This window comes from Alosa sapidissima, chromosome 13 (genome assembly GCF_018492685.1).
Source record: "Alosa sapidissima isolate fAloSap1 chromosome 13, fAloSap1.pri, whole genome shotgun sequence".
Lineage (NCBI taxonomy): Eukaryota > Metazoa > Chordata > Actinopteri > Clupeiformes > Clupeidae > Alosa > Alosa sapidissima.
Window position 1 is genome coordinate 7,435,954 of NC_055969.1, and position 65,723 is coordinate 7,501,676.

General features: G+C 43.7%; 4 protein-coding genes across 6 annotated transcripts in view; 2 read left to right on the forward strand and 2 right to left on the reverse strand.

Moving 5' to 3' along the window:
• Window positions 1-21,775, reverse strand: part of zgc:64106 (uncharacterized protein LOC393348 homolog) — a 27,924-nt gene extending 6,149 nt beyond the window's left edge. Inside the window, exons 1-3 of one of the 2 annotated variants that reach the window (XM_042060314.1) lie at window positions 21,623-21,775; window positions 21,326-21,489; window positions 13,928-14,167 (exon numbers count right to left, since the gene is read on the reverse strand). In XM_042060314.1, coding sequence (XP_041916248.1) covers window positions 13,928-14,167; window positions 21,326-21,488 — 403 coding nt within the window. In that variant the 5' untranslated portion in view covers window position 21,489; window positions 21,623-21,775. The other variant, XM_042060313.1, reaches the window with a different exon arrangement.
• A 13,063-nt stretch (window positions 21,776-34,838) lies between these two features.
• Window positions 34,839-45,425, forward strand: aqp7 (aquaporin 7). The gene is made up of 7 exons (XM_042059814.1): window positions 34,839-34,864; window positions 40,331-40,496; window positions 41,434-41,560; window positions 41,701-41,838; window positions 42,174-42,292; window positions 42,892-43,109; window positions 43,699-45,425. The coding sequence occupies exons 1-7, from the start codon at window positions 34,854-34,856 to the stop codon at window positions 43,892-43,894; spliced, it is 975 nt and encodes a 324-aa protein (XP_041915748.1). The 5' UTR covers window positions 34,839-34,853; the 3' UTR covers window positions 43,895-45,425.
• tpgs2 (tubulin polyglutamylase complex subunit 2) lies at window positions 44,540-48,254 on the reverse strand. The gene is made up of 7 exons (XM_042059815.1): window positions 48,078-48,254; window positions 47,692-47,771; window positions 47,485-47,572; window positions 47,136-47,267; window positions 46,189-46,290; window positions 45,730-45,893; window positions 44,540-45,160 (listed from the first exon to the last, which is right to left on the reverse strand). The coding sequence occupies exons 1-7, from the start codon at window positions 48,151-48,153 to the stop codon at window positions 44,936-44,938; spliced, it is 867 nt and encodes a 288-aa protein (XP_041915749.1). The 5' UTR covers window positions 48,154-48,254; the 3' UTR covers window positions 44,540-44,935.
• Window positions 48,255-48,420: 166 nt separating this feature from the next.
• Window positions 48,421-59,718, forward strand: kiaa1328 (KIAA1328 ortholog). Of its 2 annotated transcripts, none has more exons than XM_042059980.1 (6): window positions 48,421-48,533; window positions 49,036-49,071; window positions 49,321-49,654; window positions 49,953-50,068; window positions 57,548-57,672; window positions 59,109-59,716. In XM_042059980.1, exons 1-6 carry the CDS (start codon window positions 48,479-48,481, stop codon window positions 59,307-59,309), a joined length of 867 nt encoding a protein of 288 aa, XP_041915914.1. In that variant the 5' UTR covers window positions 48,421-48,478; the 3' UTR covers window positions 59,310-59,716. The 2 variants fall into 2 exon arrangements, with proteins under 2 accessions (XP_041915914.1, XP_041915913.1); XM_042059979.1 differs by having other exon boundaries at window positions 48,455-48,533; window positions 48,978-49,071; window positions 59,109-59,718.
• The last annotated feature ends 6,005 nt before the right edge of the window (window positions 59,719-65,723 follow it).

A 65,723-nucleotide genomic window follows, 5' to 3' on the forward strand; every position in this document is an offset into this window, starting at 1 on the left:
AATGCTGTTTTACATCTAACCAGTGGTGCAAATAACTGACATGTCCAAATGGGCCTTGATGAAATGCGTCGCTAGACTGTTCAATTTTAACGGGCCAAAGTTGAAGAGCTGTTGTCCGTTATTGTTTGTGCAAATATAGGCTGATTCATGTTCCCTTGCATTGTGTAACTGAGGTCCATGGCTAGTCTGGCTTTCACCAGACCAAGCTCAATCTTTTAAGAAATCAAAAAATAAATATCGGGCAGATCAGGCTGGGTTCACCCAGCCTAGTCCGCGCCCGATATTGTCAAGGGCGCTGGAAGGGGGGTGCTGAGGGTGCTGCAGCACCCCCTGCTGGCAGGAGATAGATTTTTAAAAAATATATTTTTTTTTAAATAATTACTAATTCGCTCGACATTATTTATATTTTTGTATGTGAAATGATGAGTCAAATAGCAAAAAAGGGTTATGGATAGGTTCGAATATAGGCTACTAAAAATTAACAGTTATAGTTGTTCATTTTCCGATTGAGATATCCACGCTCTGGCTATTCTAAATGCAAAAATGCATCAGGGAGTTATGACAAAACCTTAACTAACAAACTAGATCCTAATAGAAAGCTGTTAGCTTCCCTAAGCTACAGGTAGGCCTATAAGGTAGGCCTAATTACCAGACATGTGGACTCGAGTCACATGACTTGGACTCGAGTCAGACTCGAGTCATGATTTTAATGACTTCATACTTGACTTGATAAAATTCGGCATGACTTGCGACTCGACTTGGACTTGAATACTATTCACTCAAGACTTGACTCGGACTTTGCCTCTTTGACTTGTGATGACTTGACATGTCTCGAATCAAAAACTAAATTTCCTGATCGTGTACCAGTCAACCCAGAGACGCTTTCCTGCGACTAAAAAAAAATAAAAAAAATAGCGGAGACAAGCGGCAGAGCACAGTTCAGTAGCCTACTGCCACTACCCTCACACGCGTTACGCACTGTGTGTAGGGCATCAAGAGACAGAGGAAGGATCAACATTTAGCCAATCACTAGTAGCTTTACTGCAAACTGATTTGCACTCTTGTTAGAGAACGTTTGTCAAAAAGCACCAACAGCATGTTACATAAAGATGATACTTTTCGAGTCCTCTCCATTAAGATCCAACTTAAACTTATGCTAGGCTACTGCATTTAATTGAGAACACATCTAAGCACGCACGAGAGGGAGAGAAAACGAGTAGGTTCCAGCTGGCTTGTCATTGTTGATGATGATTGATATCTTCTTTTAAATATAAGAAACATATAAAAGGAAATCGTGAAGGCAACAAGTACGAGATTAGAGGAGATTGTGAATTTATCCGGTTCTCACTAGTCTACTATACTGTTATAAACTATGAGATCCAGGTCACTATGACATAGCTGCACTCACTGTGATTTGGAAAGTGGACAAGAATATTATGAAGAGTTGTCTTTGCCTTGTGTAATGGAACTGGTGAGTCTTGAAGTATTCAATAATTTATTTACATGAAGCACATGATATGCCGATTGAAACGCATTCCACTCAGCTACTGTAGCTAGGTGGCTACTGGCTACCAGGCTCATAATTCACTTTTAATTGCAAACAGAAAATGTCAAGCAAGCATCATGTCATACATGCTTCTCTTTCTTTCCAAAGGAATGAAAGCTGTTTGTGCCAACTTAATATCATGCTTATCATTGTTAATATTGTGCTATACATGTGGCACAAACCATTTTTGAGTTTGTGGACTAGCCATAGGCTATATTTGAACGGAGCTGGTAAAAAAAGATCATTATGAGAACGTGTGGACAGTGCACAATGGGCTTAAAGTGACAGTGCACCATTTACAAATTAGATAAACAGCATCAAATGTGTAGTATTTCTTAAGAAATGAATACTTTAAAACACAATTACTGTCATTATTATCTTTTAAATAATATAAAAGTGTTGACCTTGGCTTCCCTTATGAGTCACCACTGGCAGACAGCCTAATAAATTGTTTGCAGGCAAATCTGTGGCCTAGCGCAGTGAAATGCCATCAGTCAAATTATTACTCATCCTTACAGTGGGCTCCGCAATTTGGAAAAACATTACATATATTTGCAGCTGTGCTGAGTGTCATGTAGCTATCCGCTTTGTACAGATTACTCAGGTATGCACATGCATATGTCGTAAAAGATTACAAGACAGAAACATTGAACATATTTTAATCTGTATTTGTAAAAAAAATACTGTGGATTAGATGGAAGTGCTAAAATTATGACCGATAGTCTAATAATGGCATTATTAAGTGAAGAGTACCTGATGACTTGTTCAGGACTTGAAAAAGATTGGGACTTGGACTTGGACTCGACTTGGCTTTGATGTGACTTGGACTTGGACTCGACTTGCCCTTCTCTGTATTTACTTGGGACTTGACTTGGACTTGACTGCTAAGACTTGGGACTTACTTGTGACTTGCCAAACAGTGACTTGGTCCCACCTCTGCTAATTACAACATAAATTGTCAATAGGCTATGCTGGCGACACAAATAAAATCTCCTTTGGAAACCAATGGCTTACACCTTACAGTATCAAGCGGACTTAAACTATATCATGGCGAAAAGTTGTAATAAAATTCACGCAGCTCCATGAGTCAAGGAAAGCGCGAATGAAGTAGCCACTTCTAAATGGGACCCACTACACAGTAGCTTAAGGTGTGTTGCTAAAGCAGCCATAATGAAATGAAGGTGTCATTGTTTGGATACTTCACACACACGTGCTTTTTAATTTCACAGACTACAACTACCAAGCTGGAATCAAAGCACATTGATTCCCCTCTCACACCCTGCACGCACTTAAAACAAATAAACAGGCGTCTCAGTCTCACGCATGTATAGGCAAAACTGTATCAGACCGGTGTAACGTTGGTAAATCTTCCATTGCACAGAATGATTTTTGTAGCACGTGCAACAAATGACAGTCGAAAGATACAATTACAGTGCTGCTATCAATTTGCTTGGTATAACCGCATTTATAGTTTTCTACAAATGCAATCAATCAAATTGGCCTCCATCACTCAACCAACGCTAACGGTAACATTACCTAGGTCCTTATTGATATTATAAGATTAACATACCTGCAGTAAAAACCAAGCATGTCCGATAAACATTCTCAGATTTATTTTGGCTTCAAGAAGAAATGGGAATTACATTTCATGTGTACATCGTCCTATCCTTATTAGACGTTCTCTGCGGTAAACTACAGTCCTTGTAGGAAGCGTCCATTGTTTTTCCAACCCACTTTTAACTTCCAACAAAATTCATCCTCACAAAATTACGTCTCACTGCAACGATGCGCCATCTAGTGTACAAACGACTACGTATCGCCAATACTGGAAATGCAGCCATGATGATGATGATGAATATTTGGCTTTCTTTTAATCCTACTGAATTTGTAATTATAAATTGGCCGTTCTAATACCGATAGTATGTGGGTGCCTGTGTGTCTGTGCATGTGTATATGTGTGCACCGCTATCTACAGGCCAATGAGTGTACAGTCACTAAATGTACATATCACCTACATTTTTTTAGACCCCCCCATGGATGAAATTCTACGACACTTGGCATACCCCCAGAGAATGCCAGGTCAATCATACACATAAAATTTGGTGCAGTTCTGAACATCTTAATTGAAGAATGGGGCGATTAAAGCAGAATGATATTGCATTTTCATTTTTTACCGGGGGGGTGCAAATCACAAATGAGGTTGATGTGGGCCCTTAAGACCAACATACCATAAAAGATTCTTCATCCTCAGTGCCACGATTCAGGTAGTTATTTAGGAAAAACTGCTTTTTTTGCGGCCCAGCACGGGGGGGGGGGGGGGGGGGTCTGGGGGGAGAGTGGCCCCCGGGGCGAAACGAAAATTTTCCGTAAAAGTCTAGTGGGGCCATGGGCGGACTGGCCATCTGGCATACCTGGCATTTTCCCGGTGGGCCGACGCACCTTTTGGGCCGATAGAATAGGCTATATATATAATTGAATCATTTTGGCCAGCTATCGGCCCAAAGGAAGGGCAATCAGCGGCCCATTGGTTACATTTCAATATTGACACGGGACTGATCCAATAACAGCTCACGTCAGGCCCCACCCCTCCCATTTTGGCTCAGAGCCAGGATTCTGTGAGCGCATCAAAAGTTAATCGCAAACCCGGACAGCAAAATAGTGATTTGCAAACCCGGACAGCAAAATAGTGTCAAATCGACGTTAATTGTTTGTCAGATTGATCAGTTTCCGTCAGACGCCCAAAATTCAACATCAATGGCATGAGTGGTGGTTCAGTTGGTCTCTCAAAGTAGAGAAGGGTTCTATCTTGGAAGGGTTATCATGGTAAAGAAGGACTAAAAGACTGTAGACTGACGGAAATGTAGGTTGCAAAACGTCACGTCATGCACAAGCCAACTAAGCTACAGTAGCCTATACGATAGGCTACTGGAAGACACTAAAGATAATTAGTTCATGTAGCTGTACTGTTCCAAAATGTACCAGCAATGTAGGCAGGTACATGTAGTATAGCCTACAGGAATAAAATATTTCCAGCAACAGCCCTGTTTATTTTGTGTTGTTTCAGTTGTCCTACAGTGATAACTGCCGATTTTTGGTCCCAGTCCGCCCCTGAGTGGGGCTACATACCCACCAAATTTCATGTGCACCGGTGTTTCGGTGTCCCGGGTATCGTTGACCAAAATTTCAGGAAACAAAAAAAAAACAACTTTGACAATCATTATATGACGGCGGTCATAATTCCACCATGAAGACAGAAGAACATTCCAAACAACTCAGAGAATAGGTCATTTAAAAGCATAAGTCAGGGGATGGATACATAAAAATGGTCAAGTCACTAAACATCCCCTGGAGTTCAGTGAAATCCATCATTAAGGAATGTAAGGAATATGGCAAATGTGCAGGCCTAGAGCAGGCAGATTGAGCCACAAACTGAGTGACCGTTAAAGAAGAATTCTAGGGGACAGTTATGACAACTCTGAAGGAGTTAAAAGCTTTAGCAGTTCAGATGGGACAAACTCTGCATATAACAACTATTGCCTGTTCAGTTTCAGTTTCAAAATTCAGTTTTTAGGCCATCAGACTAGACTTGGCAGATACCAAACATTGCACATCACCACAAATGCACCATCCCTAATTTGAGTGGTGGTGGTAACATCATGTTGTGGTGATACAGCAGGCCCTGGAAGGCTTGGAACTACACAGCGAACAGGGAAAACTAAATGGTTTAAAGACAACAAGGTAAATGTTCTGGAGTGGCTCAAAGCCCAGACCTCAAGCCTATAGAAAATCTGTGGCTGGAGTTAAAAAGGGCTGTTCACACCCGATTCCCTTCCAACCTAACAGAGCTTGAGCAGTTTTGTAAAGAAAAATGTATTCAATTTGCAGTATCCAGATGTGTAAGCCTAACTGAAACCTATCAATGCAGACTCCATGCTTTAATTGTGGTGCATCGACTAAAGGCTGTCTTGAAAAGAGTGAATATTTATCCAAACGCTTATATGTCATTATATATTTTTAATTAAATAACATTACTTTGTAGAAGTCTGTTTTCACTTTGACATTAAAGAGGGGATTTTTGTTAAGTATTGTAAAAAAAGACCAAAATAAATTGATCAAGATTCCATTTATGAAAGCAGTAAAAGGGGAAATATCCAACGGCGGTGAATACTTTTTATAGGCACTGTACAAGTGGTCACCATTTGTTTTCAACACATGGCAGTAGACTGAACAGAATGAACAGTATGCTTGTCTACCACAAACCTCTGCTTCCTGTCTTGGCACTCAGTCCAAACCATAGACTGTATAGGTCCAAACAACAGGCGTTACCATAGTGATAGCAGATACAACATCACCGGTCCAAGTTTCCCTCCAGTCAAGAATTTAGTGTTAACAGGTCAAAACTGTTAAGGGTGCCTTTAATGTCTGGCCAAGGACAAAAATATAACCATCAGGCCACTGCTAATAAACCATTACAAGCCACACTAGATTGTACAAGCATACCAGCAACAGGTCTTAATTGGGCTTTCCTTGCCGATGAAAATACCATGAGTCAGAGGATTCCGTTTTGAACATGGGCAAAATGCACCATTGACATCAATATGTTTTGTATAGAGCTACCACAGGTTACTCTATACAACCACAGGTGGCAGTGTGGTGACTCTATATAAAACATGTTGATGTCAATGGGGCATTTTGCCCATGTTCAGGGTGGAAAATAAAAAAGAAAGATTTGCATAAGACAAGTCAAATTGGTGTTTTCAAAAAGAAGGGATCATGGAGAATAAAGCATATTAATAAAACATATTTAAAAATCTTGGTGTTTGGGTGCTCTGAAAATGATAACCAAAATGATTTTTCAGACTTTTGAGGTCTGCTGTTCAGACCCTGAAGGGATTTGTTTTCTGTTCATTGCTTTTTGTGAGAGTGTTTCTACTTATCTCAGTAAGGAAAATAAATCAAGAGCCTATGTTGAGTACAAATATGTCTTCTGAAGGTCTTAAACAGAGCCCAGCCAAAAACTCCAATAAAATTTGTATCAATTTTAAGGGACAGATATGACCATGCAGGATTATCCAGACCAAACGTGACGATTTTGCTACATACTATTCCTATTTATGTACCAGCATGCAAAATTTGAGCCTCCTACATGGTTTATTTCTTGCGCTGTGGGCTTGTGAACTTTGACAAAAAAAAGAGGCCGAACTAAATCGACACCCCCCTCCCCCTGTAAAACTGGCTGTATATTGGAAAGTATTGATCTTACATAAGAGTAATTTTACAGTGTGTCTCCTGGGTAACATAGGTACACCTGGTAATTTTTTCAGAATTTTTTGAGACCTAAGTGCGTGGGCCCTGGTTGAACTGACGTGGAATGACCCACATGTTATTTTCTATATTTTTGATATGTTGCTGAGTGGATCATAAACGGCCCCAGCAATGAAGAAAAGTGATTGATAATGACTGACTGACTATTATTGTGTTACATGCTTCAAATGTAAAGCACTTTGAGCTGCATTCTGTGTATGAAAGGTGCTATACAAATAAAGCTTATTATTATTATTAACTCCTGCCTTTTACATTTGTAATTAAATGACTGGAAATGATTGCCCTCTAAATAATCTATAAGCAGAGAGGTCACTTTTGAAGACTGGGGAACTTGGTGATTCAAGATGATACCTCTTTCTGTAACTCTCCAGCAGTGGTTCTTATGGAATTATTTGCCTCTCTTACCATCCTCCATACTGTACGTGGGGGCAAGATAACCATAGGTCTTTGTTCAAGCATGTATGTCACATTTCCAGTAGATTTGAACCTTTTAATTATTGTTTTAACTGTAAAAATGGGCATGTGCCTATAGTTTTTATAGCCATTCACTGACTTACAAATGTCAACACACATTCTTTTTATTTAAATTTTGTGAATTGTCTTGTCTTTCCGATGTTGAAAAATGACTAGCCTTTTTTAAATGAATATTTAGCTTCTGTGTCACTTTATTTTCATACAGTAAGGGGCCGTGGGCAGAGTCAAAATATTAGCCTACTTCAGTCACGTCACAAATGCAGTAGGCTACTACCTTCTAATCATATATTTGTGCAACCCCGTTCGATCAAAATATTATGTTAAATCACGTCAAAAACAGTGTCTGTACAAATGCCGCCTGCCGTCAGTCAGTGAGGGCGAGCAATCACGTCGAAACATTTCATAACATCCAGACTATAGTAGGGGGGCCTATGTGTCTAATTTGGAGGCTTGTGGGATTCGCATGTTAATTTTTGGAGAGTATTATATCTTTGTTCTAGGGGTTCTTAAGAGTAAAAAAAAAACATGTCTCCATTTTTAAAAAAATCAAAGGTCAAATTCAGAAAAGGTCAAATTTGGTGAAATTTGGCCAAAAAGCAAAGATATTCTACAAGGTAGTGTGCAAAAGTGGACCACATAAACAATACAACATTATAAAACATTTTTAGGCTGATGATTGATCTCTTTAACAAGAAATTGTGCCTAAAATTCTCGAAATTGTCCGCTTAAAAAAATAATACTTCAATATCAATACTATCAATTCATGCCTATTAGTGTGCTAGCTCTGTCAGTTCTTGTCTATGCCCATTCAGAGCACAAAGTGCAGAGATCTCTGTTAAATCAAGTTATAGACTTTTACATAGCTAATACCAGCTGAAGTCTGTAAGGCCTTCCGTAGCCTATGTAAGTGTGAAGAAAAGAAAGGGTAAAGGATCAGATATACAAACAGACAGGTGTGTGTGTGTGTGTAAGAGAGTGAAAGAGAAAGAGAGACACTATCAGTGACAGTTGGCTGTTGATAGCTGGCAGTGACAGAATTTAGAATATCAAATAACCTGAAGCAATTAGTGCTCTGTTCTTCATGGTTGGTGATATTAGTGACCTTGTAGCCTTTTACATTTACCATGAGAGAGTATGGAGATGGTGATCACAGATCAGCCAACAATTACATTGTTACAATGCAGTTATTTTACAACAGAACAAATCAGTTTGGCACAGGAACTGCTACAAATCCACCTGTAACAGTGAGCATCTGCAGCATGCTAAGATTTGCTACTAGAAATCATGTGAAGCAGGCAGGACTCAGAAAAGATGTGGTAGACCATCTTCTGAACCTGCAGCAACACCTGCAACTGCATCAAGTCCATCTAGAGGGACTTTGTACACTTGTTCAGCAGCAGCTGCTGCCAGCATAGATAAGTGCTTCTTCTGTCAGAAGCAGACAAAAGAGTGTCTTCATGAGGTGTCCTCTTTCAATGCAGGCAACCAACCAAGAGATATAAGTAATATTTTGAAGTCAATGACTTTTAACAGGTAGCCAGTGTAAAGATGCTAAAATGGGGGAAATATGTTCATATTTTGTGTGTGTGAGCAGCTGCATTTTGTTTAAGCTGTAAGCTCTTTAGACAGGTAACATTACAGCCAGCGTAATAGCATTGCAATAGCATTGCAATAGTCTATCCTTGAGGTGACAAAAGCATGGATTAATTTCTCGGCATCTGGTAAGGATAAGGACTTCCTTATCTTTGAAATGTTCCTTAAATGGTAAAATTAAGTTTTGGTGATCTGTTTTATGTGATTATTTAGTGCTAGGTCCTGGTCAATTATAACTCCTAGGTTTTTAACACTTGTGGATGAGGTCAGTGGAAGATCACTATATGTAGCCTGTGATGTGGATAGGATATCCCTCATCTTTTTAGAACCTAAAACCATGACTTCTGTTTTATCTGAGTTCAAAAGCAGGAAATTATTCGTCATCCATGTCTTTATATCTCTTATACATGTGTCAAGTTTGGAGAGGTATAGTTATGTATAATCTGCTAAACAACAGGGGCCCCAGTACTGAGCCTTGAGGCACTCCATATTTTACCATAATCTGGGTAGATGGTTTATTATGGACCTGTACAAATTGTTGATGGTTAGGAAGGTATGATCTAAACCAAGCGAGTGCTGAGTCTTTGATGCCTATCAAATTTTCAAGCCTAAGTAGTATGTCATGGTCTATGGTGTCAAAGGCAGCACTGAGGTCCAGGAGGACCAGTATCGATACAAGGCTAGGTTTTTTGAGGGAGGGCTTAATAACAGATGTCTTAAACGACTGCGGTACATGCCCTGATAGCATTGAATTATTTATCATCTAGAGCAAAACATTATCCAGGAAGGGGAGAGCAGTCTTAAGAAGGTGAGTAGGAATAGGGTTTAGTAGACTAGTTGTAGATTTTGATGAGGAAATTGTGGAGGTGAGATCTAATATGTTTTGTATCTTTCAGCAATGGAGTATGTGTATTTGGTGAAACTAATTGGTTATTGATCTTATCTTTAATTGTTTGACATACAATCATAATACTGGCATACAATCATACTGTTGAAAATAACTTTTGTGAACTTTATTCAACATAGCCAGTGATTTAGGCAAAATTGATGGTGTTAATTATAGTGAAATATACAATTTCACAAAAATAGGGTTGAAACAGGTAAAAAAAATGGAGACATAATTTTTCTCCATGTTCAATGACCTCTAAAGACAGTCCAACCACTCTACAAAAATTAAAATTTCAAACCCACAGAAACCACATAGGCCCCCTGACAACTAGGTTATATTCGTCAGGTCGAGATGTCATTTTAGCTAAAGTGGTTAGCGGTTTCTCGGGCACAATTGAGCAGTTAGTCCACACTCCATCAACCCACAAACATGAAATCTACTTCTATCAAAACTTTTGAGAGGGAGACACTAAATTAAGTTGAGTGTTGCGCAGTAAGCACAAGCATAATTTAGTGGCTTTACGCACAGAGCGAGCGCATTCAATGCCTGGTACAGATATTACAATCCAATGCAGACAATGCTATAAATATGACACACGTTTTGAACAAAGACGGAGCTAAAGGTGAAGATATCCATCTCCTGTTACTGGATCAGCAGGTAAGACGGGACAGGACGGGTATACCACCCGCATCGCCAGACTCACTTATAGCACAACAGCTTTGACAACCACTGATGGGCTAGTAAGAAAAACTCTGTTGTAGTTTCTAGATGATAACCTACTGTGAAAAAATGTCCACCATCTTGCATTTTAAAAGATTAAACACTGTCCAGCTATTTATTTGTAGAAAACAGTCTTTTTTTAATTTCACAAACTGTTTTAAAATTGATGATGTTACATATCAACTTGCACATCTACATCAGTCTGCCTCCACACACCAAAATCCTGGGCCTTTTGTAAGGCACCAGAGTGGGTGTCGTCCAATTAACCCATTACCCCACCTGCAGACAATTAACAGTTAATAGTCTGACAGGCCATGTGCAAAAGCGCATTCAATTAAGACCCCGTTTACACGAGCATGTGTATTTTTATAAACAAAGACATTTCCCTACGTTTGAGCCTTTCATTTAGACGCAAACGGAGAATTCGCCCCGTAAAACGGTTATACAAAAAAACTCCGGCCAAAGTTATTTTTTTGGAAAACTTTGTTTATGCGTTTGGTTGTAAACTGTGGTAAACGGAGTTTTGGGCAACGCGACAGTATGCAACAGAAGTACACCAAATGTGCGACCGATGTTTACATTTACATGTTCTCACGTGCGACTTTTCAGGGTTCTGATTGGTTAATGTGAGCTTGAGCTTATCCTTAAACGTCCCACATACTCGACGCACCCGACCAGTAGCGCGACAATGTGACGTCACAGAAGCGCCGTAACCATTTATACTCGCGCGTGGTGGTCGCAACAGTAGTTGCAATATTCTCCTGAACAGAGGTGTCGCTGTTGTGAAAAGACTAACATTAACTACTTACACAGCAGAAGAAGCTACAGTAAGAAACACCAGTAGCTAGCCTCTGTGATGGTACTTCAGACTTTGGTTGCTACTATTCACAACTACCATCATCATTATCATGTAGTTTCCAAGGTGTGTGCACAGGTAGATAGATAGATAGATGGATATATAGATAGGTACTTTAGTCATCCCGAGGGAAATTTTAATAATTTAAACAGTTTAGTTAGCTAGCTAGCTAGCTAGCAGCTGGCTGAGTTTGTGTAATTTCCTGAAGTGGAAAGAGATTTTGTTCAGGCCTTAATAGATATCCTTTGTTTGAAAATAAATCGTTTCTATTCTTTCCTCTTAATTCCATGTGTTGCAACTCTCACTGGTAACTTTGTTAACTTATCCAGCAAACTATTAAAAATTCACGACTGTAACAAAACACTGCAACTCTCTTGCCCTCGAACTAGTCCATCTTCCTGTTTCCGCCTTGTCGCGCTCGTCTGAAAAAAAATGAGTGGTGCGCTACCTCGCGCTCATAGACAGTAAAAGAAATGGACGAACAGACTCCGTCGTTTTCAATGGGAGGGCACTGAGTCAAATAGAACGATTTTTCAGTTGGTCCCCCCAGTACTGCGCAGACTCACACTTAACTTCGTGACGTTAGCCATCGAACTGAATCTTGTAACTCATATGATAGATACACAGAAATTCTTCTCACACTTCCTTCGCCTTCAAAGTCATCAAAGTTAAACATTTATTTATGTATTATTATTAATATCATCCTCACCAAGTCGTGTTAACGTTGAAGCTACCATACATGATCATCTTCAAAAACAGTCAACAAAACAAAAAAGTTATAGCCTTGAAGCAAATCTTCTTTCCACTTTTCCGACCTACGGTCAATCCGTCGAAAACCTCTGTAATGATTAGTGCCGTTTAAAAAAAAATTAGGTTTACTTTTTTATTATTATTAGGTTGCCTCTGTGTAATGCTTTACCAGAGAGGGTTAAAGCGGAGCTAGTAATCAAGGATCTTAGGCTTTACCTTAACATACGGTCGTGTATGCTATGCTTTTGCTTATGAGTTACCGTCATAGACCGTAAGGTGGACTGAGCTTCTTATCCAAACAATACGGTTATCTCCCTACGGCGCGAAAGAGAGATTACGTCAAAGCTAGCTTCCCTCCAACCGAACAAGCTAACCATTCTTCTTACGGGTAACCAACGTTACTGACGAGGTAGTGGAGTCTGTTTTGCCTTTGTAGTGTTTATGTGGATTACACAGAAGCTACAATATCGGCACAGGATATATGTTATATGAAGTTACGGTATTTCAAAAAAATCCTAGAATGAATGGACTTCTATGGGAGTTAGCAGAGAGGTGGTCCCTCCAGCCTACGTCGATTCTTCTACTTCCGGGAATTCGCCTGCCCCCTTGCTCGCGCTACACGGCCAAAACCCTGGCGCGCCAGAGAGATCTACGTCATTTTGACGTCACATTTTCGCGCTACCGGTCGGGTGCGTCAGGTATGTAGAAGCCTTTAGACTGCCACTGTGGTTTGGCGTGCTCGACAGCATTTTTTGCAAACGTAGATGGCCAGATATTCGTTTAGGAAAATGCCCTGCTTCGTGTAAACGTAGTCTAAAACAGTGTCCTAAAAAAGGGAAGATGTAGTCAGCATCTTCACACCTACACTCACAAAATGAATTTCTGTCAATAAACCTCTTATCAGTGCAGATTATTTATGGGCATTTATTGTGATGTCCAAGTTCCATGATAGTGTTTGTTTCACGCATGCAGTGTGTGGTTTGGATGAGCCAGACGGGCAGCTTGCCTGTCTTCAGTTTAAAGTTTCTGTCCAAAATTGCCAGTACAGGTGGCACTCTCACCTCCTGTCTTACCTGTGGATCCAGTAACAAGACACCTTTATCTTACCTCTCTTGTCAAAACGTCATATTCATGTAAGCCTTGTCTGCATTTGAATGCGCTTGCTCTGTGTGTAAAGCCACTAAATTATGCGCGTGCTGCGCTACATTCAAAACTTAATTTAGTGTCTCTCCCTCTGAAAAGTTTTGACAGAAGCAGACTTCATGTTTGTGGGTTGATGAACTACTCAATTGCGCCCGAGAAACCGCCAACCACGTTAGCTAAAATGACATCTCGACATGACGAGTATAAGGAATTGTAGGCTAAGTAGGATAGACTACACAAATTCGGGGGTTCAGGGGTTTCTCCCCTGGGGATTTTTTTTTTTAAATTCTGGTAGCTAATTGGACGTTTTTCATGCAATTTTGCAAGATGCCCGTCTGGCTCATCCAAACCACACTCTGCGAACCATAGCATTAATTCCTGCAGGCGCCCTGATTGACATCATAGTCATATGGAAACTGAGAAAGACCATGTTGCATGCTAATATTGCATGTAAAACGCTTGTAGAAACTTACATCGTCTCTACACAATGTTGCCCAACATTTCTCTGCTCCCCAACCCCTTTCATTAAACTCTACATACCCAATTTAAACCTAAATAGTCCTGAAAGGATTCACTGATAGTGAGGTGTTTATTAAGGTCTATTATCAGATCCTACTTGCATAAGTAGTACCTGAGGCTCCTGCGTTATTCACCAGGATATGGATCTCTTTTTCCTCCTGTAGGATGGCGGCGGAAAACTCCTGCACGGACTCCAACGAGGACACGTCCACCAGGCGTAGGTGCACATCTGCATTCCCGCTCAGCTCCCGGATCTCGCGCAAGGCATCGCTCCCACGGGCCTCGCTCCGGCACGCCAGGATCACACGTGCGCCCCGCCGTGCAAAGTCCAGGGCAATGAACTTTCCAATGCCTAGATAATGGGGGTGGGGTATTGGGGGTAAGCAGATAGACAATTAGTGAGAGAGAGAGAGAGAGAGAGAGAGAGAGAGAGATTCTAAAATCTATCCTATCTGATCCTAAAAAGGGAATACGAATTGGGTGAATATCTCATCTCTGTCAGAGATACGAAGCAGAGGCACATCCTGACCAATACAGGCTCAGTGACCACAACCTAGCAATAGAAACAGGCAGACACAGAAAAACCTGGCTGCCAAGAGAGCAAAGATTATGTGGTCACTGTCAGGCAGAGGAGGTTGAGACAGAGGAGCACTTTCTTCTTCACTGCCAAAAATATGACACTTTAAGACAGACCTTTTTCAAGAACATCCAAAGACCAACAGGGCTTAAAATTCATTTTTCAAAATGGGGGGGAATTCCCCCCTTAGGTTATTCATGTAGGGGGGGATTTACACAATTTGTGGGGGAGGGGGGGGGGGGTCGATTCTGATACCAAGTCAAGAATTGCGATTTCAATACTTCGATACTTTTTTTAAAAAAGTGTTTAATTTTGGGGCCCCCACCACCCTGACGTCATCAGTAATATATACTGTAGTGGGATCATTCACAACAGTGGACATCCTAGATTCTGCTTGACTCTCTCCACACACACAAACACACACTGAAAATGATAGCTTATGTGATGTTTCTATCATATATTTTTGAATTCATATAGAGTGTATTTATTTAATAATGCATTTAGCATTTTACTAGTAATTACTAGTAGCTAAACATATTTAGTAATTTGAATGCCTCATATTGACGTTTAACCTATAACACTTAGGCATATCTTTAATGTGGTGCGTAGGTCCAATTGAGTGCACATTGCTGATGAGTAGGTGTAATTGAGTGCCTGTCACTCAATTACACCTACTCAATTCAATTATGCCCAGAAAATACGTGAGAGTAATTCTATGGAGTAATTAGCCCCCCTTCAAACTGACGGTTTTAGGCTATAGTCGCTAGTGAATAAAAGTTGTGCATAGTGCGGTATGTGTATGCAAATTATTATCTTTTCTATGTCATTAGATACAATAAATGTTCAAAAAACTAACATGTCGAAGACAATCTTTCTGGGATCAAGTGTTGACGTGACCTGAGCTAGCAGGATCGTTACCAAGGAGCTCTTTCCAGATGTAAAAGTTTGCCATGGTAGCGTAGCCTATTTGCTTAAGCGCAAAGTGGTTCTCTCTCTCTCTCTCTCTCTCTCTCTCTCTCTCTCTCTCTCTCTCCGTGTGTGTGTGCGTCTGCATGAGGCTATGTTCAATTCAACTCGGTAGTTGATCAGTCCGTCAATCAGTCAATAGCACCGCATTCACGCCACTTAATGATTAGGCTATATTAACGTTATCAGACAGGCTGTAAAAGTGTATGCGGACATTTCTCGCATTATGATGGCTAGAGTTGCGGGACTTGAACAAATTATGCGCAATACCCGCAATCCCGCAGTGAAATTTAAGCCCTGACCAAGAAGTGATCCAGGATCAAAATCTTTGTCAGTAATTGTGTTACACAGCAGAAACATGATATCAAATGGCAGATCTTGCACACATACACCCACACACAGAGGACAAGGCTATTGTAGAAGGGTAGTTCACTGGCAACAGTGTTATCTATGAGTTACTGTAAAAAATAAAATAAAAGGTCTAACAGTAATGTTTTTCATTAGTGCCAACACAACCTTTAGCCCTCATTTGGGTTTACAAACAGGTAAATACATTTGGCTTATTATATTCTGCAGCCCTCTATGTCAATGTCAATGTCAAATTTATTTATAAAGCGCATTTACAGACGGCTTAGCCGCACCAAAGTGCTTCACAATCAAGTACAATAAATAAAAACAAAAAGGGCTACAGTTAAAATAAATTAAGAAAAGCAGAAAAAGAACATTTAAAACTAAACACTGGGGCATAAAGGGAGACACTAGCCAAAGGCAAGTGAAAAGAGGTGGGTCTTTAAAAGGGACTTAAAAACATTTAGAAACTGAGCTGAACGGATGTGAAGGGGGAGGCAGTTCCACAGTCTAGGGGCTGCCACTGAAAAGGCTCTGTCCCCCCTAGTTTTCAGCCTCGCCCTGGGTTCTTCCAGCCGCAGTTGGTCTGCTGACCGTAGTGCTCTGGAAGGGGAATGGTGGTGTAGAAGATCAGACAGGTAGGTGGGGGCCAGACCATGGAGAGATTTGTATACAGTCAAGAGGAGTTTGAAATTGATGCGGTAGCGGATGGGGAGCCAGTGGAGTGAAGCCAGAACTGGGGTGATATGTTCACGTTTTTTAGTGCAGGTGAGGAGTCGGGCGGCTGAGTTCTGAACCAACTGCAGGCGGCGGAGCTGGGATTGATCAATGCCAGTATAGAGAGCATTACAGTAGTCCAGTTGTGAAGTGATGAAGGCATGAATGACTCTCTCAAGATCGCTCTGGGGCAGGTAGGCTTTGGTCTTAGCTAGGGTTCTGAGGTGGAAAAAGCTCTTCCTTCCTACTGCACTGACCTGCTGTTCAAACTTGAATTTGCTGTCAAAAATCACGCCCAGATTTCTGACAGAGGGCCTGATGTTAGAGGCAAGGGGGCCCAGAACATTGGTGGAGAAGGCCGGAGAGGTTTTGCCAAAGACAATTAACTCAGTCTTGCTCTCATTAAGGTTGAGGAAGTTTGCACACATCCATGACTTGATGTCAGCAAGACAGTCACGCAGTAGATGGAGTGCAGCCTGCCCGCCCATCAGCCTTAAGAGTGATATACAGCTGGACGTCATCTGCAAAGCAGTGGAAGGAGATGTTGTGTTTTGCCAGGATATCCCCTAGGGGTAAAATGTACAGTAAAAAGAGGATGGGACCCAAAATAGAGCCTTGGGGGACCCCGCAGGTGAGGGGGGCAGGAGAGGAGATAGAGTCTCCTAGCTGGACAAAGAAGCTCCTATCGGCCAGGTAGGACCGGAAGAACTCCAGGGCTGAGTCTTTGATGCCCACATGATGCTCGAGCCGAGCCAGCAGGATCCTGTGATCCACCGCGTCGAAGGCTGCTGTTAGATCTAAGAGCACCAGGATCACAGGGCTACCTGAGTCAGTGGCTAGGAGCGGGTCATTGAGGACTCTCAGGAGCGCAGTTTCTGTGCTGTGGGCTGTTCTAAAGCCAGACTGGAACTTCTCATAGATGTTATTGTTGGACAGGAAGGATTGCAGCTGGACATAAACCACTCGCTCAAGGACTTTGGATAGGAATGGTAGCTTGGAGATAGGCCTGAAGTTTGAGAGTATAGCGGGGTCAAGGTTGGGCTTTTTTTAGTAATGGTTGAACCACAGCATGCTTGAAGGCAGCCGGTACGCAACCAGAGGTGAGGATGGTGTTTATCAGCAGCAGGAGGAAGGGGGCAACCATGCCGAGGACAGTAGCATCCTTGAGTAGACGGGGGGGGGGATAGGCAGTCAGAGGGGCAGTTTGAGGGCCGCAGATGTCTGACTGCGTCAGAGAGGGAGGATAGGGAAATGGGCTCAAACTGGTTGAGGACAGCTGGCAGGGGGAGGGGTGGAGGGGCAGGGAGTGGGATGGCAGGGGTATCTGAAGGCCTTAGAGCGGCAACCTTGTCAATGAAGAATTTTTGAAAACTTTCACAGAGGGCGGGTGATGGCACAACAAGGGATTCATTACGGGGATTTAAGAGAGAATTCAGTGTATTAAAAAGAACCTGGAGTCTGGAGACCAGGGTGGAAATGTACTGAGTTTTAGCAGCTTTAACGGCTCGGTGGTAGTCCGACAAGCAGCTACGGAGGATTTGGAGGGAGATGTGAAGGCGATCCTTCTGCCACTTTCGCTCCGCCCGCCTACAGGTGCGTCTAAGGTCGCGTGTTGCGTCATTGAGCCATGGAGTTGACTGTGTTTTTTTGCGTTTGGGTTTGAAAGGGGCGATGGAGTCCAGAATGCCAGTGCAGGATGATGAGAGCATCGAGTGAAGCTCATCAGCAGTGTACTCAGAGTCTAATGACGGCCTACACAAGGGGGAGTCATTGAACATGGTTGAAAAATGCCCGGCAGTAGAGGGGTTTAGCGTGCGGGATACCTGTTTGGAGACACTGTGGGTATTACCTGGGCATGGAACTAACAAAGACAAAACAAGCAAACTACAATGACATAAAGTAGCAGCCTAAATGTTCTGCGCCCCCCAAGTGCTCTATGGTTATCTGCAGAGACACAGGGATTAAAGTGAAAAAAAAAATCGTTTGACTGAACTTTTTTCAGGTCATAAGTCATACGTTGTTCATATCTACCTATAGAGATAGCACCCCTATCGCGACCTATTGGTTTTTAATGTACAAAAAGATGCAAACAGCAAAGTAAAGCACCAAATAAACACCAAAACGAGGCTACAGGGTACTCTTAAGTTACTATGTAATTAATGCCACCTACAGGTGAATGCATAGAACATAACAATCCTATGGTTTGTGTACCCTGTAGCCTCGTTTTAGCCATGTGAATAAGGCAAATTGAGAGTGTTCTTGATTGAGATTGAGTTTTCCTGTTGAACAAAACAATATTTCAATACCATCCCTGACCATTGCTGATTAGCCATTGCTGTTCTTTTCTACTGCAGCAATATTGTAGAAAGGCTTTAACACACTCTTATTTAATTACTTCAGGCCAAAAGTGTTTAAAGGGGAGATTATTTTTCTTGTTAATATGCAATTCAACACTAAGTAAAATCTATAAAATCAAGTTTGCAAGACTTCACATTTCCTCATCAAAGTAACGAATCAGAACAGTCTAGATATTGTTCATATTTCCATGTGTTGCCTTATCTGCATTTAATGAAAACATGGTAATTTTGAGTTTTACAAACAACTCAAGTTTTCCAATGAGCAGCAATACTGTGTGTGCTCATGCAGGAGGTCTGCGCATCTGATAACGACAATCGTGTTGCGCTATGAAAGAACATGGGTAGCCTACTTTCTGAGCGCAAACACGGTCAACCATAGATAAACGTAGCCTACCTCTGTCGTGGTGCCTAGTTGCACCAGGTAGGGAAGATGTCCTGAAGTGCAAGAACGTTAACCTTATGGCGGTCTTCTGATTGTTGGCGTGCTAAAACATTTTCCTATTGCATCCATAAACAATTTTCTTGCAGCAAACCGCGCAAAAGCAAACCCCTGGCACTTTATTTTTTTACACCATGGCTTGTTAGTTCTCCCCCGTTTCCAACAGCCGCCCATCTCCATTTATTTTTTAACTTTTGACACCTGTGCCTTCCTTTATTGTTGTTTATGTAAAGCACATTGAATGACCTCTGTGTATGAAATGCGCTATAAAAAATAAACTTGACTAGCAACGCATCCATGACAGCTAGTAGCCTTGCCAAATAGACGCACACAAATCATGACGCTAATATGCAAGGTTCTGGTAGGCCTACTGGTTATGGTTTTGTGCTATACATTAATAATAGCAAAGTTTTAAGTTGACTATTTTTAGTGCATGGTTATTTTTTGTCAACATACGCTCACAACCTACTGTCGTTAAAATGAGGCCTAAGCAAAATAGGCTACAAGGTGGTCTGTGCGTCACAAACACGACTGACCCCCTTACTCAACAGTTCGCGATATTATTATTTTATGTTAACATGCTCAGTCAAAACCTTCCGTCGCAAATTGTGAAAAACAGACGGGATAGGCATAGGCTACGGTTTATATTGCGTCGCTTTACACATACTGTTAGTTGCATTGATCAAAAACTGTAACAATAATAGTAGGCTACATCGGGTGGCAGCAGGCTATCTGTTCAAGTCATAGGTGACACCCAAAATGAATGACCTCCCCTGACAAGAGTTTGCGATAGTAAGAAATTGTCTACATTGATGCACGGAAAGAACACAGCCTCCAAATTCGCACATAGAGCTCACAATATCATATCCAAAAAAGTTAAACGGATTGGGCAACCTCATCAGCTGTCTCGATGGTGTCACTATAATCCAACTTTGACCGTCCTCCAGACGTGTTCTTTTTTTTTTTAAGCAACCGCCCCAGGCCAATGAGACAAGCGTGTAGCTACAATATAAACAAAGCGAAACTCATGGCTGACGTATCTTCTTGAGCGGTCTCTGATTGAGACACAGAACGTTCTCAAGAACACTATTAGGTCTTTAAACATTTACCATCACACACATTCATTCATCGGACCTAATATTTGTAGTTTTAAAAAAAGGAAAAGAAAAGGTGATAGACCCCACTCCTATTTTTTTTTCTCACCGGATCTGCATCGATCTCAAATATGACATTTCTAAAATCAAATTGACGGAAATCCGTCATACGACGGAGAACTTTAATCCTTGAGAGACACAGCAGTCTCAAGTGAATCTGGAATCATTCACAGCTTCTTATGCAAGGAGCAATACCCAAGCTGAGTAGTCACAGAGGTCTGGCACGGGTTACACATCTGGAAAACATTTGTGTCTCTTTGTATAATAATGTGCATACGTATACAAGGAATTTGGCCTCGGCATTTATCCCATCCATGAATTAATGAACACGCAGAGCACACAGTGAACACACAGTGAGGTGAAGCACACACTAACCCGGAGCAGTGAGCTGCCTTGCTACAGCGGCGCTCGGGGAGCAGTGAGGGGTTAGGTGCCTTGCTCAAGGGCACTTCAGCCATGGCATAGGAGAGCAGTGCTCAACCACTTCCCCCGCCCACATTTTTCCTAATGGTATCTCATGGCTATCTCATGGCTATCCCCCCCCCCCCCCACACACACACACACAGTACAATTACCTCCATACTGATGTGCACACATGTGAAATGTAGTGCTGAAGGCAAGCATAAAGAACTGAGCAAACGTTGGACTATTGGCTACCAGAGGAAACCTGAGCCCCATTGTACCACCATCCTCAGCCCCACATTTGCACAGTTCTCTTAAAACAGTCAAAACATATCGAGCACTGTAAAAAATCCCAAGATAGTAATATCGTTGCGCGTTTGCCACGGAAGAATGACCAAAACGACGATGTTATGAAAACGAAATAAATATAATGTTAACTATTGGGGAACAGCCCCCAATCCCTTACAAATTAACGGAGAACAAGTAAGTGTTTCTCATATAGTTTACAGTAGCCTAGTTGCAATGGGTAACAAACTGTATCCAAAGTCACCTGTATTGGCACCGGTGACAATGGCCGTTTTCCCCTTCAGCTCCACTTTACACGCGCGCGGGTTCCAAGAGCCCCTCCGTTGAGATCGCACTACCAGCCCCAGGACAACTGTGGAGATGATCCATACTGGGCTGCACAGGATGTCACTCAGTTCCAAAGGCATTCTGGAAAGCAGTATTCTTTTAAGCGAAACGTTAAGTCACACGGCCACACAGGATCGAGGACAAGAGACAACACAAAGTTGAAGTGCGCAAGGGTGCGCGTTTTATGGTGTAAAGTCCAGCGCTATAAACAGACCCTGTCTTTGATCTTTTCCTCCACCAAGTGGTGACTAAGTTAACGAAGCAGATGTTTGGTTTTATTCCACTCACATCTGGGAAGTCCAGGGTATTGATTGAGACACAAACTGACAGATAGTTTGACGGGACATTGATTCGATCAGAAACGTAAACTATTTGCCCTGGCCTGGGTAGAAGGGAGATGGGCCGGGCTTACCTTATCACATTATCACCTCTGGCCCACATATTTAAGGGAGAACGTGATAGAAAAATATGTTATCATTACCAGCAATAGATTTATAACATGAAATTATACACAAATTCTACAAATAAAATAGGCATTTTGCAACTGTCCCCATGTTTGTATCACTGTTCAGAAGTTATACGAAAGCTTTCTTGAAATGTTTTGAAAAAGCCAGCTTTAATATTCGTTGGTATTTCTTCCTTTTTTGTTTGTTTGTATTTTATCTACTCTAATTGTCTGGCACTTACAAGTGTGGGAGGAATATAACTGGCAAAATGAAACATTGCACTCTTTGTAACATTAATTTGATACAGCTGCAATAGGCTACTTGGTCATAAGCAGTCACTGAAATTGAACTTGAACTAGCCAATATAAAAACCTTTCCCCACATCCTTGTATTATAATACTATGTGCGAAGTGGTTCTGAAAAGCAACAACCTTATGGCAGATATGTGCTTCTTAAGCCAAAATGTTGTATTTTTGTTGGTCTAATGTGACCATAATAACTTTTCCCCACACACCGTTTCCCACTGTGAACCATTGTCTTCTTTCTGCCTTGCTGCAACTGAGAGCAGTTGTACGGATATGACTGTGGACTCCTATAGCCACTACATTTTTTGTACATTTTTCAGGGTGATGGATGATGGTGACATTAGTTAAAGGAGCAGTCAGCGATCGTATGCGATTTCAAGCCCATCATTTTTTTGACACATTCAGGAAATTCCTCATGACCCGCTGTGATGCAACTTTGACCTGAACTTTTCCTCACTTGATTTGAATCAACTTATTGGTTTTTTTCGGTATTTTGACGATTGGGCGGGTATCCCTGCACGCGAGACCCACTAAAGCTTGCTTTACTAAAGCTTGCTTTACTAAAACGCGTGTGTGATAAGCAGAGTATGAAGTCTCTACATGCATCTGCACTCACCTATTTGAAGTCATAGGCAACGACAAAACAAAGTCTTCCACTTAGTTATTTACTTCCTACGGAGCCCGGGAGAGCTCACTTTAAGTGATATTTTTTCTGGTCGTGATAATTTGTGAGCACGTTTTCCTTTAATTGAGCCCTCGAATTAATAAAACGTGACCCAGTTGTAGGCCTAAATTGAGTTTTGAATTTAGTAATTCCCGACATTTTCTCACCGCTCGCTGTGCTGTGGTGGCAACTTCGTACTTGGCATGGACAGTGTTGTATAAAGTACTAGAAAGCAATACTTGAGTAAAAGTACAAGTATCGTACTAGAAAAAGACTTTGGTAGAAGTGAAAGTTACCTTTTAGAATATTACTTAAGTAAAAGTCTTAAAGTATCTGCTGTACTTAAGTATCAAAAGTAATTTTCTGATATTTAATGTACTTAAGTATTTGAAGTAAAAGTAAAAAGTAAAAAGAAAGCGGTTTTATTTTGAACTTTATTTTGGCTTTCTTATAGTAGAGCATAACTAATTTCGGGCTCATCATTTTCAGTGGTCGACTGGTTGATCTGCTGTTTAGTCTCTCCTGGCCTCTTTCCATCCTTCCTGATGCTTGTGTTTACTGTAGGACAGGCTCGGCTATCCATATCTGAGAAAACCTTTTTGAAAAGACGGGCTATATGGACCCAACCAACTCTTTTTGGGAGGGGAGAACTCCCTCACATAGGCTACAACCCATGCAGAGGCATTGCATTCGTGTCCTACTTTAAGAAAAGATAGACTAACGTGACAAATGTCAATATTTTTTTCCTCGACCGGCCCAAAAGTGAAGCGGCCCACCGGGAATTCTCCCGATTGTCCACCCCGGGCCTGATTCAGTCTTACTCTTCTTGGACTGAAGCCAAGTCCTGAGATGCTAAATAGACTTTCACAGGCCGCTGAGGCAGGTAGCGGAGTGTTCAGCTTCACAGAAAGCTTCCAATGTACAGAAACATTTCTTGCCAATATGGCCACGGGTGTATGACGTTATCTTCACCACTACCCTGTTCACCTAGTTCACCACTATCGTCTGGGTGGTCATCTATGATAATGGGAGGTCCTCCAGTAGGTGCTTCCATGGCGGTTTCAGTTGTGCGTCCTCCTCCTTTAGCAACAAACAAGCGCTGAAATAGACCGCACAGCGTGCTGAGCGTGGGTAATGCAATCTAGGAGCAGTGATTCGCCAAACCTCCCTTATTGCAGTCGCACACATTTCTTCTAATTTTATGTTTTAGTAACGAGTAACGAAGATGCTTAGTGGAAATATAACGGAGTAAAAGTATACATTTTTTATCTAGGAAATGTAGTGGAGTAAAAGTGAAAGTTGGCATAAATTTAAATAGCGAAGTAAAGTACAGATACGTGAAATTTCTACTTAAGTACAGTAACGAAGTATTTGTAGGCCTGCTCCGTAGGCAGCTAATTAAAGCCTTTAGGTGGTCAGGATGGTTTATAGCGGACTTCTACTCTTTGTAGCGGAGTCACCTGTGGTGTCAACCGCCAGCTGGAGACCCATAATGGGGAAATTCTACTAGGCTACATAGGCTACTCGGGCTCTGTTGTAATGACCAGTTTCCACTAGGCTACCTCCTAGATTGTTGACTAAAGCCAGAGACTTTCTAATGTGGAGACACAGCACTCAAAAAATACTCCATAGAAATGCATGGGGCTAGTTTGTCACGCCAATATGGCCGTTGTCTACACATATCCCACCCCTTCCTCTGCAAAACATCGACATGTGAATACATTGAGGTGATCTTGTGGTGTGTTGTGAAGACATCGTGCCAATCATGTGTTGTGATCTCGCCGCTGGAGCAAGATTGGTGTCGTGAAGCCTTGCGCACGCGCAGTTCGACTCAAAGACTGTGCCCGATGAGTGCCCATAAAACGTTGGTATATGGCCGCCGAGTGGAGGGACTTGCCTAAAAGGACTTTGCTAAAGCTTACATTAACTGTGAGGTCTAGAAGGCAATCGAAGCACACACAGCGACAAGCTCCCAAACAATTACAACACGTAGACCTACTGCTGTTGGTACAAATAGGCTACTGCGTATTAATAGGCTACAATAAGGTTCCCTCTAGTGCCCGATGGGCCTCACCATATAACCCACCCAGGCTCGGACTGGTAATCTGTACAACTGGGCAAATGCCCGGTAGGCCGTTCCACATGTGGGCCGGTGACCTCCGGGATTTTTTAATTTTTTTTTAAAGTTATTTAGCCTATTTGCGGCCCGTCATATAGGCCTAGGCCTAGCCTATAAATGCAGTTGCATCCATTTGGCTTGGGGGTGACAGGTCAATCATTTTGGCTTCTTGACAGGTTCAGTGTGTTACGATCGCGCCCCCCTGCCTCAAGTGGATTTGTCCAAGCAGCCGCGCTAGGTTTGTGGGGAAATATAGCCTACGAGTGCATGGTAGCCTAGGTTGTGTAAGTGCCCTCCGCTGGCTGGTGTTCACATCATCGCAGTTTAACCGTAAACAGCAATGAGAGGTCTAGTTTTATTCCATAATTTTCTTTTTATAGACTTTAGTTGCACGCGCTACCAAGAGCTTCCATTTACTGCACCATGTAGGCTAATGTAGTGCGGTTCTGTCAACATAAAAAAACTATGGGTAGCCTACAATTTTCGCACAACTTGGTGGAAAAGTGTAGCACAGGTTAATGAAAACCCATTCATTTTTGGAGCTGATCCTACTCAAAAGGAACTTCAAAGTATTTCCCATATAGTAGGCCTAGCCTTTTAGCTCACAACGACAGTGAAAGTGAAACTTGGAAAGTGAAGTCTCTCCACCGAGCGTTACATTAGATGCACAATCAATCGCGAGTCGATGCAAGTAAAAAGTATCAACTGGTAGTTATTAACGAAGGTAGCCTAATTTTGCCAAATGTGATGACGGCACACAAACTTGGGCAACAGTCTTAGCCTACAGTTAATGTGAATCGCGGACTATAACCAAAGTAAAGGAGAAGATTTGCACCAAATAAAGGCTGTGGTTGTATTTCTACAACATGTTGGCACAAAACGTAATTTCTGTAATCTATGACGATGTCCATGTTCAGTAGCCTATATTTTTCATTTAAAGTCAAGCATTGACATGTGGTTTAATGCATGGGGTAGGCCGTCCAGAGAGACACCCCCGGACCCCCGTGTTATTGTGATTAGGCTATAGGTCCAAATCTAAATGTTTGGGTTCAGTTTATGAAGTGTTGCTACAGCATAATACTGTGTGTTTGTTATTTATGGGGGAAATCAGGGGGGGATTTATTTTAACACGCTCTGGAAATTCACAATTTCGTCGCCGTTTAAAAAAAAAAAAAAAAAAACATAGTCCAGTCCATACAACTTCATTTCAATTTTGAAAGAAATCCTGGACTATGTTTTAAAAAAAAAAAAAAAAAAAACGGTGACGAAGTTGTGAATTTCCAGAGCGTGTTATAACACACTCAGCAATCGACTCCTACAGACTTTCCCCTGAAGATGGAAGCAAAGATGGCAACATTTCCGGAAAGGTACTGGCTTGATGAAATTCATTCTGGACTCTCTATCCGACCACATAAAGACCTCGGGATACTTCGGTTTGGCTTTAGGGACCCTCTACTCACTACCACGTAAGTGTTATGTTGTTTGGAACTGTAGAAGAGGTATAAAAATAGTGTTTTGTAGCGGCGAAATTGATATGCCCTGCTCACTTCCAGGCTACGAGTTTTGACTAAAAACGGTACAATCGAACTTTCTCAAAACACATCCGAATTACATGATTTTGATGTCAACTCAACGTATGTACCCCCAATCATCCGTAAATCGATCTAAAGTGCATTTTACTCCGGATAATACCTTTAAGTCATTCCTTTCGAAGAAGGATGTATTTGCCGTTTTGCTGACCGGATACGGATATGGTCGTAGCGCTGGCCTATTGCATGCCTAGGCAGTTTGAAAGACAATTCTCTGCCCGCCCCTTGGATTAAGCGAGGTGAATGGTTCGATTCCAGACTATACATTTCAATGATATAGGATGGCCCGCCAGGCTAGATCCTGCCTGGATGGAATGATTTTGTGCCACCCTGGTGGCAACTTTAGTGTCCTGTGTGCTGTGTTTGCCTGGTTCCCCATATGCTTTGTGTTACCTCCCGGTCACCTGTCTTTGTCTCCGTCCCATCCTTATTTGGTCTGTGCTTCTTGTCTTGTTAGTTTTCCCTCCGTTTCTGCTTCCTCACCTGTTCCCTGTTATTGTCTCGTTGGTTTCGTCCAGTCCTCTGTCTTTCTGTTAATGGGTATGTGTATTTCTACCCTCCTGTTTCTCTGTTCCTTGTTGGATTGTCGCTCTGTTTACACTGTTGAAGTCCTGTCTGTTAGTAGGTTTGTCATTTAATAAAGTGAGTTTTTCTAATTTCTGCCTGGAGGAGTCTTGCACTTGGGTCCTATCCGCCTACCCTGACAGTACGAACCGACCACGATGGACCCAGCAGACTCCGAACCACCCTGTGAGGAACCTCAGGAGATTAGCTACTTTTTTGAGAGATTCAATGCAGTCCTCTAGAGCAGCACGTCCTTGGAGAAGTTGGCGGCAGTAACCTTAATTGAAAGGAATCTCTCCTCTAAGGCTTGGCTTGCAGCTGCATCCAAGTTGCTGTCTCAGACTGCTAACTTTAGGAGAAGCCTGCAGGCACTCCTTGTTCCGTCCAGTGAGGCTGTTAGCCCCCAGACAGATCCTGCCCCCACATCCACTGGCTGCAGGCCAGAGTGCCAGGGCCTTCGGGTGGGACAGGTGAGCCTCCAACCAGCTGATCCCACTTCGAATCTTCAGCCTGCACAGGTGCAGTTCTCTCCGCACGCTGAGGTCTCTCAGGAGTCCCCATTCTGCAGAACCAGACTTGCCCGCAAGCCTCCCTCCCGAAGGAGACGTGGTGCTAAGCTTTGGCCAACCTGGTCATCCGACACCATGCCTCCTGTGCCCAGCTTAGAGGCGCCTGTTCCTGTGCCCGCAGCCGAGTCCGCTCCTGTGCCCGCAGCCACGCCGGCAGCCCAGCCGCCCGAGGCCACGCCTCCCTCTGACTGTCTGCCCGAGCCGGATCCGCCTCGCTCTGACTTTCCGGTCCCGCCTCTGCCCGAGCCGGTCCCGCCTCACTCTGACTGTCCGGTCCCGCTTCTGCCCGAGCCCCTCTCTGTTCACCCTGTTGAAGACCTGTCTGTTGGTGAGTGTGGCAGGATAACCGATGGCGGAGTCAGGGAAGATGCAAGTTTCCAAAAAAGGTCTTTTGTTTATTTTTTTTTTTATTTTTTCAAAAATATTTTTTCTAATACGTGCAAATATTCAGTGTCAAGATGAGCAAAAATGCAAAACAAAAACTGTTCAAAAAGAAAATAAATAGGCATCAAGTTGCCAGGCTATGTCTCAAAAGACCCTGCACACTTAACCAGTCCACAATTCTCATTTACAGTTCTCTCTCTCTGCACAGACCCCCTGCAACTGAGGCCATGGGGCCTAATACAGCCTTAGGCTAGCTGTAGCCCCTCCCACTAGATTGCCCCATTGCTAACAAAAATCAATTAACCAAATAATCACACAATAATAACCAAATAATAAACCAAACAAGCAAACAGCAAATATAGAAATACATACAAAATGTTTCCCCCACCAAAATCACATTTGTAAAGAGAACACCCATATTAGTGATAAACACAAAAACACCCCTGCAATAATGGTTCCCACCACCAATCACCCGCGAAACCCCTCTATTTCAACCTAGTGGAACATTCCCTCGGCTTCCCCACGTTAAACCAGGAAGTTGAAACGGAGTTCGGGATGGTGGTGAGTTAACTGTGTACAGAGTTGTAATTACGAAGGTTTAACTAAATAAATGAGAAGTTTGACAGCCAGTGTGGGTATTTTCATTACTTGCTACCAGAAGACATTAATACAGATGGGAGATGGAAATGACAATGTATATAGTTTGAGTAATGTGAATGGAGTCATGCACAAACATTTGCTACTTAAGAATGCCGGTAGGCCTTTCCCTGCACCTTAAACAACAACGCATGCTAGCTGGCATTTATGGTGAACGGTGGTAAATGACATTGTGAATAGAGAACCAGGAATACAACAGAGCAAACGGTAATGACAGTGATATTACACGGAGAACAGCGGCAGGACAGTTTGAATGTTAGCGCCGGCGTTTGGCTGGCTGCACGCTGCGTGAGCACGTCACGGCTCAGTCCGTGACATTTCCCCCCCCTTCTGGAGATGCCCCCTGTGGCATCCTAGACAGGAAGTCCGCTGTACAGTTCAACTTTCCAGCCCTGTACAAAACATCAAAGTCAAATGGCTGAACTGCCAAGAACCACCGTGTGATCCTTGCATTGGAATCCCTCATTTGTCCCAGCCAAGACAATGCTCGGTGATCAGTCTCTAGGACAAATTTGCGCCCCAGCAAATAGTATCTGAAGGAGTCCAAAGCCCACTTAATTGCCAGACACTCCTTCTCTACCGTGGAGTAGTTGCATTCCCTCGGTAGCAGCTTACGGCTAATGTAAGCCACAGGCTGGAGTTGTCCATTGTCCCCCTGCAACAGAACAGCACCCAACCCTCTCTCTGAGGCATCGGTCTACACTGTAAAAAGTTTCTCAAAGTCTGGGCTGAGGAGCACAGGCTCCTTGCACAAGGAGTCCTTCAAGTCTTTAAAAGCTGCCTCACACTCCTCAGTCCATTCAACCTTATTTGGCTGACATTTGCGGGTCAGCTCTGTCAGCACCACAGCTTTCTCAGAAAAGTTTGGAATAAAACGTCTGTACCAACCCACCAGGCCTAAAAAGGACCGCACCTGTTTCTTGGTGGTTGGTCGCTCTGCAGCCATGATGGCCTCCACCTTCCCTACTTGAGGGCGGATGAAACCTCGGCCCAGCACAAAACCAAGGTAGGAAGTCTCTTCCTTGGCCAAGGCGCATTTGTTCGGGTGGATGGTCAGGCCCGCCTCCTTCACCAAGGAGAGGACATGCTGCAGATGACGCAAATGCTCCACCCAGCTGGCACTATAGATGACGATGTCATCAAGGTAGGCGGCGGCAAAGCCCTCCGTCCCCCTGAGGACTCTGTCCATCAGGCGCTGGAATGTGGCTGGCGCTCCATGCAACCCATATGGAAGCACGGTGAACTGAAAATGACCAAACGGCGTCCTAAAAGCAGTCAGCTCCTTGCTCTCCTTTGACAAAGGCACCTGCCAGTAACCTTTGCAAAGGTCAAGGGTGGTCAGGAACTTTGCCTTGCCCAGGCGCTCCACCAGATCATCAATCCTCGGCATGGGGTAAGGATCCAACTTGGCCTGGGTGTTGACCTTCCTGAAGTCCAGGCAGAACTGTAGGCCACCGTCCTTCTTAGGAACCAGGATGATTGGGCTGCTCCACTCACTGAAGGAAGGCTCGATTGCCCCAAGATGTAGCATCATGTCCAGCTCCTCCTTCAGGACAGGCAGCAGGCGTTCTGGTACCCGGTAGGAAGGTTGTCTCACCGGCTGCTCGTCCTTCAGCACAATCCGGTGCTCCACCAACGCTGTCCGTCCTGGTCGCTCCACGAAGAGATCTTCAGGTAAGATGCGGCTGAGCTCACGCTGTCGACCCTCTGGCAGATGACTCAGATCCAACTTGCTCTTCTCCTCACGACCAGGTAAGTACTGCTCGCTGTACTCCTCCTCCTCCTCGACCGCTCGGATTAGCATTGCAGACACTGCCGGCTCTGGCCTCTCACTCCACTTCTTTAACATATTGACGTGGAAGACCTGGTGTTTCCTGCGCCGGTCTGGCATGTGGACTTCGTAGGTCACCTGTCCCATCTTCCTGGTCACAGAGTAGGGCCCCTGCCATTTCGCCAGCAGCTTGTTGTCTGAGCTTGGCAACAACAGCAGGACCTTCTCCCCAGGCTGGAAACAGCGGGTACGGGCTGACCGATCATACCACGCCTTCTGCCGACCTTGCGCCCTCTGGAGGTTCTCTTGAGCCATAGCAGTTGCAGCTGCAAGCTTCTCCCTCATCTTTAGAACGTAGGAGATGATGTCCGTCTTGCCCGAGGTTCCTCCTTCCCAGGTCTCCTTCAAAACATCCAGTGGACCTCGAACCTGATGTGCATACAGGAGCTCAAAGGGTGAAAATCCCGTCGATGCCTGAGGGACCTCCCTGTATGCGAACAGCAGGTAAGGTAGCCACTGGTCCCAGTCCTTTCCAGTGTCATCCACAAACTTCCTGAGCATGTTCACAAGGGTCTGGTTGAACCGCTCAACTAGTCCATCTGTCTGTGGGTGGTAAGGAGTGGTTCTGACTCTTTTTATCCCTAACAGATCATACACTTGTTGGAGGGTTCTGCTCATAAAGTTGGGGCCCTGATCGGTTAGGACCTCACGGGGAATCCCTACCCTGGAGAACAGGTGTAACATGGCCATAGCAACCTTTTTGGCAGTGACCTCGCTCATCGGGAAGGCTTCTGGGTATCTGGTTGCATAGTCACAGATAACCAAAATGAATCTGTTCCCAGACTTGCTCCTCTCTAGGGGTCCAACTATGTCTATCCCTATCCGCTCAAAGGGAGTGTCAACTACTGGTAAGGGAATCAAAGGGGCATGGGCGAGGCCTTTGTCTCCAGATAGCTGGCACTGGGGACAGGACTTACAAAAGCTCTTCACTTCTCCAAATAGCCCTGGCCAATAAAAACGCTTGCTTATTCTCTGCAGTGTTTTCATATAAGCTAGGTGTCCAGCCCATGGTATAGTGTGACCTAGCTCCAGCACCTCCTTCCTGAATTTGTGGGGCACCACTAGCTGAAATCCCTCCTCACTCTGCCTGTAAAGGAGGTTGTTCTGCAAAATGTAGCCCTCTTTCCCAAGTGCAGGAACAAAACAAGAACCATCCTCTGCTTTCTTAAATAAGGCCCTCAGGGTGGGGTCTGCACGCTGTTCCTCCGCAAGATCCCCTTTAAGGGTGAAATCAGCCTCTGTCAAACTGGGGGAATCCACATCTGACTCTGACTGTAGGTGAGAATGCTCTAAAATCTCCCCAACTGTTTGTCTGCGCCTCTCATACCTCTCTTCCCTAGTGTATGTGGGCTGTACTGGAATATCATCCTCATGATAGGGCAATTCAGACAGGTCTTCTGGCTGTTGCTCCCTGGCCATAGCTCTAGTGACTACACCACACCAAGCAGTCTTGCTCACTAGTTCAGGCAGTACAGGAAGATCCTGCCCCAACAACACTGGATAGGGGAGCTTTGGGACTAGCCCTACCCTAAGTAGGTATGTCTGATCACACACTCTAATATAAACATCTGCTGTGCTGTGCTCGCTCTGATCACCATGGACACAAAAGACAGTAAGCTTGTCACTGAAGTTCTTGAACTCATGGGGGACTAGATCAGCTTGCACCAATGTCTGTGAACAGCCTGTGTCTATGAGAGCTGTGACCAGCTTGCCATTAAGCTCGATGGTAATAACAGGGTCCCTGTTCTGCTGGCCCTTAAAGGGTGGGGTGGGGTTGGGAACATAGCACAGGTGGGTGTACTTAGACTTCCTGAGGGGGCAAGAGGGGCTCTTATGACCTTCCCTACCACAATTAAAACATGATATGCCTTGGGGCTTGCCACTATCTGGGGGAAGGGGCAGTGCGTTTCTATTGTGGCTAGGGGTAGCATCAAAACCAACTCCTCTACCAACACCAACAGGCTTACCCCGGGCTTGTCTGTCCAGCATCCCAGCACAGCGGTAGCTCCTGGGGCCTCTATGTGCTGCCACAAAGTTCTCCACCAGTCTGGCTGCCTCGGCTGCAGTTGCTGGGTTGTGCTCTTTGACCCAGGTCTTCACCTCTGGATAGAGGACTCTGAGATACTGTTCCAGCACCATAGTCTCCATGAGGTCCTCCTTGCTGTTCCGGTCGTACTTGACCCACTTGCAGAAGAGATCCTTCAGCCGGACGTAAAGCTCTTGTGGCGTCTCCTCCGGGCTGGTCTCCAAGGCTCTGAACTGCAGGCGGTAAGTCTCTGAGTTGATCTCGTACTTTTTGAGCACTGCTTCTTTTAAAAGATCATAGTCCAAAGTGCTCTGCGGATCCATAGCAACAAATGCACTCCGGGCCCTGCCAGTCAGGAGCGGAATGAGATGAATGGCCCAGTCATCCTTTGGCCAGTCAAAGACTGTGGCGAGACGCTCAAAGGTGGTTAGGTAGTGCTCGATGTTATCAGAGTCTTCCAGCTTAGCCATCTTTGGTTCGTAACCTCTAGGTCCTCTGCTGGGGGTTGATGGTGGCTCATAGGTAGGCTCCTGTGGGTCCGGTGGAAGCGGTGTAGTGCCCCGTTCCCGAGTTACCTCCACATCCAGCTGTAGCTGAGCCACCTGATGGGTGAGGACTTGGAACTGATGGGCTTGCCTGGATGACTCCTTCTCCAGCCGCTCATCTCTGGCCCGTTGTACCTCCATAAAAGATTCGAACATCTTTGCCATCCGGTCGATAGCAGGAACAGTTGCGGCGGGTTCTGGAGTGGGCTCCGTAGGCTCAGTGTCGCCCCCTATCGCTCCATTTTCATCCGCCTTCTTCTTCTCCCTTCTGTTGGACATCTTGGCTGGTTGTAATACTTCACCTCCACCTGACTCCTTATCCCACTTCTGACACCAAATGTGGCAGGATAACCGATGGCGGAGTCAGGGAAGATGCAAGTTTCCAAAAAAGGTCTTTTGTTTATTTTTTTTTTTATTTTTTCAAAAATATTTTTTCTAATACGTGCAAATATTCAGTGTCAAGATGAGCAAAAATGCAAAACAAAAACTGTTCAAAAAGAAAATAAATAGGCATCAAGTTGCCAGGCTATGTCTCAAAAGACCCTGCACACTTAACCAGTCCACAATTCTCATTTACAGTTCTCTCTCTCTGCACAGACCCCCTGCAACTGAGGCCATGGGGCCTAATACAGCCTTAGGCTAGCTGTAGCCCCTCCCACTAGATTGCCCCATTGCTAACAAAAATCAATTAACCAAATAATCACACAATAATAACCAAATAATAAACCAAACAAGCAAACAGCAAATATAGAAATACATACAAAATGTTTCCCCCACCAAAATCACATTTGTAAAGAGAACACCCATATTAGTGATAAACACAAAAACACCCCTGCAATAATGGTTCCCACCACCAATCACCCGCGAAACCCCTCTATTTCAACCTAGTGGAACATTCCCTCGGCTTCCCCACGTTAAACCAGGAAGTTGAAACGGAGTTCGGGATGGTGGTGAGTTAACTGTGTACAGAGTTGTAATTACGAAGGTTTAACTAAATAAATGAGAAGTTTGACAGCCAGTGTGGGTATTTTCATTACTTGCTACCAGAAGACATTAATACAGATGGGAGATGGAAATGACAATGTATATAGTTTGAGTAATGTGAATGGAGTCATGCACAAACATTTGCTACTTAAGAATGCCGGTAGGCCTTTCCCTGCACCTTAAACAACAATGCATGCTAGCTGGCATTTATGGTGAACGGTGGTAAATGACATTGTGAATAGAGAACCAGGAATACAACAGAGCAAACGGTAATGACAGTGATATTACACGGAGAACAGCGGCAGGACAGTTTGAATGTTAGCGCCGGCGTTTGGCTGGCTGCACGCTGCGTGAGCACGTCACGGCTCAGTCCGTGACAGTGAGTTTTGTCGTACAATAAAGTGTGTTTTTCGAAACACAGGAGGGTAGAAATGCACATAGCCATTAACAGAAAGACAGAGGACTGGAGGAAACCGAGACAATAACAGGGAACAGGTGAGGAAGCAAAAACGGAGGGAAAACTAACAAGACAGGAAGCACAGACCAAATAAGAAGATGGGGCGGAGACAGACAGGTGACAGGCAGGTAACACAAAGCACATGGGGAACCAGGCAAACACAGCAAACAGGACACTACACAAAGTTGAAACCAGGGGACAAAGTCATTCCATCCAGGCAGGATCCTGACAGAGCACTTGGTGAAAAACCATCACTGGGTTGCGTGTAAGATGGGAACAAGACTTACGTTGAGCTTGGCGCCACGATGCACCGGGTGTAAGATAAGGCCCTATATGTGCATGTGTGTTTGTGTGGTGGTATGTGCGTGCATGCCAGTGTATATGTTTGTGTCTGTATAAACTTGTATGCATCACTGGACCCAATACTCTCTTATTTACCAGGGCACTGGGAAATGTGCCCAAGTAAGGAGGTTTACACAAAGAGGTTTGTGTGTGCGTGTGTGTGTGTGTGTGTTTCATGGGTGTGCCAATGTACTGCAGGCGTGTGGAGCAGCAGCAACATCAGTCTCTGACTGACTGACTGACAATTGGTAGGCCCAGGTTTGATTCCCGAACCCAACTTTAACTTTTGTGGTTGTGTGTGTGTGTGTGTGTGTGTGTGTGTGTGTGTTTGTACACACTTGTGTGCACTGTCATTGCCCGTGTGTGTGTGTGTGTGTGTAAAATGTACACATTTACAAACACATGTAACACTTTTTGTGACATTCAGCAAATATCTCCTCATTTAATGTAAGTTCCTTCGGACAATAGGCCTACGTTCTACTCTACGTGCAGTTGTCCTCCATCTCAGTTGCATCAGTTTTCTAAATTTGAAGGTTCTAAAACATTATTATGCTTCACTGAATCCTTCTCGTTTTCTTTCATTTGTCCAGCTAACTTTTCCATTGAACCTAGCCATTTATGATGGATTACACACTCGACATTCTGAAATGCACGATCAAGGCCAAATTAAGTTATCACGCAGCCACTGTGTCAGCAGCATCAGTGCTGACGGTGACGGTGCGTTTCTGAATTCAGATTATTATGTAGGCTAGCCTACTAGACTGTTCTCACGTTGCAGCGCTTTACTTATATGAAGTAGCATTAATCAATATGAGGGGCATAGGGGGATAAATGTTGTCCCCCCGACGATAAAAATAATTTAGCAGAGGTAGGGATAGGAAAACCAGAGGGGGGGAAATCCTAACCATCCCCCCCTACAAATTGCACCCTGTGTTTGCTGTATGTGACAAAATGTTTTAGCTTAGAAACCGCATAACATCGCACCTTTAATCTGTTAATAAACCTGTTCACAATCTCCAAATGTACTGTTATTTGAGACAACATGCCTGTACATCCAATAAAGGCAGGTGCTCACAAGTAGACATTGATAGATAGATAGCCTTTATTATGACCGCCGCGCAGAAGCATATAGGTTTAGTCAGATTTTTTTTTTTTTTTTTTTTTTTTTCGCATGCCCAAATTTCCGTCAATGATTCCCGGGACACTGAAAGACTGAGGTACACCAAACTTGGTGGGCATGTAACCCCACATGGATAGCATGGAACCATCGTTTTTCGTTTTGATCTGTAGCCCCCCCGCTGGACTGGACCACCGAAAGGAGGGTAGGGCAGACACAGTTTTCTGTGAATATCTCGAAAACCCTAGGGTTTAGGCGGACCATTTTTTTTTGTATGTTGATCTCAAGGGGCCATGTCAACCCATTCCATAACCACTCATTTAATGTATAGCGCCAGCGCCACCTAGTTAAACACAAAAAAAGTAAAAATGAGGTGTTGTAATTGAAGGTATCTGTGACCTAACATAGTCAAAACTGCACGAAATTGGAAGTGTAGGATCATTATGACACCCTCTGTATGCACGCCAGGTTTTGTGGAATTCCGTTCATGGGGGGGCCACACAATAAATTAATTTATGTTACTATACACCAACTGGCCTGTAGGTGGCCGGAGACAGTTTTCTGTGAATATCTCGAGAACCGTAGGGCCTAGGAGGTCCACCTTTTTTATGTATGTTGGTCTTAAGGGGGCATGTCAACCCATCCCATTACCACTTATTTCATGTATAGCGCCACCTAGTTAAAAATTAAAAAGCAAAAAAATTAGGTGTTTTCATCACAATATCTCTGGCTGACAAGGTCAAAACTGCACAAAATTACAATAAAATCATTTATGTGTACATTTAGTGACGTACACCAACAAGGATTCCCGGGACACTGAAAGACCGGGGTACACAAAACTTGGTGGGCATGTACCCCCACATGGATAGCATGGAACCGTCATTTTTCGTTTTGATCTGTAGCCCCCCCGCTGGACTGGACCCCCCGAAAGGAGGGTAGGGCAGACACAGTTCTCTGTGAATATCTTGAGAACTGTAGGGCCTGATGACCATTTTTTTCAGATGTTTGCCTCCAGGGGTCATGTTAACCCATTTCATGTGCACACATGTGCACAAACAGATACACACACGCACACACACATACATTCACAGTAATCATACGTATGACACATACTCACACAGTAGACATATGTACATACGCAGGCACACACACAAGCACGCACGCACACACAAACACTCACACACACACACAACATAAACATAACATAAACAATCAAGAATTTCTCAGAATTATGAACAGGCAAGATGGAGGTGGGGTTGTATAAAATGAATTTTACATGTGAAATCTATGAACTAATCATGTTTTGGTACTTGTTGTCTAGCAGATACCAGTGAGAATTGAGTGTGGATAATGCAATTTAGTGAGACAGTTAGAATCATATAGGCCTTTCAGCGTGATTTCTTTTTGTGGAAAAAATGTGCTGGACTGGGCGGCGGTCATATTTTGTACCGCTCTGCGGTACATCTAGTTGTCACTGTAGTTGCATATACAATGAAATTAGGTTATATGACTGAAAGTGCAATTGGGGTTAAAAACAACAACAAAAAATTAAAAACAAGAATGAACAAAACACTTAGGACAGGACAAGTGAAACTGGTGTATAATAAATAAATAATATAATAATATATAATAAATAAGTGAATAATTAAATACCACTATTTAGAAAACTTTATTCAGACTAATGTTTTTGTTTGGTGTGAAATATGGTCATCTATTTGAGGACCGATGGCCTCACAATGAGCATTTTGTCAAGAAATGTCACCCTTTTGAATTTGACAGAGGAAGTTGTAGCGTGCCAGCTTTGTGTAGATTTCTAGATGTCTGCTTTGGTTTTTCGGCGGCTGGGCATGGGGCCTTGGTATGATGTAGAATGCCATTCATTCAAAAAGTTTGCAGTCCACTGGCAAAAATAACACTTTTGAAGTTGACACAAGTATGGGATTACATATGAACGCTTGCTTGTCTCATTTGACTGATTTAATCAATCAACCAATCAATTAACCGTTTTTGTAACTGACCAGGCCATCCATTTAAGATAACATGACAGCTCTCATGGATGGAAAATCCCCAAGACAAAGCCTTGTGATTTCCGGAACAAGAAAATTGCCAGTCTAATTTACTACAAGGCATGCCAGCCTTGCCAGGCTGCTCTTGAGGCCATCAAACGCTGAAGGGAGCACAATGTCTAATTGTGCAATACTTCGCTGTCAGGATTATACTTACTCTTAGAACTGAATACCACTACTACTACTAAAAGGACTATCACAGCCGGATAAATGATAACAGGAATCTTGTGGAACGTGGTAATATTTTTGTTTGATCAGGCTGCAGATTCAGGAATTCATTATACTGAGGTGTTTTACTGCCACTGTGGGGAACTTTGTGGTACTGCAAACAAAATCTGTTTAATCATAGTTTAGATCAAAATGTAGACAGTCTTGGCATAATGTTTATTCAGTGCTAGGTCTGTCTGAGTAGGTTTTTAGAAATGGAATAGAATGTTAATGTTCTATTTGATAAAAGACACTAATATCCCTAACAGAAATCCTGTCAATGGTGGTAACAACAGCAGAGAGGAAAACAAAAGCCATGAAATCAATGGCTAGAATGCCTAACATCACAGAGAACCAACAATAAAGAACAGAACTGATTGATAATGATAAGGATAATCACATTCATTTTTACTGTGAGATGCACTATTTTTAATGTATTTCTTTTTTCTTTGTGATATATCAGCAAAATACTAGACACACTTTACAGCAGCGCATGTGAGCACACACGAGTTATCTTGTTGCAACAGCTGCGGCTGAAGCAACTGGCACAGGCAACTCCTAGTAACTTTCCTCTTGAAAGTTGCTATCTTTAGTTAATGTCATTATAAAAAAGGCCTTTTTTCAGATCTGCAGCTTATGAACAGTGCTACTGTTCCTACTGGAATCATATAATTCTCCCTTGTTTGTGTTTTGGACCCCCTTTGAACAGAAGGTTATTATGAGTAGTAATTGATTTGTCCCCTTGGTATGTGGGCAACCTCAGAAAAGTTTTCTCATGTCATTGCATGGCTGATCAATGATGGAAAGTTTGAAAATCTACAGAAGTCATGGTATGCTATGTGGAATTTGTATTAAGAACTTGAATTCAGTCAAGTCCAAAAAAAGAGAAAAGAGAGTATTAATTTAGACCTTCCTGCCCTTCCACGTGCTTCCATGTGGCAGGATAAGCAGCAAGACCTCTCCATAATAGGGAACAGAACAGAGCAGGCATCAATAACAACAACATGACCTTGATTAAGTCGGACACATTAGTTTGATTAGTGACATTAGTTTGGAGAAGAAAAAGCAAGAATAGGCTGGCTAAAGCATCTTAAGTAAGGCCCCTTCAATGAATTTCACTAATTGTATATGGCAAAGGATCAGCTGACTGAGGACTGAGCTTGACTTTGTGGCCTGCCTAAACGATGCTTAGTTTCATATGCTTTATTTTGACCATCTATAGAAAATGTCCTTTTAAACAGATAGATATAGGACTGAATGCAGATATGAGAGTATGCGTATGCTGACAGATGAACGATGACCAAATTAGACACATTTTATCATTAAGATCTTCAAAAGAGGATTTCAGGCTCATTTCAGTCTTAATGGCACAATGCATGGCATAAGCTAGTCTCCTATGTGTGTGTGTGTGTGTGTGTGTCTGTGGGTGTGTATCGGGCCCTTTGATCATCTAATCCCATTTGCCAATATTTGTGACCAAGGTAACAAACAAGAGGACGGGGTGACAGCGGTCATTCTGTTATGGTATGTAAATGGAGGGGACCGTCTGGGAGCCAAAGCTCGCTGCTACGTGGCGGGGGATGGATGGGACTGGTCCAAGGTCATGGTCAAAACTGCCAAAGCAAAGGTCATTTACTGTGAAAGGTTCACCGAACTGTACATGCAATTACTGTTGTAATTACTCGTGCACATTTTCAGATAACCTGCATGAACTCAGCGACACCGTCAAGTGAGAAGGTTTACAAGTACTATAGCTTTTGTAACACCCCCCCCCCCCCCCCCCCTTCCATGCATGTGGGTGTGACTGGCTGTGTGTGTATGCGGACTGGCAGTTGTCTGAGGGGGCGGGACACAAGCCATATAAGGGGAGACGCCCTCAGAGCGTTCAGTACTTTCAAAGGAGAGAGTGAAGGGAGAGAAAGCAACACAGACCAAGAGAGTGACAACAAAGAGAGAAGCTAACAATACACTATTCCATTGAGGAGCCTTGGAGACCATTGAAGGATTTTGATAAGACAGACTCCAATCTAACAAACTTTGACCTGTACAGAAAGAGTGGGAGGAGAACGACAGGACAAATGAGGGACTCTCAGACCATGCTGGAAGAGGGGCGAGTGGGGGAACAGAGGGAGAGCAAAGGGGCCACCATGGCGTGGGTCAGGAACGAGGTCGTCCGCGTGGGGCTAGCCGAGACCCTCGGCACATTCGTTATGATGGTGAGCATGCATTGCACTGCAATAGGAACACACAACCTGTTTTGTCTTATTGGTGCACGGTTGGTAATGCCAGATATATATAATAACTACATTGAAATATGATTCAGACATCGTTTGGGTCGTATGGAGAATTTTGACAGATAGCATTAACAATAGAAGCATAACATTCAGATGAAAGCTATGAATTAATAAAAAATAAGAGTACATTTGTGAGGCTCACCATTTTTAGGATATCTGAGAGGTTATGCTTTTCTGTATAACAATATTATAAGATGTAATGTGAAGGACGGTGTCATGCCACATTATTATGTCACCCACTTCTTACTCTTGAGCCTCCCATGGTTTGCCAGAGCATAAACCGGTGACTCCTTAAACAGGATGGCCACTCTGGCTGTGAGCGCTCACACACTCACATACTACTGACCAATGACCGGACACCCTTTGTGTGTGATCTCTTTCTCTTTCTGGAGCCATGCTGTCAATGCAATCTCGCATTGTTGGAGGCAGGCACTTGTGACGTGTTCTTAGTGGAAGTAGCCAAATGTTTGACCTGACTCTGACACACACATACACACACACACACACACGCACACACACACACACACACGTATTCACGCTTAGTCTCATGTCAGTCACAAGGAAAACACCTGCTCCACAAATCCTATTCTTAGAGTAATTACAGTGTTCTTTAGTCTAGAACACCATCTGACACATTCCCTCAGCTGGAATGACAAGTGTTCACTGTTTCACATACATAACGTCAAGCCTCAAGTTTAAATGTTTATTTACAGTATGTACTATTTTCTTAAATGTGAGAGGTTTTCTTTACTGTCCATCTCTTATGACATGTAAAGAATCCCATTTACCCTTCATTAATCGGCTGGGCTATGGTTGACTGTGTGTGTGTGTGTGTGTGTGTGTTGGTTGGTTGTTGCAGGTGTTCGGGCTGGGCTCAGTGGCTCAGGTGGTCACTGGGACAGGAGCATTTGGGGAGTTCCTGAGCATCAACCTAGGTTTTGGGCTAGGTGTGGCTATGGGTGTGCATGTCGCTGGCAAAGTTTCAGGTACGTTATGCGGAATTGCGTACATCTATTGTTTTACTGGTAGTTCAGCTTTTACTTGAATTTATGTTAATCTTTTAGGCTCGTGCGTAGAACCAATGGAAAGAAAGAAACAAGAACCAAAACAAATCTCTCTCTCTCAGGTGCTCACATGAATGCAGCGGTCTCCTTTACTATGTGTGTCTTTGGACGTCTGAAGTGGACGATGCTGCCCTTGTATATCGCATCCCAGTTCCTGGGATCTTTTCTAGCGGCTGGAACAGTCTTTTCCCTCTACTATGGTATGTATGAGTTATATTCCTGAAACAAAGGAGTATAAACACTGATACAGAAATATTTCTGTCCTGTCCTAGACCTTGAACGATGCAGTCATTTCAAGGATTTCCTGGAAGGATGCTTTTTAGTTACTTTAGAATAAAGCCACAATATCCAAACAAATGACATAGAACATCACATCTCCATTGAAAGCCATTGTGCTTATATTGACATTTACTGTGTACCATGCCCAATAGGGATCTATTTTGAGCTCAATTTTTCACACATTGTCTAGTATTAAACCATTAGTGTAAGAGGCATATTCCACTGGTCACAGCTTTTATTTGTTTCTATACTGTAGATGCCATTTATCACTACAGTGGGGGAAACTTCACGGTGACTGGCCCTAAAGCAACAGCTGGGATTTTTGCCACCTACCCGGCCCCATACCTCTCTCTCCATGCTGGCTTCCTAGACCAGGTGAGTGGTTAAACAGAACAGGTGTCCAACTCATTAACAGCTGCAACACCAGTTCTAAGGACTGGTGATGACAGGTGAGGAGAACCTGCCTTTCAGGAACAGTGGGTCTGCAAGCTTTTACTGGGCATGACAAAAGGGGAAAAAAGGAGGCCTATGCAAATATATGGCATCTCTTGCATAGCACTGACAAGCTCATTTTCATTGTACAGCTTTCAGCAAAACTGTATATTTACTTTAAAAAACCAGGGAAAAATAATTCCCAACAAACTTTTTGAGCCATTTTTTTCGGCAAAATATAGTATTTTAACCCTGGTTCCCAGAGTAAGTGCACTTGCTGATTGCTCTGCTCCATTTGCACTGCACTTCTCCAAACACTCACTGGTATGACAGCACCTCGGTTACCACGTTTAACTGAAATGCAGTAAACACTGCTTAACATTATGAATGCGCACAACTGATAAGACAGTAATTACAGCTGATAAAGGTATTGATTGTATTTCTGGTCTTTCATTGATTAGAAAGGGTCTGTGACGACACACTCTGTGCTGTCTTGGCCTGATTCCTACAATGTTCTTTTCCATGTCTCCTCTCTCTTGTAGGTGCTGGGCACTGCCATGCTGCTGCTTTGCCTGATGGCCCTGTCAGATCAGCGAAACCAGCCTGCACCGATCGGTAGTGAACCTCTGGCTGCCGGCCTCCTGGTCATCCTGATTGGTATCTCTTTGGGCAGTAACAGCGGCTATGCCATCAATCCCACGAGAGACTTGGCACCCCGCGTCTTCAGTGCCCTCGCTGGATGGGGACCTGATGTGTTCAAGTAAGGATTCTGTAGATGTTTGTCTTATGGGAAAGAATACTGAGAGCAATGGGTTTATGGGAAATGTATGCAATTCAGAGATCTTACTGGATATGGTGGGTCTGCTTTATAGGGACGGGTGTGGAATAGAGAAACAGGACTCATGGGTAATGGAATTGAAGCAGCAGAGAGCTCATGAGAGATCAATGTTATAGAGATGGGGATTATGGGGGACGGTTTATGATGTGCCAGGTTTAGGGGAAATATATGGTTTAAGAGAGGGTTTATGAAAAATGAATGATGTGCAGTCACAAGCCTTATGGTAAAAAATCCTGTTGAGATGGGGCAGATGTATGGATAAGGTATCTCAGCCTAGACACTTAGTTAAACAAATATCATTTGTAAAGGAAGAGGGAATATACAGTAAGGACCAACCCTGCATTAAAGCCAAAAGCCCAACACATTGCATGGATGCCTTTGTTGAAGATAAATACATAATTCACAATAGAAATTTCAAGACAGAAGTGAAGGGTCCAATTGACCTCTCATCACCAATTGAACAGATGAATGCGGAAAGTTCACCTTTGACCTCTCTGTTTCTTTCCTTTAGGGCGGGCGGTGGATGGTGGTGGGTCCCTGTCATGGCCCCTTTGGTTGGTGGGGTCATTGGTGCCCTGATCTACAAAGTATTTGTGGAGATGCATCACCCCTCCGTGGACAAGCGTGGACTTGGGTCTAATAACAAGCCTGAGAGTGAGCCGCTGGACCAGCTGAAAAAAGCAGCTGCAGCTGAAATGTGTGTGTAGACAGCTGTCGGACATACACACCCTCAGGCAGTCATGCTGAGACCAAAGTGGTTCTGGGGACCATGAAGAGAAGACGCTGGACTTAGAAGGGCCATGCTGACCACCGGCTGGACACCACTGGTATGGACACCAGCTCTCAGTGAAGATCAAAAGCAGCTAAGGCTGTGGTGCATCTCCTCTAGCTCCTTCTCTTACACTCTAATACGATGGAGTACAAGATCACTCCAGCTAACCAACAGCATACAACAGACTGGAAGGACAAAGAGATGACGTGTCGCGTCCCATCTCAAGGCTGATGGAGGCAAAGCCGAGGGAAAGAGGAAACACAACGATGAATCACAGGGCTGGTCATTATGTGAAGACACGACAACATTTAGGCGCTAAATGACCGTTGAAGAAGAAAGGGAGACGGGGCTAGTGAGTCGGATAACTCGGAACACTGCACCCTCTTCACCTGTCTGGCCTCAATTTAGATGTGCGTACTAAATGACCAGAAAAAATGATGTCACACTCTGATTGGAAATTGTCTGTAAATCTTGTATGCTCCTCGGTCAAAGAAGGAAGACAAAACAATAATTGCACAGAATCTAGAATCTATAGATGGTTGAGAACCACATGTGAAAACAAACTAAGACTTGGCCATAATGTGTTTGAGGCATATTTTTTTATCGTTAATAACATTTAAATAAATAAATGACACTGGGGATCTCACATAAATCAGGGGTAGTGAACAAACATACCTGTGTTCACAGTTTAGTGGACAGACTGGGAAAACAGGGGCTAAGCGTGTGAAGCTAGTGTTAGCAATATGCCTATTCATCCAGTTAAGGTGTGTAAACAGGGACATACACATACATACATCATCACTCAAGGTCAAATCACCATGATTCTCAACCATTAGACATGACATACCAACTTATTTTAAAATGAAGGCCTTCCAGTCAGTCGTTTTTAAACACATTCCTTGCTCCTTGCATATCCAACTAGCTTAAATGCTGTATGCATCACATATTCAGTGCTTTATCCCTTAACATGCTCTGGTCATCGCTTTAGCGCACTGTGTCTCCCTGACCCCCCATGTACTTTAGCGGGGCCCCCAGAACCCGTGGTGGATGCCTGGATGGGGGGCTTCTTTTTGGGGGCCGGCTGCTTGGCTTTTCCCTTGAAGGCTTTGGTCGGGTCCAGCTTGTTAAGCAGTGGCTCACCTGCAGAGTCCAGGTGAGGGTCTGAGTGGAAGGTCAGTGGTTGGTAGAGGGCAGCCCATTGCTGGGGGGGGGGGGATAATGAGAGAAACATAAAAGCAGAAAGGGTTCACTGGCACTGCTAACTCAGTTGTTAAAGTGTACTATGGACTGGCAAATGTGTATTCTCTCTTATATGGCTTGGAACTGTGTAACAAACAATGCTAGTGTTGATTTGCACATCAAGTCTATTTTAAGTTTATATAAGTCTCAGCTAAGTTTGACATTTGAACAATGTTGGTACTGTAAAAAATGTCCAGCTTGTAAATAAAACAGACTTTTGTAATGAGCGCTTTTTGTTCACCTTTTGTTTGCATTTTAACAAATACAAAACACATTACTGCAACATAGCAACTATCTTTTGGCATCAGAAAGATATACTACGATGCGAGGTCACTGACTTACCCAGGTAACTTAGGGAGTTACTTCTGATCTCAAAACAATATGTCATTTAAGAAGCAATGCTTGCAGTAAAGAGTTCTTTTGGAGATCAGTGGTGACTCCCAAAGTTACCAGGATAGGCCAGTAACCTCGCTTTGTAGTATACCCTTCAGAAAGCGTGTCGTGTGACCTGTGCACACTTTGCCCTCTCACCTTGGCCTGTGGGCTGGGCCCATATGGGGTGAAGTTGTACTGCCACTCAGGCAGGCCCAGGTGTGTGATCATGAGCCGGTAGTAGGCGGTGAACGAGGGGGTCAGGTAGTGCCAGTAGAGCGAGCGGTCCAGGAACCACACATCACACTCCTGGGACACCTCATCTACACAGGAAACAGGAGACACAGACGACCACACAAACAAACAAACAAACAAAATTATAAATATGTGTGTCTGGAAACTTGGCTTACTCAGCTCTGTGAAGAGAATGAGTGAAAAGTGACATTCCAAGAGCAAGCATATGGCTGAGATAGATATGGTTAGTTTATATCCACTTTATATGCAACTAATATTTCTTACTTTTTTCAGAAAAATGAAACCATTACAGTAAATGGGAACTTTAAACTTAACGCTGCCTAAAATTATGCGTTGTGATGAATATGGGTGTGCAGTGACTACCTTCTGTGCAGTTCTTGTAGACCAGACACACCTTCCCATTTCCCGCACAGGGGTCCAGCTCAAAGATCCGACTGCGGGAATCAAAACGGGGCTGTTCTCTTTCTGCAAGGCACCATGACCCTCTAATGTTATTAGTTCAAAGGGACCATTTTACTATAGATCAATTGTTGGTGATGGAAAAAAGCAGGTAAGCAACACAACAATATTTACACTGACCACTCGTATCAATTTTGTTTGTGAATCCAATTAAAAGAGGTTGTTATAGACCCTTTCAATGTTTGTAAATATCCAGAGCCTAGTTTGGGGGAGCGCGCAGCATGGGGTCAGAAAAATGGTGCAGTTAACAGACAGGCATGTTGAGCTGTCAAGGTATGCACTGCCATTGTCATCCCAGGACCGGGAACCTTACCTTAATAAATTACTCTTAGCTTATGGCGATTGTCTGACTGATCCTGAGCTGATAACAGAATGGGTAATGACGTTAGTAAGTGGCCAGAGATTCATTGTTCCACTATATACGACTATCTGGTTGACAAGCCCAGTGTGTATACATGCAAAAAAAGTAGAACAAATGGGCATTTTTCTTGACATTTCCTTGACATTTCAGTCAATTCACACACACACACAATTCAATGGGATGAAAAGCTTTCTGATCCCGATATGCGCGCACATTTTACCTTTCGTGTTTGGGTCAATATTTGACAGTTTCATCTCATGAAAATGGAAGTGTGTCAGTTTGGATTTCTTAAGTGAAATTGTCTGTCATTGACTAGCCCAGGTAGGACCATATTGATGTTGAGCTTTGGCCGTGAAGGTAGGATGACCACAGGTCTAACAGAACAGAAGTTCTGTGTGGTAGGGTCAAATATTTTTGTATTTATAAGTTGTCTATCAGTGTATTTTGCTCACACTGCACTCAATGTTGTGGATGTGCTCAGCCATCTCACCTTCTGCCTCTCCATCAGAGTCCAGATCAGCGATGGTGGGTGTGCTGGGGAGGGAGAATACTGCTGATTGGCCAAGCCGCCGGAGCTTGGCCACACTATTAATCACCATACAGCCCACAGACACACACTCATCTGCAACATAATAGAGGTATACTCATTTGTGGTTAGTTAGGGTGTTACAATTACAAACAGTTATCATATAATTAATGAATTAATGCATTAGCTTGATGTATGGATTTATTTTATATGTAAACCAAATCCCAATGGCAGTTGATCAAATAGGCTAGGTATTTCAAACGTGTTTGTATCAAGGCTGGAAGTTTGAGTAAAGGCAAATTACAAGACTCACTCTCAAGCTTTGAACCCCAGGTCAAAGTGAAGCCATCTGTAGTTAGATAAAAGTCTCTGAGGTCCTCGGGTAAGACACATGCGTTTTTCTGATGAACAAGAGGCATTGTGAAAAAGAATACTACGTTTGAGTATCGAGAAACAAAATCAGCATTCACACACAGACGCGTAGCTATATATCATTCATAAATGACGTGGCTTAATATACCTGCTCCCATGACAGCAAACATCGTTTCTCTGCAGGCTCTCTTTCTGCGAAACGCACATCGAGGACTCCAGGAAGACTCTCTGTGGATCAGAACAAACCATCAGATTTTAATACAGCTGCACAATGCAAGAGGTAGATCTGGACAAAGCACTGACATTACAGCTGTCTGTTGCTTGAGCATTACCTATCAGGGGTCTATCACTGAAGCAACTTAGGGTAGATTCATACACAGATGCTTAAATATGCATAACAGATATAAGACAGCCTAATAGCTGAACGTTTCAAACCTAGCTTGTCATTAGCCTGATTACTGATAACTAAGTGGTTAGCTTGCTGTATCACTAGCTAGCTGCAACTGACATTTTCAATAAGCACAATAATCTCACCAAGTACTCGAGTAACACCAAGTGTCAGCCTTTCTATGAAGACTTTATGCGCTTTCTCATCCTTTGACTCATCCATTCCTTTTGAATAACGTATAATTAGCTAATGATTAGCTCAATGACAAAATACATACAGATATTTCATTCATTTTGTGTGTGAGCACTCACGAGTACCAGGAAAGAAAACATTGCGAGTAGGTAAAGTCATAGGGAGTTGTAGTTTTTACATTTGCGAAAACTACAGCTAGGCGCCATTGGCTAAAATATTGAATGATGTAACATTTGACCAATGATAGGCTATATTTTTTCAGAGACAACGAATCACCAAATTTAAGGGCGGGAACCAGGTTTAATCTACCACAGGAACGCCTCAAAAACCTCTTGGAAGTGGCGGTTGTTTCAACATGGCGATTGCCGCAGAGGAACGAAACAAATCTGGGATTTTCTGGATGAATGACAGTATCCTTTCTTTCTGTTGGCACAGAGTAAACATTTTCATTTTCCTTTGACATCTTTACCTTTGTAGCAGTGTGCTTCATGAAATAGATGTCTATGGATTAAGTGTCGAAACAAAACTAAGCTTAGTTGGCTAACATAAAGGAGACATAGAAAGACAGCTAACATAGCAGCCTTAAAAAAGAATAGATAAACGTTACTTCTAACCAGGCAACTTTATGTTAATAGAGCTATAATACCAGTTTTACCTAACATTTAGAATGTGCATTTTTAGGTAAGTTGACATGTTTCGTTGGTAATTTGTTTGGTAGCTTTTAGGCATTGCTCAACGTTTTGGTCAAGTTTGCTGTTAGAACGTGGCAACCCGTTCTCTTGATTACTGGCAAAATGTACGCACAAGTCAGCTTCCTTGCTTTTATCATGGACATTTTTGAGTTAATTTGACAGCTCATTTCAGGCATATTTGTTCAAGAGAGTAGATTGTTGGCGTCCTTAACGTTCACAGCATCAGACGACGATCAACCAATGGTATTCGTCCCAGGTGAGACGCCAAACTTTGCATTAGTTGTCCCTGTAGTTTTCCACTGCTTTGTTTGTAGTATTGTTATCCCTGATGGCTTGACAATGTGGACAGCAAAGACGGCTACTAGTATCACGTAGTTTAAGTTCCCTTACATGCATTGCATTAGTTGTAATAAGACTTTAGAGATTATATGTTTGCGTGCATTTATTAGAGTTGTCAGCACATCATATAGCCTATATGCTACTGCTCTCCCCTCTGCTTTCATAGGAGTGAGCAGGAAACTTGGCCTAAGTCGAGGACCAGGGGTTACTGGAGAGGGGAAGGGCAGAGTACAGACAGTCCATAAGAAAGTAAACCCGAGGGGGCCAAGCCAGCAATCGTCCCGCTCTGTCCCGTCTTCTGAGGGGAAGTCCTCAACAAGGACGACCCCCTCTACCAGACCTGCTCTAGCTGAAGCCAGGTCTTCAGCTCCAACCCACAAACCCTCTGAGAATCCATCTAGCTCACTAGAAGCGGGCCATGCTAACACCAAGCCCTCACTGAAGGACCTCTGCCCAGAAGACAAGCGGCGCATTGCCAACCTCATCCAGGAGCTGGCCAGGTAAACTGTCTGTGCATTACCGCAGAAGGAGTCTGTCATTGCTCTGATAGGAGAACTTTGTGTAATTACTGAGGAAGGAGGTGGTGTCCTTCCCAGCAGGGCATTCAAGTACTAATTTGTACCAGTTGGAAGGTCTCACCCATTTTTCTTACTGGTTCTCAAGCAGCCACATGGCAAAGCAAGCGGACAAGATGATAACTGCATACATATGTGGTTGCGGTGAGGTTTTGGATGAAACGGATGTTGTATCTCAGCAATGTCAATGTAGCTTAGATCTTTCTGTGTGTTCTTTCTTCAGAGTGAGTGAGGAGAAGGAGGAGTCAGTCCAGAAGTTGAGAGATGAACAGGAGACGTTTGAGAGGAAAATCCTGGAACTGGAGCAGCAGAACCAGTTCATCGTGCAGGAAAGAGAAAGTATCCTTTTTTTAAAACACAAACAAACAAACTTTAAGAAACCTTTACATTTATTTTGGTTCAGAATAGACCCATGTCAGGCTGTACTGTCGTTCGGGGTTGAGTTGTAAAACTTACACTTTGCTGATCTTTATTTTAATCTCTCGGAGTTAACAATGGTTGTTGGTTGAGTTCTATATTTGGGGAGATCGGAGTAAGGTGTTACATTGGTGATCTCTCCAAAGCTAGGGGTGGTCTTTAAACTGGATTAGCTACAATGTGTGACACCATCCCCTGACTCATCATCATCTTGTTTATTTTAGGTCAAGGTCACCTAAAAGTGAGCCTTTTCACATTTTTTCTCAAGGTGTCGTATTTGTTGTGTGGGCTATTGAAGGCTCTGGCATGTTTTCTACTCTAAATTGGAGATGCAACTGGTTTCAGAAGTTGAAGTGAAACATTGTTACATTTACATTGTTACATTTAAAATACAAATGACTTATCAGACGAGAACAAGTGTTTTTGCTGTGTCTGTGGAACTAAACTTTAACTTGTTAAACTTTAAACATCTGGGCTGGCCAATTAAAAGTTGGTCTGTGGGTGAACTGCAACAAATGGCCCATGCTGCATATAGGGAAATTCAGGAGAGGCAATTTATATTTTGCCCAAGTTATGACTTTGAGTAATGATTTAGTCTGAGACCATTATTTTTACTGACAGGTTTGGCATAGGTTTTTTTTTTTTAGAAGTGATTTTAATGTTCACATATAGTGTTGAGTTCAATTTTAGACATTTAAATAAAAATACCTCTACATTCACAGTTACTTCTGTGTTTTCAGTTGCCTAATAATCCAATGTGACAATTTGCAGACAGTTTGAGGATGTTGTTACAAGAGCACCAAATGCGCTGCAGTGTATTACATGACAATACAATAAATAGGCCATTTTATTAGGGGTCTGAGACATACTGTAGGTGTTTAATGTTGTATGCCAGTATGATGCATTATTTTGCAGTCATTGACATTGTGAGAAAAACTAAGGAGTGTGACAACTTGCCCCGCTCTCATCAGTGAGTGTGTTAAGAACATTATGTTATGGCATAAGGTAGCAAATCTATTTACACAACTGTTGCTTGGCAATGTTTGCACAATGCTCTAGATCCAATGTTCCTGTTCACAAATGTCAGCAGCAAAAGACAGAAGTTGTAGCTAAATTTGCCACTTAAGCTTTTGTCTTCTCTAAATCTGAAGAAAGAACTTTTAATTAAGTCTCTCTGGTTTGTGTAGAATGCTAAATTTGCCACTGTAAGTATTTCTCATTGGCTAGTTTAGCTGTCTGATACATCTCACTACTGTGTAATAATCTTTAATCAGCACAGAAGGGTTTATACAGTGTTATATAGGACCAGAGAGTGCAGTTAGAATAAGTGGTTCCATACATTGTTAAAAATGCACTTCCCCAGGCTTTTACTCTGTGGGAACACCAGGTGGCAGTGTTTACCAAGAAAATAGCCTTTGGCTCAGGGCATGAAAGGAGAGCCACTATGGCAGAATGGGGCTGTGGTGTTCATAGCCAGGTACCTAAGACAGTCTAGAAACGTAATTGTGTTTGAGGATGGTCTGGTTTTGGAGGGTCTTGGCAGAAGCATGTGTAATTTTTGGTTTTGACTGCTTCACCTTGAGATAAACAGACCTTTTAAGGTCTTTTGTCCACGTAGAGGGGTTTTTATGTGTAGTTGTTTGAGACATGATTTTTTGGATGTAGGCTACAGGAAATTTGATCTTTTGCGGACGGTTGGTTCTGAGCTATGGTTTGAGTGCTCGCGTCTGTATCCGTGCAATGTTGATTTTGTTTGTAGTTCTGCCGCTGGCAGTGGTCTCCCACTCTCCATTATACAGCGATGCGAAGAAACGCAGTGTGTGTGTGTGTGTCCATCTCATGCCAGCCAATTACATCCACAGAGAGACTCCGCACTGCCCACAATCCTCCACCACGTTTTTTTTTTTCTCCCCTTCTGCTTTTGCTCAGGGTCAAGAGAACGAAGCGGTGCGGCCCATTTCAGTGAACGACCCTCGGCGGCGAACGGCGTGGAAGACTGATGGCTGGCTGGCCAAATTGCACAATTGGCAGCAGAGCTGCAAAATTAAGAAGCACACAACTCAATTAAACGCACTTAAGCTGGCGGCCTTGGCATTTGAGCCGCAGTCCTAAACTCCATTAAAAAGAGATTTGGGGGTGCTGGCGGAAAAGGCACGCGTGTGGTTGAGCAAGGAAACGGGCAAGCCGTGTTGCGCACACAAGCGCCCCGCGGAGACAGCTGTGCTCTTGAAAGACCCCGGCGAGACGCACCGCCTATTTAAACGCCCGCCGAAGGTGGAGGGGGGAGAAAAGCAAAGGCAAACAGACCCGCAAAGACTAATCTGCGGAACAATCAGGTCTTGTCCTATCCACCACGATCAGAGTTATCACAGGGATATTGGAGAGAGTGAGTGAACGAGGGAGGAAGAGAAGGAAAGAGAGGGAGAGAATTGAGAAAAATCGTTGTTTAAATTCTGTGCGCAGGAAGAAGTTAAGGAGCTCATGTTGAGAATGAAATTAGGATTTGATCAAGGCTCTCCTTGGCATTCTTGCCCACGTCTCCTAACTGTAGATTCCATTACAGGCGGAGGGTGCAGAAAATTGGTCTTAACCGGGAATTTTTATTAAAAAGTGAAAATGAGCCTCAGAAGCAAAACGTAGTCATCAAGCGCACACACACACACACACACACACACAGACTTTGACACACACTCACTCTCTCTCTCTCTCTCCCACACACATACCAGCCACCTCAGGCTAAAGCAGTTTCTCAGGGTTAGAATGAGCTTTCTCTGCTGTGGTCCTGGTGGAGTGCGATGTGTTAACACTTTGATGAAAGCGGTCAGAGTACACTCCGGAGGTGCCATGTTTTCATCTGTCCACAACCAGTGATTGGACTTTGCTTTGTACTCTGCACCTTTGCTTTTCAGTGATGCACCGTAGCCAACTGTGTGTTGTGCTTTCTGCGTTTTCCGGCTTTAGTCGGCTGGTGCTGTTCTGGAGAAGGCCCACGTTTATAATTAAAGTATTAATATTTTCAAGTGAAATCCTCATTTTGGGCTCAGGATTGAGTTGAGGGAATCACACGCTCTCTCTCGCTCTCATCACACCGATTTTCTGCAGGCAGTTAAGCTTTCAGACATGCTAATATTGGAAGTAACAAACCGCGTGGCCTGGATAAATGAAATCTAATCAGATTCGTAATGGCAAATCTTTCGCAAGTCATTTAGGGCAAGCCGTCGCCTGTGTAAACGCTCGTCCTCACATCGATTTACTTTCCCACACAAACACTCTCTTTGCCTCTTCCACACACACACACACACACGCACAATTGCAAACATGGGCCAGGCAGGAGTGTTCTCTCTTCCATGCTGTTTTTGTTCCACCTTGAGTCGAGATTTCATTATTTAATTTCTGCCCACAGTGACAGTGGGAGTGAACCACATTGACAGAGGCCGTCTAAAATATCTGCCAGACACACACACACACACACACACACACACACACAGTCACTATGTGTATTTTTGGTTGGCGTAGTGGGCCAGGAGGCGAGGAGGAGGAGAGAGAGGAGGAGATGGCGCCTGCGATCTTCCTTGCTGATACGGGGGCTGCGAGTGCATACTGTAGCTGCCGTTGGCCAAGGGCCAGCTGTGGTGGCCACACGGGATGGGAGCCCTGGTGCATCATGGGAGAGGGAGAGAGACTGCTATCAGCAGATCTGGCCGACTCGGACTGCTGCTCATGTGCACGCACACTAGGGATATGAAAGCATTCATTACAGCTTGCATTGTGTGTGTGTGTGTGCGTGCGTGTGCGAGCGAGCGAGTGCATCCACACGCTTATGTTTCCATGCTTTTTTTTTTTGTGTTGCTCACCATTCTCTATCAAGATGTCGTGTTCTTTGGGGATTTGTAGCAGCCTCTTTTGATAAATGTATGAGGCTTTAGTATTCAGTACTAGTAAATAGTTTGGATTGGCCCCTATTTCGTTGAGGTTACCATGGTTTGACTGATCTAACTCTGTGACTCAGCAAATGTGATCCAGTGAGTCACAGCGTCATAATTTAGGCTATGTGAGCTGAATAGGCCTACATAAAAAATAGTCACATTTGGCTCCATCCTTGATTATTACAATGTGTATTACATATTAATGTATTAATGTATTAAATATTAGATGGAGGAAGTGCTGAAGTCTTAGTCAGCACTTGCGTATGCTGTATGGTGTAACGCTTCCGACTCGCCGGCATGAGTCAGGCCGGACAGCTCGAGCATTGCATCACTTCCTCCACTGCTGCATCAAACCCTGCACTTTGGCCATGCAGTCGAGATCAAAGCACGCACTTAATATTGAAACACTCTGAGCTTTTTTTGCGCAAAAGTTCAGCTCTAGTGTACTTGGTGTAAGCTGGTCGTGTGTGTGTGTGTGTGTGTGTGTGTGAGTGTGTGAGAGTGAGAGAGAGAGATAGGGAGAGCGATTGTAATAGTCATCTTCTTTGAGGCCAGGGTATTTGGTAGGATCGTGGGTGTGATGGAGGCTGATTGGAGCAGAGAAGGCTTTTGAAGCAGCTTGTTTAATAGCTGTAGAACTGCAGCTCTTTGTGTGGTGCTATTTCACTGTCCGAATGTTAGCCATTGGTTTGGGTCCTTATGACTGCAGCAGTTGAAGGCCACTTCAGATCCTTTAGAGACCCAGGTCATGTGTGCCTGACGCTTGGGCACATTATGCGGATTGCTTAGTTGTGGACAGATTTAAACAATGGAGTAGTTTATGCAGCTTAAATGGTGTAGAGTATGAAAGAACAGTTTATCATTCTGCTTTGATGTTATGGTAGCGAATGATTAGAACTCTGAAATTATTCATTTGCTGCTCTCACTCGTACCACAGTTGTCGTGGCGATCCCACATCCCCGCATCAGTCATCATTATGATGATTTGCATCATCAGTCATTCTGATCCCAGTTCAGTCTGCATTGTGATCCTGCATCAGCAGTGTTCCGGGGGGGGGGGGGGGGGTGCTGATCTAGGAACAGTCTCGTCCCGCTCCGTCTTTACTCTCGCTGCTGTCATTCTGTCTGATGCTATATCAGCAGAGCCGCTCTGTGGCGTCTGAGAGGTGATGCCTTAGGACTTTTTAGTTGGCCAAGTTTGTCAGTTGGCCACAAGCTATGAAAAGTTTTTGGCTGTGTGTGTGTGTGTGTGTGTGTATGTGTGTTTTTTTCAAAGATACGGAGGGAAAGGGAAAGGGAGAGACTGGTTCTGTCATTAGTGGACCCATCAGGCTTGCTATCGGTTCTGCTCCAGATCGGTTTTGTCTGGTTCTGCACTGCTGGCTGTGTGTGTGTGTGTGTGTGTGTGTGTGTGTGTGTGAATAAAAAGCATGCCAACATCCTGTCACCCAGCCTGGCTGTCTGCCTGCTCCTGCCCAGCCAGATCCAGATGGAAATGTTGGTGTGCGAGACTCTCAAGTGTGTGTGTGTGTGAGTGTGTGCGTGCGTTTGTGTTTGTTTGTTTGTCAGAATCCTAAAACTAACTTTGTTTTCTGCATTTTTGTAGCTCCTTCACTGCTGCAACAAGCTTGAAACCTACATGTAGGAGATTACCACAGGGAATTGTGTGTGTGTGTGTGTGTGTCTTCAAGTATTAAAGCATGTTCATGTCAACAGTATGTGTTTGTTTATTGTAGAAGTATTTGTATCAGTGTTTCCCACAGAATTGGATTCAATTTGTGGCGGTAGCTGACTTTGACAACGGGGGGGGGGGGGGGGGAGGAGATTTAAGATTGTCTTGGTAGTGTATAGGTCTAATTGAGTGCCTGTCACTTTATGACGTTTGAGGGAACCCTTGCAATTGTAACACCGTTGAAAGGCTGCTGATGTGTGGATGCAATTCATAACGTTTTCTACATTAAAATAAAGGTTCGTACTTCTCCTTGGGACAAGCACTTTTGAATTTTGGAAAACACTTTTCCATTTACATCGGGATTTCGCAAATATTCAGTGTCAGAGTCAATAAAATGAGCCCTTCAACGAAATTGACAAGCAGCTTAGAAGTAGGCTAAGCATACTAAATTCGACATCCAAACAGTATTCTAACGTTAGCTTTGAGAGACTGCTTGATTTCATAACTTAACTTAGTTTAGTCTCTTCAATGTAGCCTACTATGCTGTGATAAGACCTTAGAGTTCACTTCAATGCAGCAGTGCTATGCACGATGCTAAGCGGATTTAATAGCAATTTAGCCAGACGTCTGCAATGCTTCTATGTGGCAACAACAATCCTTCAACAATCGTGAATATTTTGTTAAATGCACATGCAGAGGAGGGGCAGCGGGCTACGAGAGCGGGGCGGGGCAAGGAAAAGCTGCGTGCGTAAAAAGCGCAGCTCAATGGCAATGCAAGGATTTGACCTTATATTTAATTTAAATTAAATTAAACAGAATATTCATCTGTGGCGGCCGATTTCTATTTCGTGGCGCCCCGCCACAGATTAGTCGATGTATGGGAAACACTGTGTATTTAGTTCAAAGGAAAACTTATGTGTTTATTTGTGTAATTTATCATTACCTGTTGGCGGACAATACATCTCAGATCAGTGTGCAGAACTGTGTAAAAGTGTGTGTGTTTTGTCTGAAAGTGCATTTCTCTGTGTGTGTGTGTGTGTGTGTGTGTGTGTGTGTGTTTCTCGCCAGGTTTGTTGTGCTCAGCTTGTTCTTCCCCTGCAATGGGGCTGTAAACACATTTGTTGGTCTGAAGGCTAACTGAGGCCAGAGAGACCACTGGACCCCAGAGTGCTGTGTCTGGTTCTACTCAGAGATGTGTGTGTGTGTGTGTGTGTGTGTGTGTGTAAGAGAGAGAGAGTATCTGAGAGTGTGAGTTCTTATTCTTTTGTATGTGTATGTCTGTTGCTTGCCTGTTTCTAGCCCTGGTTTGACCCTGAGGTGTGTGTAGGTGGGCTGCTGTAATTATTACCTGAAGGCTATTCTGTGTGTTACTCAGTATAAGCTGATGCCTTACAGGGATACTGCGTTTGAGGGGCTGTGTGTGTGTGTGTGTGTGTGTGTGTGTAGCTGAGTGACTGTGTGTTTGTGTGTGTGAGAGGGTTCCTGTTCCTGAGTGTGTTGGTATGTGTCTGTTGGAATGTCTGACGGTTACTTATTCCTGTTTGTGTGTGTATTTGTGTGTGACCAAGAGACACTTTGTGTGTGTGTGTGTGTGGATACACCCCAATAGCTGTTTATTCGTTGTAGAATTCCATTGTCCTCTGTGTGTGCATGTGTATTTGTGAATGACCATGAGGCAGTATACTGTATGCGTGTGTGTTTGTGTATGACCATGAAACACTCTGTGTGTTTGTGTGTGTCCAGTACTTTAGTGTGCTTCTATGTATGTGTGTGTTGAGACCTTGACCATGGCGCCGTTGCTGAGGCCTGAAGCAGCAGTACAGGGAGTGTCAGGAGCTGCTGTCTCTCTACCAGCAGTACCTCTCACAGCAGCAGGACAAGCTCAACCAGTCCATCGCCGAGCTCAACCAGGCTCGCTCCCACACCAAGGTAACCTGTGTGTATCTATCTCTCTGTCTGTTTGGGTGTGTGTGTGTGTGTGTGTGTGTGGCTTTATATGTGTGTCTTTTTGTGATATTTTTTTTTAATTTTTTTTTTAATTTTTTTTTTTTTTGTGGCTTTCGGTTCAGTTAAGAGAATCACAAATGGGCTGTCTGGCTAATGCTAACAGCGCTATTCTAAACCCTCTCAAAATAGATCAGTCTCACCCTGTCTATGTGAAGGGAAGTAGTTAGGGATCGGGGATCAAGAGATTTGGAAGCTTTTTTTTGTCACTTCTGTAGTTGTGTATGTCAGGTCCATAAGTGGTGACACCACTTGTCACCACTCTGTGTCCATCCTTTACCTTGCATCCTATTTTCAGAATTTCATTCAAATCCATAATCAACTTATTTCACTTTTAACAGCAGTAGCTGAGTGACCTTCCACACTCATAGTCTATCCATGTGGTCAGAATGGCTTGTCCATAGAGTACATAAATTCATCATGACTACTGTAACCTAAATGACCAGCATCCCTAGATGGATCCTAATCTCCTGTGACCCCGGAGGTACCCTTTAATGCCAGATGTCAGCATTGCCCAGAGAGCTGGTCTGAGTACAATCTGACAACATGGAAATGCTTTGAGGGGAGATGTTCTGTTCTGCTGTTTTGCTCATCTTGCTCTGTACATTTAACTGGACACATCAGTCCTTAAGCTTTTTATGGAACACCCCCTTGAGTCGTCTAACCATACCCCCTCCTATCCTCCCGACCTCGTACTTTCCCATCCGTAGCCTACCCATTAATGGTGACTACTCTTAGTAGGGAATGATGCCTTTGGGTGGTCTGGGCACTGGTGTACGCCAGCGCTACTGAGTCATTATCCTGTAGTTCTGCTACGGCAAAGCTGTGCTGCCTTAGAGAGTGAGAGAGAGAGAGAGCCCTGTCCTTACGGGATCCTTGCGTTTGACTAATGCCCACTTGCCTGACCCTTGACCTTCTCCTGAATTAGTCATTGCCAACGTTGTCATGATGAAGGCGGACGCTCCCTTGTGTGTGTTACTCGCTGTGTGGCCCTCGCAGGGCTGCTCTGGGACCCTGCTTACTGTGTGTGTGAGAATTATTGTGAGGTTTAAGGGGTGAAGATCAGTTCTGTTGGTAAGAATCTCTTCTCCTATTCTGTCCTCTGTTTATCTGTCGTTCTTTCCTTCCCCACTCTCCTCCCCTCCTGTCTTCTGGCTCTGGTCGGTCTCTCTGTCCTCTCCTTCTCTCCTTGCCCCCGAGTGTGAAATCAATCTCTCTCTGCTTCAACCCTCTCCTCTCTCCTCACTCATATCCTGCTTGTGATTCAAATGTGGTTTAAATAGTCGTTTGATCATTTTTTAGTTCAGTTGGTTCAGGTGTGTTAAACCCCAGTCTCCCTGTGGGTGTCTTTCTCTCTCTAGGCCTCCAGAAGTGAAAGGTCAAGCCATCGGTCTCGCTCCGTGAAGCCCGGGATGCAGGACGGCTCCTATCTGGACCTCCCGTCCCCCCGGGAAACGCCCTGTCACAGCGCCACCGCTCCCGTGGCCCGCGCCCGTTCCCTATTGGCCAATCACGGCCGAGCCCCTGCCACACCAACTCCCGCCCCCTCTCTCCTCCACTAACTCTTCCTCCGTGAGCGACTCCAAGACCAGGTCGGCCGTTCGGCCCAGGAGAGACCACTGCGCCTGCCCCCACCCCCACCCCCAGGGGCGCGAGAGCGGGGCAGAGGAAGGGGAGCGGCGGGGAGGGCAGGTGGCAGCAGCAGCATCAGCAGCGCCCCCTCCTGGCTGGGAGGACTGGGAGGAGCGTCGGCGGCGCCTGGTGGAACAGAAGAGACAGCTGGAGCAGGAGAGGGAGCGGCTGCAGCAGAGACTGGCCCTGCAGGAGGAGCGGCTGAGCCAGCAAATCCAGGAGACACGCCTGCTGAGTGACGGGTACACACACACACACACACACACACACACACACGAATCGTATACTGGCAGGTCTGTTAGTAATGCCAGCTGAATGACAGATGATGTAGCCCACTCTCTCACATGCAGAAATGCACACAAAAATACTCTCTGTTTGACTTGCATGAATGTAGCTCTTGGGTGCTCCTTGTTGGTGCCCCCCACCCAATTCCAATCCTCCCCCACCTTTTTTATGCAGCCCTTGCCACTTAATCTACTAAACCCCTCTACTACTGCACTCTTTACCCCCCCCCCCCATTAATGCACAAATAGGCTGACACCAGACATTATTTCACTGCATTTCTTACTTCCAGTAACTATATGCATGTGACAATAAACTTCCTTGTATCCTTGTATGTACACACACACACAGCGATGCACACTCATTCTAAAATACACTGACCAGAGCAAACAGCTCAGGCAGATGTGCTTAATTAACAGCAGGAAGTGTGACATACTGACACGCTACCTGCTGTTACACACAAACAAACACACACACTCACTCACTCAGCAGCTCAAGTCCCATCTCCAGTGAATAAAGCCACATACAAACACTCTCTGTCACCCATGCACACCCGTCTGCAGTGTGTGTTCCGCTCACTAAAAACACGCTTCCCCACATCATGCTGCACAGCTGCCGTACAGCAGAAAGCACTCTCATTTACACCAGACTGGCACAGAACTCAGCATGGGGCCTTCTCCACAAACTTAACTAGACATTCCTTCTCTCTCTCTCGCTCTCGCTCTCGCTCTCGCTCTCGCTCTCTCTGTCTCTTTCGCTCTCTTTCTTGCTCTCTTTCTTTCTCTCTCTCTCTCTCTCTCTCTCTCTCTCCTCTCTCTCTCTCTCTCTCTCGCTCTCTCTCTCTCTCGCTCTCTCCTTCTCTCTCTGTCTCTTTCGCTCTCTCTCTCTCTCGCTCTCTCGCTCTCTCGCTCTCTCGCTCTCTCTCTCGCTCTCTCCTTCTCTCTCTGTCTCTTTCGCTCTCTTTCTTTCTCTCTCTTTTTCTTGCTCTCTCTCTCTCTTTCCTTCTCTCTCTGTCTCTTTCTTTCTCTTTTTCTTGCTCTCTTCTTTCTCTTCTCTCTCTCTCTCACGCTCTCTCTCTCTCTCGCTCTCTCTCTCTCTCTCTCTCTCTCTCTCACTCGCTCTCTCTCTCTCTCGCTCTCTCCTCTCTCTCTCTGTCTCTCTCGCTCTCTCTCGCTCTCTCGCTCTCCTCGCTCTCTCTCTCTCTCGCTCTCTCCTTCTCTCTCTGTCTCTTTCGCTCTCTTTCTTTCTCTCTCTTTTTCTTGCTCTCTCTCTCTTTCCTTCTCTCTCTGTCTCTTTCTTTCTCTTTTTCTCTGCTCTCTTTCTTTCTCTTTCTCTCTCTCTCACGCTCTCTCTCTCTCTCTCGCTCTCTCTCTCTCTCTCTCTCTCTCTCTCTCTCTCGCTCTCTCTCTCTCTCTCGCTCTCTTCCTTCTCTCTCTTGTCTCTTTCGCTCTCTCTCTCTCTCTCTCTCTCTCTCGCTCTCATCGCTCTCCGCTCTCGCTCTCTCGCTCTCTCGCTCTCCTCGCTCTCTCTCTCTCTCGCTCTCTCCTTCTCTCTCTGTCTCTTTCGCTCTCTTTCTTTCTCTGTCTCTTTCGCTCTCTTTCTTTCTCTCTCTTTTTCTTGCTCTCTCTCTCTCTCTCTCTCGCACTCAAATTCAAATTCAAATTCAAATATGCTTTATTGGCATGACAAACCATATGATGCATTGCCAAAGCGTTCACAGGAATAATAATAATTAAAGAAAATACAAATACAAAATGATATAGACATGTACAAACTGTTACACTTCGTCACACACGCACACACACACACACACACACACACACACACACACACACACACACAGCACGTCACAACCATGCAAGACCATTGTCTGTACACGTGCATAGGAAAACCAAGACAGGACAAAACAAAACAAAACAAGCAGGAGACATGGTGTAACAGACTGGGGCTGGGGAGCAGTGTTGTGTTTGAAGGGTGGAGGTAGTGGGGTGATTATCTTAAGTAATGCCTTCTCTCAGGTTATGGAGTGAGGACACATAACTTGCTGCCAGTATGCATGTGCTGGTGTCCTCACCCAAAACTACAGCAAGTTTTTTCTGTTCGTCCAGTTTTGTGAAGTTGGGAATGATGTTGTTCAAAGTGGTGAAATATTTGTCTCTTTGGGACCGATATTTGTCACAGTGTAGCAGAAAGTGCACCTCTGACTCCACCTCCCCTGTCATACAGTGACCACATGTCCTTTGCTCTTTTGGCAGCCATGACTTCTTGTGCCTGCCTTTCTCTATGGCTAGACTGTGGTCACTCAGCCTGTACTTGGTGAGGATCTGTCTCTGCTTCGTATCTCTGACAGTGTGGAGATACTCTGCCAATTGATAGTCTTTTCGTATGCCAATGTAACATTCAAGTTTGTGTTGTAATTTTGTTTCTTTCTTCCAGTGTTCCAAATAAGAATTCTTGTTGTTCTTGTTAATTTGGTTGATTCTGATTGGTGGTTGGGAAGCAGTGCTGGTCTGGACAATTTGTGGGTTAGGGGTTATTGGGTTAGTTAAATCCGAGACCAACTGACATAGGGGACTGGTCTTAGGGCTGAGCTCTTGGGATTTAAGTGCTTTAAAATGTAGTGAATTTTGAGGGCTTAATTTTAGATGAATCCAGAATTTTAGTGATCGTTTTTGGATATTAATCAATAGTGGAAATCGGCCTAATTCTGCCCTGCTAGCATTTGTGGGTACTTTTCTTTGGATATGTAACAAATTTCTACAGAATTCAGCATGCAGGGCTTCTATTGGGTGTTTGTCCCATCTAGAGTAGTCGTGCTTACTGAGTGGACCCCATATTTCACTTCCATAAAGTGCAATTGGCAAAATGACTGTGTCAAATATTTTGGACCAGATTTTAATTGGTATATCTATTTGATGAAAATTTCTTTTTATTGCATAAAATGCTCGTCGTGCTTTTTCTTTTAGTGCATTCACTGCAAGACCAAAGTTTCCAGAGGCGTTAATTTTTAAGCCAAGGTAGTTATAAGAAGTAACATTCTCTAGGGCGGTGTTACCTAAAGTAAAGAGGTGTCTGGTTCCCTGAGGTCTGGGATGCTTCTGGAAGATCATAACTTTAGATTTATCCAAATTGACTGTCAGGGCCCAGTTCTGACAGTACTGCTCTAGCAGGTCCAGGTGCTGCTGTAGGCCCTGTTCAGTGGCCGACAGCAGCACCAGGTCATCCGCAAAGAGCAGGGATTTGACTTCCGTGTCCAACAGGGTGAGCCCAGGTGTTGCAGATTGTTCCAATAACACCGCTAACTCATTTATATAGATATTGAACAAGGTTGGACTCAAGCTGCAACCCTGTCTCACCCCACGCCCTTGAGTGAAGTATTCAGTTCTTTTGTTGCCAATTTTTACGCCACACTTATTGCCCAAATAAATTGATTTGATGATGTTATACATTTTACCCCCTATACCACTTTGTAGGATTTTGAAATACAATCCTTCATGCCAGATTGAATCGAAAGCTTTTTTAAAATCAATAAAACACGCAAATATTTTCCCCTTACTTTTTTGGTGAACATTTTGGTTTATCAGGGTATGGAGGGTGTAAATATGATCTGTAGTGCGGCAATTTGGTAAGAAGCCAATTTGATTTTTACTCAAGACATTGTGTTCAATAAGGAAGGCCTGTAAACGGGCGTTGAGGATACAGCAGAATACCTTCCCCAGGTTACTGCTCACACAGATGCCTCGGTAGTTATTAGGGTCAGATTTGTCTCCACTCTTATGTATTGGGGATATAAGCCCCCTGTTCCAGACATCAGGGAAGCAACCAGCTTGAAAAACAAGATTAAATAACTTGAGGAGAGCCATTTGTAGAATGGGTGGGCTGAATTTCAACATTTCTGTCCGGATACTATCAGGACCACAAGCTTTTTCAGGCTTGAGCTTTTTAAGATTTTTTATGAGTTCATCACTTGAGATGCTGTGATCAAGTGGATTTTGGTGAACACAAATGGCCTCTTCAAGCTTTTGAAGGTTTAATTTGATATGTTTTTGTTTATTAGTGATGTCATCTGGCATAGGTTTGTACAGGTTTTGGTAAAATGTTTTCCAGGTGTCTGGATTTTGAATTGCCAATTCTTTTGGTGGGGAATTGTTTAAATGATTCCAACTCTCCCAGAAAGTGTTGGTTTGGAGAGAGCCCTCGATTTCTTGTAGCGTTTTGTTGTAGTATTGTTGTTTTTTCTTTTTAATTGTTAATTTGTAATCTTTTAGGGCTTCAGAATAATTTTGTCTCAGACAGGTGTTTTTTTGGTCATGGTGTTTTTTGTTTGATAATTGCCTGAGATTTTTCCGTTTCTCTATACATTCATGGTCAAACCATTTTTCTTTTGATGGTTTTCTTTTCTTACAGTTTTTCAGCAGGTTTGCCATTTTGGCGGCTCTGTTATATATATTGGAGATTTCCTCCGCTGCCAGATTGACATCATCACTATTGGGTCTGAATTGTTTTAAAAGGAACATGTTAATATTGTTAGTAATTTCAACCGAATTGATTGCTTTATGAAATTCAGTAACACTGTCAGATTTCCATTTATATTTCTGATTTAATTGGATTAATTTGGAGGGGATTTGTATAGATGTTTTGTCGTTCATGCTTTTCAAGAATGTGGTTATCTGGCAGTGATCTGAAAAGGGAGACTGTGGTCTTACAGTGAATGCACTTATGGAGGATGGGTCCATGTCAGTAATGGCATAGTCGACTACACTAGTCCCAAGAGCTGAGCAATATGTGAACCTTCCTAAAGAGTCCCCTCTGATCCTACCATTAAGCATGTACAGGCCTAAGGAGCGACAGAGGTGCACTAACTCTTTACCATTTTTGTTTATGGTCTTGTCAGGATTATTCCTGGTCATTGTGATGGGGGTGAGGGTGGCCGATAGATTATTGAATATGTGATTGTTTCCTGCTGGGTCTATACAGTCTGGCTGTGTGCCTGTACGGGCATTGAAGTCCCCACACAGAAGGACATTTCCCTGGGCCTGGAAGCTGTTAATTTCTGTATGGAGCCTGTTAAAGAATTCCTCATCATAATATGGTGAATCATGAGGTGGTGCATAGGCTGCACAGATGAATACATCATTGTCACAGTTAAATGTGCCTTTTTGGAGTTTCAGCCATGCATGTGTTATACCCTTTTTTACTAGTTTCAATTTAGTTGCAAGTTTTTCTTTGTACCAGATTATAATTCCACCAGATTTTCTTCCATGTTTGATGTGGTCGTGTTTAATAGAAGGCAGCAGGATTTCTGTATAGCCTTTTGGGCAGTATGTGTCAGTGTCTGTGTTACACCAAGTCTCAATTAAAACAACAATATCTAGATTATTTAACTTATTTACAAAGTCAACATTTCTGCTTTTCGTTCCAAATGCTGAAGAGTGTAGTCCTTGAATGTTCCATGAGCTAATTGTGAGTGATTTCATGTGTCTTATATATAAGTATCATTAAATGGAGTGAAGAACAGTGACATATTTTTGTAGAAAGATCAAAATACATTTCAATTCCAGTTTTGACAGTGAACATATATGAACCTTTTTTTTTTTTTTTTTTTTTTTTTTTTTTAACCTATTAAAGTACACAGAAGTTGCAGGAGTTGTCGCACCTGGCCAAGGTCTGATGGTTGCTGGAGCTTAATACCTTGGGTGACTTCAGCGTAGGTGGGTTGGTGGTGCATAGGAGGGCGCTGGGTTTCCTCCTGGGTTGCACTCCTTTCCTGTGCTCTTAGAGGTGGGCGGGGTGGTGCAGCAGCTGGGGAGTTTTTACCTCTCCGTGGGTTTCTGGTGGGTCCATGGGTCTGGCGAGCTGGGATTCTGCCGGGCTGCAGTGTTCTTCTGTCTCTGAGGGTGTGGTGAGGCTGCTCGGGGAATCTCTGCTCATGAGCTGAGGTTGGGGCTCTACAGAGGGTGGTGTCCTTTAAAACTTTTACAAAATACCTGACTCCTTCCTGGTTCAGGTGCACATGGTCTGAAAGGTGTCTATATGTCAGGTTGGGATAGTGAGCCACTTTA

Bases quoted from the DNA above. Each gene is read 5' to 3' on its own strand.
- tpgs2 (XM_042059815.1), bottom strand. From the start codon at position 48,153: ATGGATGAGTCAAAGGATGAGAAAGCGCATAAAGTCTTCATAGAAAGG. The intron at 45,894-46,188 runs GTAGTCACTGCA...TTTCCTGTGTAG, and splicing joins CTACAAGAACTGCACAGAAG to ATGAGGTGTCCCAGGAGTGT. The intron at 45,161-45,729 runs GTGAGAGGGCAA...CCCCCCCCCCAG, and splicing joins GGCCCAGCCCACAGGCCAAG to CAATGGGCTGCCCTCTACCA.
- kiaa1328 (XM_042059979.1), top strand. The intron at 49,655-49,952 runs GTAAACTGTCTG...TTCTTTCTTCAG, and splicing joins CTCATCCAGGAGCTGGCCAG to AGTGAGTGAGGAGAAGGAGG. The intron at 57,673-59,108 runs GTAACCTGTGTG...TTCTCTCTCTAG, and splicing joins AGGCTCGCTCCCACACCAAG to GCCTCCAGAAGTGAAAGGTC.
- aqp7 (XM_042059814.1), top strand. The intron at 41,561-41,700 runs GTACGTTATGCG...TCTCTCTCTCAG, and splicing joins TGTCGCTGGCAAAGTTTCAG to GTGCTCACATGAATGCAGCG. The intron at 41,839-42,173 runs GTATGTATGAGT...TCTATACTGTAG, and splicing joins AGTCTTTTCCCTCTACTATG to ATGCCATTTATCACTACAGT.